General features: G+C 45.7%; 1 protein-coding gene across 2 annotated transcripts; it reads left to right on the top strand.

Annotated features, from left to right (window-relative positions):
• Positions 1-15,558: 15,558 nt before the first annotated feature.
• On the top strand, positions 15,559-68,865 carry SRSF12 (serine and arginine rich splicing factor 12). 2 transcript variants are annotated; one of them, XM_069235483.1, is made up of 5 exons: positions 15,559-15,806; positions 22,743-22,849; positions 28,925-29,026; positions 29,406-29,535; positions 67,653-68,865. In XM_069235483.1, exons 1-5 carry the CDS (start codon positions 15,742-15,744, stop codon positions 67,933-67,935), a joined length of 687 nt encoding a protein of 228 aa, XP_069091584.1. In that variant the 5' UTR covers positions 15,559-15,741; the 3' UTR covers positions 67,936-68,865. The 2 variants fall into 2 exon arrangements, with proteins under 2 accessions (XP_069091584.1, XP_069091585.1); XM_069235484.1 differs by lacking the exon at positions 15,559-15,806 and adding an exon at positions 15,969-16,088.
• The last annotated feature ends 3,224 nt before the right edge of the window (positions 68,866-72,089 follow it).

Genomic DNA, 72,089 nt, shown 5'->3' with positions numbered 1-72,089 from the left:
ACTTGGAATACATTCCAGTGTTCTAGGTTTCTATTTCGCTTGTAGGTTTAAACATAGCTTTAGTGCACACACTGTGTGTGTTTGTTCAATTCCCTCAGTTTTACTTAAGTGTTCTAAAGTTTACATTGTTGCATGGAAAACACACAATTCACAGTCGCGCTCTGTCCTTTTATGCAGTATCTCACTTTCATTTCAGTGCACCTATGTGAACATCGTAAATATAAGATTTTGTTAGCATCCAGAGAGACCATAGTCTTGGAGCCCATTCGTCAAATGCTGATACTATGTTGCTGTAGGCTTGGAGTACAATCCATAGCACAAGGTTTCTGGTCCACTTGTGGGCTTTAAACACTGCATTCGTGAGTGTCCTTGTGCTTTTGGGCAATCCCTGTACTTTCACTACAGTGCTACAAAGCTTGGACAGTCGGTTTAAAACATGGCATTCAAACTTGCACAGTGTGTTATACTCAATTTACTCTGTTTGACTTCAGTGCTCCAACCCTAAAATTGTACATTAAAATTGTAGTTTTACTACGGGAGATCGTGTGGTTTCTTCGCTTGAAAACATGGCATTTGCGCGTGCATGTTGTTTTATGTAATTTAGCAATTTCACTTCAGTACTATAAAGTTAACATTATTAATATATACATTTTGGTTTCAGTACGGGGACATTATAGAATTTAATCCAAAGCGCCAAAGTCCGATACTCTGTTGCTATATTCTTGGAGCACATTCTAGTGTGCTAGGTTTCAGTTTCGCTTGTGGATTTTTATATCTGAGACAGAGTACACAATTTCTCAAATTTACAAAATGCTGATGACATGTTGTGGCATGCTTTAAAAAGTTGTTTTTTGTACACAGATGTTAAGATTTATTTCTTATTGGCTTTAGGGGGGCTGTGTTTGTACTTGGTGGATGGGGGAACATCCTGTAGTTTATGGCAGGTGACTCAATTGCTTTGTGTTTTTCAACATCTCAAATGCAGTTTGTAGTGTAGTGTAGCCATTTTTAATATAGCTTTTGGGCGTTTGCTTAAAGCATTAGGCCTCTATGCACTTTGTTCTAGATGCATTTTATTCAGCCTCGCACTGTTATTTTTCAATAACCAGTTTCACTGTCTTGTTTTATTTTCTTCTATCACACTGTTTAGTTTACTTCAGCACCGGAGTTCTCAAACAATACATTCTTGCTCGCTCTGTGCTTCAGTCAAGGATACAGTCTGGTACATTGCTGATAGACGTGGTAGAAGTTTAGTCTTTAGGGTTCACAGAAAGTACACATTCTTATGTAGGGAGACGTTTCTTAGAACACCGGCGTGTTAGTTATAAAAACACTTCCTAGTCCTGGTACACGTAAGAGGGAGATTCTGACCAGGGAACCACAACTAGATGCTGACTGCCCTGTTGAGGATGCTGATCCAGATCACAGGCCTTTGCTCAGGTATGAGGGTTGATGTCCTCCCGGGGGAACCTGAAAGGCAGGCTTAGAGCTTAAAATGCTGTGCTCAAAATAGAACTTAGAAGAGAGAACGTACTATAGTAGCACTATGATAGCGTTATTCTTATGTTTCACTCTTCTCGTTACTATTTCAATCTTACTGTGTTGTATGGTTCTGGTTATTGCCGCTCACGCCTTGTTATCTAAAATGCAGTTGTTTTATTAAACTAATCTTTAAAACTCAAACTGCCTTTGTCATTTATGTATGAGACCACACTGTGTATGAGAGAACTGGTTGGGATCTGAGTGACCACAACTTCCCTGGGAAGCACTAAGATGTCATGCGCTCGGTTGCCCAATTGTCTCTTCCCTTTGGGAGAGATGAGGCACTGCTAGTTAGCCGGAGCTCAACCCGGATTTGGGGTGACAAGGGTCCTTCGCCGTGGGTTAGACTTAGTCCCCACACTGCGAACGATCCTGCCACCCAAAAATCCAGTAGTCTCATTAGGATAATGAGAGCCTACGCAACAGTAGAACTGATAACAATCTTACCAGATGCTAATGTATTCGCTCAGAAAAGCTAACAGACTTCTGTTAAAAGAGCCTGAAAGTTTTTTTCATTCCCAAGGCACATGTTACTCCAACCTGGTGCCGGTTTCATAACAAAAGGAGTGAGTCAGTTACAAGTTTGGACACAGATAAAGTTTAGCTAAAGGCTAAAATTAGCACTATTGTTGTTAAAGCCACAACAAACAATTGCTTTAATTATGTGCCACTTCAGACACACAGAGGAGTTGGGAGACAGCCCTTAATACAATGGATTTTTTTATTTAACCCCTTCTGTGCCGCGGACGTAGTGGTTACGTCCTGCGGCACAGTGCTGCTGTGCCGAGGACGTAACCACTACGTCCTCGGCACACAGCCCAGAGGGAGCGCTCTCGCTCCCTCTGTGGGGTTCCCCCCCACCCCCCCAAGTCAGGGATGGAAGGGGAAGCCCTTCCCCTCCCACCCCCGACCCCCCCCCAACCCCCCTGTGACGTCAGCGCGCGAGCGCGCGCTGATTAGTCACAGGGTCTCCCCCATCGCGCTGGAAGCAGAGCTTCCAGCGCGATTGAAAAAGAAATGCTTTTGCATTTCTTTTTCAATCCCATGGGGGAGGCCCGAGAGGCTTCAAAGGGAAGGAAATGTATTTCCTTCCCTTTGAAGTCTCTCACAGGTTTCAAAAGCCGGATTGCTTGCAATCCGGCTTTTGAAACCCCACTAGACACCAGGGATTTTTTTTTTTTTCTTGAAATTGGCAAAAGGGAGCGACCCCTTGGGCAAGGGTCGCTCCCAGGGGGGCATTTTTTTAGGAAGGCCTTTTCTGCCCCCCCTGGGGGCAGATTGGCCTATTATTAGGCCGATCTGCCCCCAGGGGGGGCAGAAACCTCTAGGCACCAGGGACCATTTTTTTTTTTTTTTTTTTTTTGTGATGAATTCTTTTTTTTTAGGTGGGGTGCGATCCCTTAGGCAAGGGTCGCTCCCCTACGGGGCAATATATATTTAGGCCATTTCTGCCCCCCTTGGGGGCAGATTGGCCTATTTTGATAAGGCCAATCTGCCCCCAAGGGGGGCAGAAACCATTAGACACCAGGGAGTTTGTTTTTGCGCGCGAATGTCACGCAACAAAGCGACCCCTTTGGCAAGGGTCGCTCCCAGGGGGGGCAATTTTTTGGGAAGGCCTTTTCTGCCCCCCCTGGGGGCAGATCGGCCTATTATTAGGCCGATCTGCCCCCAGGGGGGGAAGAAACCTCTAGGCGCCAGGGCAAATTTTTTTTTTGTGTTATTTTTTTTTGTTCTTTTTTTTTTTTTAGAGATGGGGAGCGACCCATCAGGCAAGGGTCGCTCCCCTGGGGGGCAAATTGTATTTAGACCATTTCTGCCCCCCTGGGGGCAGATTGGCCGATTTTAGGTCAATCTGCCCCCAAGGGGCAGAAACCACTAGGCACCGGGGATTTGTTTTTTGGCGCCAATGTCACGCAGGGGGAGCGACCCCGTAGGCAAGGGTCGCTCCCGGGGGGGGGGTGGGGGGCAAATTTATTTTAGGCCATTTCTGCCCCCCCGGGGGACAGATCGGCCTATTATTAGGCCGAACTGCCCCCGGGGGGGGGGCAGAACACTCTAGGCGCCAGGGCAATTTTTTTTTTGTGTTTTTTTTTTTTGTTGTTTCTTTTTTTAGAGATGGGGAGCGACCCATCAGGCAAGGGTCGCTCCCCTGGGGGGGCAAATTGTATTTAGACCATTTCTGCCCCCCTGAGGGCAGATTGGCCAATTTTAGGTCAATCTGCCCCCAAGGGGGCAGAAACCACAAGGCACCGGGGATTTGTTTTTTGGCGCCAATGTCACGCAGGGGGAGCGACCCCGTAGGCAAGGGTCGCTCCCGGGGGGGGGGGGGGTGCCGGTTGGGGGGGCAAATTTATTTTAGGCCATTTCTGCCCCCCCGGGGGACAGATCGGCCTATTTTTAGGCCGAACTGCCCCCGGGGGGGGGGCAGAACACTCTAGGCGCCAGGGCAATTTTTTTTTTGTGTTTTTTTTTTTTGTTGTTTCTTTTTTTAGAGATGGGGAGCGACCCATCAGGCAAGGGTCGCTCCCCTGGGGGGGCAAATTGTATTTAGACCATTTCTGCCCCCCTGGGGGCAGATTGGCCAATTTTAGGTCAATCTGCCCCCTAGGGGGCAGAAACCACTAGGCACCGGGGATTTGTTTTTTGGCGCCAATGTCACGCAGGGGGAGCGACCCCGTAGGCAAGGGTCGCTCCCGGGGGGGGGTGTGGGGGTTGGGGGGGCAAATTTATTTTAGGCCATTTCTGCCCCCCCGGGGGACAGATCGGCCTATTATTAGCCGAACTTCCCCCGGGGGGGGGCAGAACACTCTAGGCGCCAGGGCAATTTTTTTTTTTGTGTTTTTTTTTTTTGTTGTTTCTTTTTTTAGAGATGGGGAGCGACCCATCAGGCAAGGGTCGCTCCCCTGGGGGGGCAAATTGTATTTAGACCATTTCTGCCCCCCTGGGGGCAGATTGGCCAATTTTGGGTCAATCTGCCCCCAAGGGGGCAGAAACCACAAGGCACCGGGGATTTGTTTTTTGGCGCCAATGTCACGCAGGGGGAGCGACCCCGTAGGCAAGGGTCGCTCCCGGGGGGGGAGATGTGGGGGTTGGGGGGGCAAATTTATTTTAGGCCATTTCTGCCCCCCCGGGGGACAGATCGGCCTATTTTTAGGCCGAACTGCCCCCGGGGGGGGGCAGAACACTCTAGGCGCCAGGGCAATTTTTTTTTTGTGTTTTTTTTTTTTGTTGTTTCTTTTTTTAGAGATGGGGAGCGACCCATCAGGCAAGGGTCGCTCCCCTGGGGGGGCAAATTGTATTTAGACCATTTCTGCCCCCCTGGGGGCAGATTGGCCAATTTTAGGTCAATCTGCCCCCTAGGGGGCAGAAACCACTAGGCACCGGGGATTTGTTTTTTGGCGCCAATGTCACGCAGGGGGAGGGACCCCGTAGGCAAGGGTCGCTCCCGGGGGGGGTGGAGGTTGGGGGGGCAAATTTATTTTAGGCCATTTCTGCCCCCCCGGGGGACAGATCGGCCTATTATTAGGCCGAACTGCCCCCGGGGGGGGGGCAGAACACTCTAGGCGCCAGGGCAATTTTTTTTTTGTGTTTTTTTTTTTTGTTGTTTCTTTTTTTAGAGATGGGGAGCGACCCATGAGGCAAGGGTCGCTCCCCTGGGGGGGCAAATTGTATTTAGACCATTTCTGCCCCCCTGGGGCAGATTGGCCAATTTTAGGTCAATCTGCCCCCAAGGGGGCAGAAACCACTAGGCACCGGGGATTTGTTTTTTGGCGCCAATGTCACGCAAGGGGAGCGACCCCGTAGGCAAGGGTCGCTCCCGGGGGGGCAGTGGGGGTTGTGGGGGCAAATTTATTTTAGGCCATTTCTGCCCCCCCGGGGGACAGATCGGCCTATTATTAGGCCGAACTGCCCCCGGGGGGGGGGCAGAACACTCTAGGCGCCAGGGCAATTTTTTTTTGTGTTTTTTTTTTTGTTGTTTCTTTTTTTAGAGATGGGGAGCGACCCATCAGGCAAGGGTCGCTCCCCTGGGGGGGCAAATTGTATTTAGACCATTTCTGCCCCCCTGGGGGCAGATTGGCCAATTTTAGGTCAACCTGCCCCCAAGGGGGCAGAAACCACAAGGCACCGGGGATTTGTTTTTTGGCGCCAATGTCATGCAGGGGGAGCGACCCCGTAGGCAAGGGTCGCTCCCGGGGGGGGGTGTGGGGGTTGGGGGGGCAAATTTATTTTAGGCCATTTCTGCCCCCCCGGGGGACAGATCGGCCTATTTTTAGGCCGAACTGCCCCCGGGGGGGGGCAGAACACTCTAGGCGCCAGGGCAATTTTTTTTTTGTGTTTTTTTTTTGTTGTTTCTTTTTTTAGAGATGGGGAGCGACCCATCAGGCAAGGGTCGCTCCCCTGGGGGGGGCAAATTGTATTTAGACCATTTCTGCCCCCCTGGGGGCAGATTGGCCAATTTTAGTTCAATCTGCCCCCTAGGGGGCAGAAACCACTAGGCACCGGGGATTTGTTTTTTGGCGCCAATGTCACGCAGGGGGAGCGACCCCGTAGGCAAGGGTCGCTCCCGGGGGGGGTGGAGGTTGGGGGGGCAAATTTATTTTAGGCCATTTCTGCCCCCGGGGGGGGGGCAGAACACTCTAGGCGCCAGGGCAATTTTTTTTTTGTGGTTTTTTTTTTTTTGTTTCTTTTTTTAGAGATGGGGGGCGACCCATCAGGCAAGGGTCGCTCCCCTGGGGGGGGCAAATTGTATTTAGAGCATTTCTGCCCCCCTGGGGGCAGATTCGCCAATTTTAGGTCAATCTGACCCCAAGGGGGCAGAAACCTCTAGGCACCGGGGATTTGTTTTTTGGCGCCAATGTCACGCAGGGGGAGCGACCCCGTAGGCAAGGGTCGCTCCCGGGGAGGGGGTGGGGGTTGGGGGGGCAAATTTATTTTAGGCCATTTCTGCCCCCCCGGGGGACAGATCGGCCTATTATTAGGCCGAACTGCCCCCGGGGGGGGGCAGAACACTCTAGGCGCCAGGGCAATTTTTTTTTGTGTTTTTTTTTTTTGTTGTTTCTTTTTTTAGAGATGGGGAGCGACCCATCAGGCAAGGGTCGCTCCCCTGGGGGGGCAAATTGTATTTAGACCATTTCTGCCCCCCTGGGGGCAGATTGGCCAATTTTAGGTCAATCTGCCCCCAAGGGGGCAGAAACCACTAGGCACCGGGGATTTGTTTTTTAGCGCCAATGTCACGCAGGGGGAGCGACCCCGTAGGCAAGGGTCGCTCCCGGGGGGGGGGGTGGGGGTTGGGGGGGGCAAATTTATTTTAGGCCATTTCTGCCCCCCCGGGGGACAGATCGGCCTATTATTAGGCCGAACTGCCCCCCGGGGGGGGCAGAACACTCTAGGCACCAGGGCAATTTTTTTTTTGTGTGTTTTTTTTTTTGTTGTTTCTTTTTTTAGAGATGGGGAGCGACCCATCAGGCAAGGGTCGCTCCCCTGGGGGGGCAAATTGGATTTAGACCATTTCTGCCCCCCTGGGGGCAGATTGGCCAATTTTAGGTCAATCTGCCCCCAAGGGGGCAGAAACCACTAGGCACCGGGGATTTGTTTTTTGGCGCCAATGTCACGCAGGGGGAGCGACCCCGTAGGCAAGGGTCGCTCCCGGGGGGGGGATGGGGGGGCAAATTTATTTTAGGCCATTTCTGCCCCCCCGGGGGACAGATCGGCCTATTATTAGGCCGAACTGCCCCCGGGGGGGGGGGGGGGCAGAACACTCTAGGCACCAGGGCAATTTTTTTTTTGTATGTTTTTTTTTTGTTGTTTCTTTTTTTAGAGATGGGGAGCGACCCATCAGGCAAGGGTCGCTCCCCTGGGGGGCAAATTGTATTTAGACCATTTCTGCCCCCCTGGGGGCAGATTGGCCAAATTTAGGTCAATCTGCCCCCAAGGGGGCAGAAACCACTAGGCACCGGGGATTTGTTTTTTGGCGCCAATGTCACGCAGGGGGAGCGACCCCGTAGGCAAGGGTCGCTCCCGGGGGGGGGATGGGGGTTGGGGGGGCAAATTTATTTTAGGCCATTTCTGCCCCCCCGGGGGACAGATCGGCCTATTATTAGGCCGAACTGCCCCTGGGGGGGGGGGGCAGAACACTCTAGGCACCAGGGCAATTTTTTTTTTGTGTTTTTTTTTTTTTGTTGTTTCTTTTTTTAGAGATGGGGAGCGACCCATCAGGCAAAAGTCGCTCCCCTGGGGGACAAATTGTATTTAGGCCATTTCTGCCCCCCTTGGGGGCAGATTGGCTGAGTTTAGGTCAACCTGCCCCCAAGGGGGCAGAAACCACTAGGCACCGGGGATTTGTTTTTTGGTGCCAATGTCACGCAGGGGGAGCGACCCCGTAGGCAAGGGTCGCTCCCGGCGGGGGAGGGTGGGGGTTGGGGGGGCAAATTTATTTTAGGGCATTTCTGCCCCCCCCCCCCTGGGGCCGGCTGAGCTACAGGCCAAACACCACAGGTAGGCACCTTGCAAAAAACACCTCTGTTTTCTGTGAAAAAATATGTTGTGTCCACGTTGTGTTTTGGGCCATTTCCTTTTGTGGGCGCTAGGCCTACCCACAGAAGTGATGTACCATTTTTATCGAGAGACTTAGGGGAACGCTGGGTGGAAGGAAATTTGTGGCTCCTCTCAGATTCCAGAACTTTCTGTCACCGAAATGAGAGGAAAAAGTGTTTTTTGGGCCAAATTTTGATGTTTGCAAAGGATTCTGGGTAACATAACCTGGTCAGAGCCCCGCAAGTCACCCCATCTTGGATTCCCCTGGGTTTCTAGTTTTCAAAAATGCACTGGTTTGCTAGGTTTCCTCAGGTGTCGGCTGAGCTACAGGCCAAAATCCACAGGTAGGCACTGCTTTTTATAAAAAAATGTGATGTGTCCACGTTGTGTTTTGGGCCCTTCCTTTCGTGGGCGCTAGTCCTACCCACACAAGTGAGGTATCATTTTTATCGGGAGACTTGGGGGAACGCTGGGTAGAAGGAAATTTGTGGCTCCTCTCAGATTCCAGAACTTTCTGCCACAGAAATGTGAGTAACATGTGTATTTTTAGCCAAATTTTGAGGTTTGCAAAGGATTCTGGGTAACAGAACCTGGTCCGAGCCCCGCAAGTCACCCCTCCTTGGATTCCCCTAGGTCTCTAGTTTTCAGAAATGCACAGGTTTGGTAGGTTTCCCTAGGTGCCGGCTGAGCTAGAGGCCAAAATCTACAGGTAGGCACTTCGCAAAAAACACCTCTGTTTTTTTCCAAAATTTAGGATGTGTCCACGTTGCGCTTTGGGGTGTTTCCTGTCGCCGGCGCTAGGCCTACCCACGCAAGTGAGGTATCATTTTTATCGGGAGACTTGGGGGAACGCTGGGTGGAAGGAAATTTGTAGCTCCTCTCAGATTCCAGAACTTTCTGCCACAGAAATGTGAGGGACATGTGTTTTTTTAGCCAAATTTTGAGGTTTGCAAAGGATTCTGGGTAACAGAACCTGGTCCGAGCCCCGCAAGTCACCCCTCCTTGGATTCCCCTAGGTCTCTAGTTTTCAGAAATGCACAGGTTTGGTAGGTTTCCCTAGGTGCCGGCTGAGCTAGAGGCCAAAATCTACAGGTAGGCACTTCGCAAAAAACACCTCTGTTTTTTTCCAAAATTTAGGATGTGTCCACGTTGCGCTTTGGGGTGTTTCCTGTCGCCGACGCTAGGCCTACCCACGCAAGTGAGGTATCATTTTTATCGGGAGACTTGGGGGAATGCTGGGTAGAAGGAAATTTGTGGCTCCTCTCAGATTCCAGAACTTTCTGCCACAGAAATGTGAGTAACATGTGTATTTTTATCCAAATTTTGAGGTTTGCAAAGGATTCTGGGTAACAGAACCTGGTCCGAGCCCCGCAAGTCACCCCTTCTTGGATTCCCCTAGGTCTCTAGTTTTCAGAAATGCACAGGTTTGGTAGGTTTCCCTAGGTGCCGGCTGAGCTAGAGGCCAAAATCTACAGGTAGGCACTTTGCAAAAAACACCTCTGTTTTTTTCCAAAATTTAGGATGTGTCCACGTTGCGCTTTGGGGTGTTTCCTGTCGCCGGCGCTAGGCCTACCCACGCAAGTGAGGTATCATTTTTATTGGGAGACTTGGGGGAACGCTGGGTGGAAGGAAATTTGTAGCTCCTCTCAGATTCCAGAACTTTCTGCCACAGAAATGTGAGGGACATGTGTTTTTTTAGCCAAATTTTGAGGTTTGCAAAGGATTCTGGGTAACAGAACCTGGTCCGAGCCACACAAGTCACCCCTCCTTGGATTCCCCTAGGTCTCTAGTTTTCAGAAATGTACAGGTTTGGTAGGTTTCCCTAGGTGGCGGCTGAGCTAGAGGCCAAAATCTCCAGGTAGTCACTTTGCTAAAAACAGCTCTGTTTTCTGTGATGTGTCCACGTTGTGTTTTGGGGCATATCCTGTCGCGGGCGCTAGGCCTACCCACACAAGTGAGGTATCATTTTTATCGGGAGACGTGGGGGAACGCTGGGTGGAAGGAAATTTGTGGCTCCTCTCAGATTCCAGAACTTTCTGCCACAGAAATGTGAGGAACATGTGTTTTTTTAGCCAAATTTTGAGGTTTGCAAAGGATTCTGGGTAACAGAACCTGGTCCGAGCCACACAAGTCACCCCTCCTTGGATTCCCCTAGGTCTCTAGTTTTCAGAAATGTACAGGTTTGGTAGGTTTCCCTAGGTGCCGGCTGAGCTAGAGGCCAAAATCTACAGGTAGTCACTTTGCTAAAAACAGCTCTGTTTTCTGTGATATGTCCACGTTGTGTTTTGGGGCATATCCTGTCGCGGGCGCTAGGCCTACCCACACAAGTGAGGTATCATTTTTATCGGGAGACGTGGGGGAACGCTGGGTGGAAGGATATTTGTGGCTCCTCTCAGATTCCAGAACTTTCTGCCACAGAAATGTGAGGAACATGTGTTTTTTTAGCCAAATTTTGAGGTTTGCAAAGGATTCTGGGTAACAGAACCTGGTCCGAGCCACACAAGTCACCCCTCCTTGGATTCCCCTAGGTCTCTAGTTTTCAGAAATGTACAGGTTTGGTAGGTTTCCCTAGGTGCCGGCTGAGCTAGAGGCCAAAATCTACAGGTAGTCACTTTGCTAAAAACAGCTCTGTTTTCTGTGATATGTCCACGTTGTGTTTTGGGGCATATCCTGTCGCGGGCGCTAGGCCTACCCACACAAGTGAGGTATCATTTTTATCGGGAGACGTGGGGGAACGCTGGGTGGAAGGAAATTTGTGGCTCCTCTCAGATTCCAGAACTTTCTGCCACAGAAATGTGAGGAACATGTGTTTTTTTAGCCAAATTTTGAGGTTTGCAAAGGATTCTGGGTAACAGAACCTGGTCCGAGCCCCGCAAGTCACCCCTCCTTGGATTCCCCTAGGTCTCTAGTTTTCAGAAATGCACAGGTTTGGTAGGTTTCCCTAGGTGGCGGCTGAGCTAGAGGCCAAAATCTACAGGTAGTCACTTTGCTAAAAACAGCTCTGTTTTCTGTGATATGTCCACGTTGTGTTTTGGGGCATATCCTGTCGCGGGCGCTAGGCCTACCCACACAAGTGAGGTATCATTTTTATCGGGAGACGTGGGGGAACGCTGGGTGGAAGGAAATTTGTGGCTCCTCTCAGATTCCAGAACTTTCTGCCACAGAAATGTGAGGAACATGTGTTTTTTTAGCCAAATTTTGAGATTTGCAAAGGATTCTGGGTAACAGAACCTGGTCCGAGCCCCGCAAGTCACCCCTCCTTGGATTCCCCTAGGTCTCTAGTTTTCAGAAATGCACAGGTTTGGTAGGTTTCCCTAGGTGGCGGCTGAGCTAGAGGCCAAAATCTACAGGTAGTCACTTTGCTAAAAACAGCTCTGTTTTCTGTGATATGTCCACGTTGTGTTTTGGGGCATATCCTGTCGCGGGCGCTAGGCCTACCCACACAAGTGAGGTATCATTTTTATCGGGAGACATGGGGGAACGCTGGGTGGAAGGAAATTTGTGGCTCCTCTCAGATTCCAGAACTTTCTGCCACAGAAATGTGAGGAACATGTGTTTTTTTAGCCAAATTTTGAGGTTTGCAAAGGATTCTGGGTAACAGAACCTGGTCCGAGCCCCGCAAGTCACCCCTCCTTGGATTTCCCTAGGTCTCTAGTTTTCAGAAATGCACAGGTTTGGTAGGTTTCCCTAGGTGGCGGCTGAGCTAGAGGCCAAAATCTACAGGTAGTCACTTTGCTAAAAACAGCTCTGTTTTCTGTGATATGTCCACGTTGTGTTTTGGGGCATATCCTGTCGCGGGCGCTAGGCCTACCCACACAAGTGAGGTATCATTTTTATCGGGAGACGTGGGGGAACGCTGGGTGGAAGGAAATTTGTGGCTCCTCTCAGATTCCAGAACTTTCTGCCACAGAAATGTGAGGAACATGTGTTTTTTTAGCCAAATTTTGAGGTTTGCAAAGGATTCTGGGTAACAGAACCTGGTCCGAGCCCCGCAAGTCACCCCTCCTTGGATTCCCCTAGGTCTCTAGTTTTCAGAAATGCACAGGTTTGGTAGGTTTCCCTAGGTGGCGGCTGAGCTACAGGCCAAAATCTACAGGTAGTCACTTTGCTAAAAACAGCTCTGTTTTCTGTGATATGTCCACGTTGTGTTTTGGGGTATATCCTGTTGCGGGCGCTAGGCCTACCCACACAAGTGAGGTATCATTTTTATCGGGAGACGTGGGGGAACGCTGGGTGGAAGGAAATTTGTGGCTCCTCTCAGATTCCAGAACTTTCTGCCACAGAAATGTGAGGAACATGTGTTTTTTTAGCCAAATTTTGAGGTTTGCAAAGGATTCTGGGTAACAGAACCTGGTCCGAGCCACACAAGTCACCCCTCCTTGGATTCCCCTAGGTCTCTAGTTTTCAGAAATGCACAGGTTTGGTAGGTTTCCCTAGGTGGCGGCTGAGCTAGAGGCCAAAATCTACAGGTAGTCACTTTGCTAAAAACAGCTCTGTTTTCTGTGATGTGTCCACGTTGTGTTTTGGGGCATATCCTGTAGCGGGTGCTAAGCCTACCCACACAAGTGAGGCATCATTTTTATCGGGAGACGTGGGGGAACGCTGGGTGGAAGGAAATTTGTGGCTCCTCTCAGATTCCATAACTTTCTGCCACAGAAATGTGAGGAACATGTGTTTTTTTAGCCAAATTTTGAGGTTTGCAAAGGATTCTGGGTAACAGAACCTGGTCCGAGCCACACAAGTCACCCCTCCTTGGATTCCCCTAGGTCTCTAGTTTTCAGAAATGCACAGGTTTGGTAGGTTTCCCTAGGTGGCGGCTGAGCTAGAGGCCAAAATCTACAGGTAGTCACTTTGCTAAAAACAGCTCTGTTTTCTGTGATGTGTCCATGTTGTGTTTTGGGGCATATCCTGTCGCGGGTGCTAGGCCTACCCACACAAGTGAGGTACCATTTTTATCGGGAGACTTGGGGGAACATAGATTAGCAAAACAAGTACTATTGCCCCTTGTCTTTCTCTACATTTTTTCCTTCCAAATATAGGAGTGTGTGTAAAAAAGACATCTATTTGAGAAATTCCCTGTAATTCACGTGCTACTATGGTCACCCCGGAATTCAGAGATGTGCAAATAACCACTGCTCCTCAACACCTTATCTTGTGCCCTTTTTGGAAATGCAAAGGTTTTCTTGATAGCAATTTTTTACTCCTTATATTTCAGCAAATGAATTGCTGTATACCCGGTATAGAATGAAAACGCACTGCAGGGTGCAGCTCATTTATTGGCTCTGGGTTCCTCGGGTTCTTGATGAACCTACAAGCCCTATATATCCCCGCAACCAGAGGAGTCCAGCAGACGTAACGGTATATTGCTTTCGATAATCTGACATTGCAGGGAAAAGTTACAGAGTAAAACGTAGAGAAAAATTGATGGTTTTTTCACCTCAATTTCAATATTTTTCTTTTTCAGCTGTTATTTTCTGTAGGAAACCCTTGTAGGATCTACACAAATGACCCCTTGCTGAATTCAGAATTTTGTCTACTTTTCAGAAATGTTTAGGTTTCTGGGATCCAGCATTGGTTTCATGACCATTCCTGTCACTGACTGGAAGGAGGCTGAAAGCACAAAAAATTGCACAAATGGGGTATGCCCCAGTAAAATGCCAAAATTGTGTTGAAAAATTGGGTTTTCTGATTCAAGTCTGCCTGTTCCTGAAAGCTGGGAAGCTGCTGAGTTTAGCACCGCAAACCCTTTGTTGATGCCATTTTCAGGGGAAAAACCACAAGCCTTCTGCAGCCACTTTTTCCAATTTTTTTGAAAAAAAAGAAATTTTCACTGTATTTTGGCCAATTTCTTGGCCTCCATCAAGGGAACCCACAAAGTCTGGGTACCTCTAGAATCCCTAGGATGTTGGAAAAAAAGGACGCAAATTTGGCTTGGTTAGCTTATGTGGACAAAAAGTTATGAGGGCCTAAGCGCGAACTGCCCCAAATAGGCAAAAAAAGGCCCGGCACAGGAGGGGGAAAAGGCCTGGCAGCGAAGGGGTTAATAGGCTGCGTTGCTGACTTTTACAAATGTGGCAAAGTGAGTTTCTTTTTTTGGTATAAACTTATTGGGGGACTTTCCATTTGTAAGGCACTGAACTAATTGATACATTACTGACATAGTCCCAAGCGTAAAAGCCTTTTATAATTACAATGTGCCTACATTATGAATCAAGGGGAGCATTATATTACTGTGGGGTGTATCGCGTTTGACGCGTGCTGACAAACTATGTAAGAAAACTACTATGTACATTAGAGTAAATGCTTCCCTATTATGCGCACACTCTACCTCATTCCATTTTAGTGCCAGCAGTAAATTCACATCGAAGACAACTAAAATAGAAAAACAGAATAAAAAACTCTTGCAGATGCAACAGCTTTTGGCCTACTGGCATTGTCAAAGCCAATAAATCTTGGCAATGTGAGCACAACAGGTGTTGGCAATGTAAATGCATTAGTGTATATCAAAAACAGCCACAGAGTGGTACACAAATGCATTTAAATTGCCAATTACATTGCCTATAGCTATCGGATTGCTGAGACCTAGTGGCTTTACCAATGCTTGTTTAGATGATGTCAGTCGAGAAAGCATTAGGTGCATTCCCTTCAAATGTACCAGTGATCCTGGTCGTTGGTTTGGACAAACCTGGGTATTGGACCTATACCTTTTGCATTGGGGTGGCATCAACATGAGCTACGGTAGGCCTGCAAGAAGATACAGTTCTTTAAAATCAGGTGGTGTGAATCCAAGATGTACAAGTCCTACATCAGAGGAATTACAAAGTAGCGAGGCATGCTCAGCCCGTAATGTAAGGTTACACAGCACTCTAGCTTCCTTTACTCTCAATAGATTATTGGGCAAGGAAGAAAACATTAGGATGAATCAATGGGCACTAAATAGAATAGATCTACTGGGACAGAGAGACTGTCCCTATTGCAGACAAATGTTCAGTGACTTGAGAGACCAGAGGTTGGTGTTCAGCTTGTATTCTATTGTCATAGTATTTATATAGCGCTTACTACCCCTGACGAGGCATCCAATCGCTTTTTGGCGCGTAGCACGCTACTCCGGATCCCAAAAGGAATTATTGGTGGATGAGTATAGTGAAATAGGAGTACAGTTTTAGTATTATTATGAGTTAATTTGAGCCGCGGATATGTGAGTTTGTTAGTTGCATTGATTGCTCCTGACGTTTGTAAATTACCGTGCAATAAATCATTTTACAACGCTAGGGAAATTACTGGGTACAAGAGTCTAGGGGCGTCTGTTGAAGAAACTAAAATTTCGCACTTTTGTGCTTGTTTTCAGCTTGGTAAGGGTTATTGGTCACGTGACGCGAGGTGGCTTTCAATCACACTTTCTAGCATTCTCTGTTAGCACAAGTCTGTCTTCTATTTTTAGTCAGGTTAGCGCCATAATTGGGCGGAAGCTTTGTGACGTCGCCGCGCCACGCAGCGTCCAACCCGCCGTTTTCACGCTGCGCGCCCTTCTGCTGCTGGTAGAAGGCGAGGTTCTTGGTTGTTTGAATCCGACAGACGCTACTGAAGCTTTATCCTCGCGGCTGCACGCTTTAGACCTTTGAAAGTTCGCGAATTGGATCCCAGCGCCAATCGGGAGACGGCGCTATGTCTCGCTACACCCGCCCCCCCAACACTTCGCTCTTCGTGCGCAACGTAGAGGACGGGACCAGGTGAGGAAGAGTTCGGGGTGTTGGGGTTGTTGCAAGGAATGGAGGTCTGGCTGAGGTAGACTAGCGATCCTCACCCATGCAGGAAAATGGCGAGTCATCTTGACTCCTCCCCTTTGCCGAGAGGCGGGACTTGCGCTCCCATAGTGTATTTAGAGGCACAACGGTTTGTCGAAAGTGCTCAACTTGCCAGTTTAGAACATACAGTTGTCTGCTGGCGCCTAAGCACGTTTGTGTCGCGATAAGGAGGTAGCCAAACGGGTACATGAGACGCATTTTGAAAAAGTGAGTTGCAATAGTCCGTTCGGATTCATGTTAATTCACTGGAAACCCTTTGTATAGCGGCCTTCGAGCCACTACACGCACTTATTGTGATGGTTGTTGTCTCCCTGGTAATCTTAAATATCTATAGTCCTGTCAGTCCGTATCACAAGCTTTGCTTCTGAAGTAATCTCGCCTCATTCAGGTGATAAAAGGAGTGGGCTCCACTCCATCCACCAACACATTTTCCCTGGAAAGTGTGTTCTATCTCCATTCACTCGACCCGGTGGTGTTTAACCACTGTCTGAGCCGATGACTTAAGTTGTGGTCAGATTGATGTTGAACAAAGAGCACTGTACCCCATACTGTGGGGCTGCTACACCACTTGTTGAACTGCCCTGTATCCCCTTGGGTTAAAGGAACTCTAGCCAAATAGTCTGGTCAAAACGGTATGTGTCGCGATCTCAACAACTTAAATCATTGTTAGATGCCTTTTTTTACTTCGTTACCAGCTCTAAAATTTACCAATGAATGTTTAGAGTTTCTATGTGTACTGACGAGCGTAAACTCGGCAGGTGATAAGTGAGGCAGCTGAGTTGTGGATGGTTAATGCATTATGATGTAGAGTCGTCAACCTTTTGATATATTGGGAGAAGTCCAGAAGGGTACTGGATGTTCCACCTTCTGGGTGTATAGGTGGAAAAGGCCTGCTGATGTTGGGAGGGGGGCTGTTATGAAGCATGACTAGCATTCAGATGCAAGAGTTGAAGGCTTGAACAGCAGTTCTCAGGTGGCTTTCTGGAAGAAACTGTTTATGTAAGAGTGGATGGTATCAAGTTATCTTTGTATTTTTGACAGTTGTTCCTTGCAGTGAGGTTGGTGGTTAGGATGAATCCAAGTGACTTGGCATTTAGTGAAAATTGTGAAACCATCAGAATTAAGTTATGGAGCCATTTGTGCGAGCCTGGAAGTGCTATCAGGCAAAGTATCATGTGTGGTATTAAGTGAAGATAGTTTAATGTGCATGTATTAATTCATGACCAGGATTTTGGGAAGTGTGATTAGGGAAATGATTCCCTAAAAGGTTTTGCTGTTAAGGGTAACGTTAAGCATTTTCAAGGATGGGAATGCACATGCTACACTCCCAGAATTGATGAAAGTGTAGTAGAAGAGTTGCTGCTTCTCTTTTTTTTTTTTTTTTTTTTTTTTTTTTTTTTTTTTAAATAATTCTTTAGAGAGCAAAACAGTTTTGAGTGATACTCCTGTAAAGGTATTTTTACATGTGTGTGTGTGTGTGTGTATAAGGTACTGAAGAACATGCTGAAATCCCTAAACACAAGTAAAAATCTTTTATAGGAGCACTTTAGGACCCTTTTTCGAATTCCTTAAATTTGAAAATTGTTTCTGCATTGTAGCAAACCTGCAGATATAGATTTACTGATGCTTTGAGACCAGTCTTGACAACTATCCCTATGTGTTAGTAGTCCAAAAGTTACCAGTTCAACATAAATGAACCTGTTTGGTGTTTGTTTTTTTTTTTTTGTTTTTTTTTGTTTTTTGTTAGTTTTAAGCGTCCCTTCACCCTGCCCTTAGAGCCTGCTGGTCACAAGCCTAGTAGATCTGCCTGCATGGGTTGCAGGTTGTTTCCAGTTCTCCTGAGTCAGCCTGCCCGCCACCACCTTCCTCAATATTCAATGATCTCTGCATGCAGTGCATGGCCTTTGATTGCAATGTGGTGCCACTGGCCACATGCACTACCACCCTAGATGCCACAGGGCACTGACTGTATCCTGCAGCTATGTCTTGTTTAACAATCACTAACCCTAACCAGAGTAGTGCTCTTTGATATCTACTCCCCTCAGTGTCCTCTGAGATGTGTAGGAAAATTAGCTAGAGTTCTCTAGCCCACTATCCCATCCAGAGTTCCCAGTACCTGCTCCCAAAAGATAGAAAGGGTAGGGCATTGCCAGAATGTATGCATCAGGTCTCCCTCTGGATAGTCTCTTCGTAAACAGATACTAGAAGAGATCAGTCCTGTATTGAACAGCCTAACTGGGGTGAGGTACGTGTGATGCAGCAATTTGAGTTGGATCAAGAGAAACTGAGATGCAATGACTGCCACCCGGGGGTGGCAACCACATCAATTGAGGCTTTGCCTTCCAGGGGCTTAAATCACTTCCCATGCTTCCCTTACTCCCACCATAAAGTCTGGCATGTTGCGGAGGAGCAGACAATATGTCTGAAAGTTTGTGGTATTGACTTCCTATAGGGAAGGAGGACATGTCAGAGCTGGCAGTATCTGAAGAACTGAGAGCAGTGGTCATATTCTGATTGTAGGTCCTGGAAGGTCTTCAGCAACCGTTCATGCCATGCATGACATCTCAGAGTACAGAGCTGTGAGTGGTGCCCCAGGAGGAGAAACTGCAAATGGCAACATCATGTGGAAGACTCTTCCCCGCCATAGTGTGGTCTCTAGCTTGAGTTTATCAGACCAACCTGTAGGTTTGAGCGCATCCGTCCATACTGACACAGCTTCCGTAGCGGAGGGTAGAAGTCTTGGTAGGTAGGGCACCCCCATAGAGTAAATGATGTAGTGGTCCATGATCCACCCCTCAGTCATGTATGCCAGGTAGTCAAATCCCTCAACCCACCAGTTCTTCAGAACGAGGAGGTGGGCGACTTGGTAGCATAGGAGTATGTCTGAGGTACCAATCCCGCCGCACTCTTACCCGGCAGTACTTTCCCAGGGATATTTGTGCCCCCCACAGAGTTTGTAGCATTGTGGTAACTCTAGCAAAGAAAACTCAACCGATTGGGTAGGGATAGTTCTGGTGCTGGTACAAAAGCCTTGGCAGGGACACCATCTTGAAGTTGTCGAGCTCCCTAGCACCAGGAGAGATCAACAGAATTTAATTTCTTTAGAAAGACCAACAATTTGGGATTGTGAGTTCGATAGGTATTCCCGGTTCTTGTCCGAGGTAACAAATACCCCAGGTATTTAAAACCCAGAGGCTGCACCCTCCTCTTCTATGCCCAGAGCATAGACAGTGGGCAAGGGGCAATGGGATAAATGGACTATTTGGTCTCATTCACGTTGAGGCCAGAGATTTGGAAGAGCATGAGGCCCCAATTCCTCGGTTTATCCAAAAATATCAATAATCGCCTGTGTAGAGCAGTGGTTCCCAAACGTTTTCGACCTTTGGCTCCCTTGACCTATTGGCCGTTGGCTGTGGCTCCCCATTATGTTACTTTTTGGGATTGGGGGGGCATATTGGCCCGGCCTCGAGAGTGCTTCCATTTTTCTCCCTGATAATAATTGAAATGAAGCCGATGAAGGTACTTATAATCATAGATGTAATCCCATCCACTGCGGAGTCCCATGCAGTGTCAACAACTGATTGGAAGGACACATGGTTCTCTGAGAATTAGTGTTACTGCATTGTGATGTGGTGCTCTTTAACCCCTTCTGTGCTGAGGACGTAGTGGTTACGTCCTCGGCACAGCAGCACTGTGCCGAGGACAAAACCACTACGTCCTCGGCACACCTCCCAGGGGGCCTATTACACCGATCTGCCCTCGGGGGGGGGGGGGGCAGAATCCTCTAGGCACCAGGAATATTTTTTTATTTTTTTGGTTCTGTTTTAGGTGGGGAGCAACCCCTTAGGCAAGGGTCGCTCTCCTAGGGGGCAAATTATATTTAGGCCATTTCTGCCCCCCTTGGGGGCAGATTGGCCTGTTTTGATGAGGCCAATCTGCCCCCAAGGGGGGCAGAAACCACTAGGCACCAGGGATTTTTTTTTTTTTTGTTTTACAGATGGGGAGCGACCCCTTGGACAAGGGTCGCTCCCCTGGAGGGGCAAATTGTATTTAGGCCATTTCTGCCCGCTTTGGGGGCAGATCGGCCGATTTTAGGTCAATCAGCCCCCAAGGGGGGCAGAAACAACAAGGCACCAGGTATATATAATTTTTTTTTTTTTTTTTTTGCGTCGTCCCGCAAGGGGAGCGACCTTGTAGGAATCCTCTAGGCGCCAGGGCAATTATTATTATTTTTTTTGCGACCCATTAGGCAAGGGTCGCTCCCCTGGGGGGGGGGGCAATTTGTATTTAGACCATTTCTGCCCCCTTGGGGGCAGATTGGCCGATTGTAGGTCAATCTGCCCCCAAGGGGGCAGAAACCACTAGGCACTGGGGATTTTTTTTTTTTTTTTTTACGCCAATGTCTTGCAGGGGGAGCGACCCCGTAGGAAAGGGTCGCTCCCGGGTTGGGGAACAAATTTATTTTAGGCCATTTCAGATTGGCCCTTGCTAAATTCAGAATTTTGTCTACTATTCAAAAATGTTGCGGTTTCTGGGATCTAGCATTGGTTTCATGCCCATTTCTGTCACTGACTGGAAGGAGGCTGAAAGCACAAAAAATGTAAAAATGGGGTATGTCCCAGTAAAGTGCCAAAATTGGGTTTTCTGATTCAAGTCTGCCTGATGCTGGGAAGCTGGTGATTTTAGCACCGCAAACCCTTTGTTGATGCCATTTTCGGGGAAAAAAACCACAAGCCTTCTTCTGCAGCCCCTTTTTCCCATTTTTTGGAAAAAACGAAATTTTCACTGTATTTTGACTAATTTCTTGGCCTCCTTCTGGGGAACTCACAAAGTCTGGGTACCTCTAGAATCCCTAGGATGTTGGGGGGGAAAAAAGGACGCAAATTTGGCTTGGCTAGCTTATGTGGACAAAAAGTTATGAGGGCCTAAGCGCGAACTGCCCCAAATAGCCAAAAAAAGGCTCGGCACAGGAGGGGGAAAAGGCCTGGCAGCGAAGGGGTTAAAGAGGTGTGTCTTTAGGAATCTTGTTCCTGGTCCCGGGTACCTTTCTAGAGAAGGTCTGTGTCTGCCATCTAGTTTTTTTATATTTAATGTTTTGCACGTTATTGCCTCTGTCTAGTCTGACAGTACCATATAATCTCTTTTGTAGCTTGCTCCCTTAAACTCTGTCCTCTTTACGAGTATTTTCTGTATGTCTCCCTATGTGCTCCTTACTAACTCCAGACTGTGTTCTCATGAACGCTGCCTGTTTAATTTCTGTGGCCTCAGGCCTCCTGACTGTGCCCACAGGCCTGTCAGTCTTCATGATCATGTGTGGATAGTCATGTCTTATGTCACTTTGGGCATGGCTTGTCTATGAATCTTCTGTCTGCTTTCTCCTGCCCCTGGTGTTTGAGTCCCAAAGCTGCCTGGCTATCCGCATGTCTTAGTACCTGGTGCCCTGGTATATAGGGACACTTGGCACTAAGTTTGTCTCAAATAAACTTGCCCCCTGAGCTGAGGGTGTGTTGGGAGAGCCTGGTACCTACCAGGAGAGCTCAGGTCTCCCATTAATGCACAGCAATCTGCTCCTTGTTCCCAGTAATGCACTCTTAGCATCTTTCGGAGGTAATGGCAGCATGCTGCCTGTGCCTCTCTGTTCTGACATTACAATGGCATCAGTGCTGAAATACCATAGTTCTGTTTACTAACATCAGCGTGTGTATTTGGGGGGGGGGGGTGCACGGCAGTGCAATGGGGAAGACTTGGAGTAATGATGATAACCGACGGGTAATTGAGTCATTACCAACTTGAATCACGCTCAATAATTTGTGAGGATGTTCCAAGCAGTGCCCTCGGTAGTCCTTGCAATCAAGAGAGGAAAGAGTAATCAGACTTTTAAACACGCTCAGTGTTACTTCGATTATCACCAAAAGCTTGATCTTCGTGAATCATGACCATTTTATTTGTTTGACTTGGACCTTAAAACCTTGTGCACAAAATATGGTTATAACCTGGTCATCTTTGTATTTTTTTATTACTTATTTTTTAATAAGTAATCTATCCAACCCAACTGCTTGTTAGAGGCCAGTTATGACACTGTGTATCCTTTTTCCTCCATACTGCGTAGCAGTTCGATACTAGATCCCACAGATGTGATGGGGTGTACATTTTTTGCTCCTACCAGGAGAAAAATGTAGCAGAATACTAAGATATGAGGAAACAACCATAAAGTAGTCCAAAATGTAAGCTTGCTGATGGCTAGATTTTACTCGCGTCCCTGAATGTAAGGGGAAAAGTGAGATGTGGAGATGCTGTGTTATCTCTAATTTGTGGTTTTATGGAAGAGTGCTATGCTAGCATGCTTTTCCTAGATTGCATGATTTTTGGAATTGTAGCAAGGTAATTATTACATATTTTAGGGAAAACTTTATTTGCAGGTAAGTAGTGTGCTTTTTCTTTTTGTAACTTGCCATGTTCTTTCATGAATGAAATTGTTCTTTTACTGTTCAAATTTGCTAAATTCCAAATGATTTTTTATCATAGTGCACATAGCTAAAACTTTCCATTGTGTAGTGAATGCAGCAATAGTAAAAAAATGTGTGTATATCTATCTATCTATCTATCTATATCTCTTAATTTGTTTGCTGCTTAAGTAGTCCCGTCCCCCTCCCCCCTGTTTGAAGACCCCTGCATTAGGCTAAGCTTAAAAAGAAAAGATTAGTACACACAACCAAAGCAGTTTGCAAAATGTATCCAGAACAAGGTATATGAAATCTAAGCGTGGCTTACTTTTGTTTTCTAATATCTAGAGATATCAGAGTAGCTTGATATTAAATAGTGCTGTTTATACTTATTTACCTTATTTCTGGAATGATTCAGGCCTGAGGATTTGCGCCGTGAGTTTGGTCGATATGGCCCAATAGTAGACGTATACGTTCCACTTGACTTCTACACTCGCCGCCCAAGAGGATTTGCTTATATCCAATATCCTTTATTTCTGTGTTGATTATGTTTGCAAACATGTTGAAATTGCGTTTGTTCTAATTTAATGTATTTATTTCTTTGTCTCAGAAAATGTAAAGCAGTCCACAGTAGCTGGCAAGAGCCCCAAAGTTTGAATGAACCTGTTAGATAGAATCCAAGCATAAAGCAAGCAAGCAGGCAAGCCAAAAGACACCTTTAAAGTTCCAAGCTTCAAGGAACAAAGAGGGAGGGTGGCAAGAGATAAAACACAAAGCTGGAAGAGGGGCAGCCAAAGACAAAGCCATCACCAGGTTGAGGCTTCGGCTTTCCGAAACTTACTCAGTTACAAAGTCAAAGCCAAGTCTGATTTGGTTGGTCTACTGCTCTTGTCCAGTCCATCTTGCAAGCCCTAAAGAGTAAAGGTCAAGCTTCCAAGATCAAGCCAAATTGAGGTAACTTGCAAGTCTGCTTTTTGTATCCTATTCAGTCTTATTTTATTGAGTTAAAATGTTATGTAATAAATCTTCTGGCGGTGGGGGGTGTTCTATGTTTGTTCAGAAATGCAATAATTATTAATAAAGGTGAATTATGTCGGTTATATCGAGATATCAGTCAGCAGTGGCAGTTGTGAAAATTTCTCCTTTTACCATGGACCTACATGCTGTGTTCTTCCCTGAAAATCTGTTTGTATGTAGCCTGCATGTTTCTGCAAGATTATTTTAATTCTAAAATTAATCCTCCTTTACCTTTCACAATACTTCACTTTCTCTAACGACTTTGCTCTAAATTCTCTGGCCACAGTCCTTTTCAAGGCTCTCGAAAAATATGACCTGTTGGAAAAAACGTATGTCTAACAGAGTTTTAGTAGCATCTGTGGTGCTCATAGAAACCTCGTACGCACACAAACTTTATCTCTGATGATATTGCCTTAAATTTTCCTCAACTTTCAAGATCTGAATAAGGCTTTTAAGGTGTCATATTCAGTTGGCTTATATTAATTAAGATTTGAAATTTTTCTGCTACGTCCTACTTTCTGTTGCATGCCCTCCCGCCAAGAGACCAAATGTGCTGCCCACTTTATCTCGAATACCCACCCAGCCCATATTTGTCCCATTATCATCCCCCAAACAGTCAATCTGCTTCCCCCGTTCCTTTAAAAAAAAAAAAAAAATTTTTTTTACTTTTTTTATTTATTACCACTGAAGGGATATGACAGCATCTTGATTCCTGTAGAGAACCCAGAACAAGCTGACTCATTGCTTTGATTTTTGCTTGTTGCATGCCACATACGGCAATGTATTTAAAGTGTATCTTTCTGTCACATCTGCCAGCGTCCATGGTATGGTACTTCAGAGTCACTTTATAGGATAGCACAGTTATAATTAGGAGTGTGCTGCCTGTGGTTTTACTTTTTGTCAGTAAATTAAAGTTGTTACATAGGTCTCTAAGCTTGTTTTCTATACCATTACCCCGTTTTATACCAGAGATGCTGCTGGAATAATTTCACTTAAGGAGCAAAACATTCCGGCTAAACTCTATTCTGAAGCTGTATGCAAAGATCCTTGAGTTAAAGAGGGGAATCATCACAGAAAGGAAGTGTATGTGTTTTTTTTTTGGGGGGGGGGGGGGTGTTAATTTTTATTCTTAACCAATGACTGTCTCCTAATATTCTTCTGGGAGAATGTCCAGAAACGTAACATGTCTGCAACATATTTGCCTTCCTTCCTGTCTGTTCTCGAGCACATAAAGTACATGCAGGAGTTGGGTTTGTTGGAGTTGAATGTGGTTGGTCACACTGGTTGAAGGCACACTTCTGTCTGTTTGGAAGGGAACATTGATTCTGCAGCATGAAGGCATGGATCGCTTCTAGTTTCACGTGCTGTGCATATTCCACATTCTAGTGGTTAGTGTCGGACAGTGCTATTTGTTTTAGAATAAGAACACCATTGCTTTAACTACTGAAACTACCACTGGTCATTTACAACTGTTACATTTGTGGCTGAGGTAAGTTCAGAGGGCCTACACAGATCTCTATGCTTTACTGTAGCCCTTTCCAGATACTAAATAGTTAAATGTGGAGAGAGAAATGTAGTTTTGTAATCGGTATGCGGCAACTTTGAAAAAGGGTCGAAAACATAGTTTCCCCTAGGGGATACTGTGGGTGTGAAACACATCAAACCCCCCTCTAGCATTTAAAGTGGCGTTTGTGTATGTATATATATATTTATTTATATATATATATATATATATATATATATATATATATATATATATATACACACACACACACACCCATTTTGGGACATGCCATAAATCACATCTTTCTCACACTGCAAATCTTAAAACGTAAAATTATTGAATTTTGGACCGTTAACAGGTTATGTTTATTAAATCAATCATTGGACGCTTATATGTGCTACACTCCGAGAAAAGATAACTCAGGGAAATCTGTTCTGTTTATACATCGAGTATCTTTCCAGCCATATCTCAATGTGTTGGAAAGTGTAGTGATACATATGCCGTGGGTTACTGTTGCTTTCTACTCAACTCCATGAAGAAAACATGCTTCCCTATTGACTCACTGATGTGGAAACTTGATAAACCCAAACTAAGGCACTTTTTTTTTTTTTTTTTTTTCTTTTTTTATATGAATGGGTAATTTAGGAAATCCTACATTTTCGCATGTCACAATTTTAAGATCCCTAATTAAGGGTTATGGCTTTTACAAACCTCCTCAGAACATTTCACTAGAGGTGGGATTGCCAGACAGTGCCTTTACAATTCCTATCCACTCATCTTTTTTACATTGCTTTTTTCGAATACAACTTTGATACAATTTTTGCATTCAGTTTTGAAAAACGTGTTAATGTTGGGACACCCTTTCTCCTACCATAAGAGCATAGAGTAGGGACAAAACACCCAAGCATGAAAATACACTATTTTATTCTAATTTCTACTGGAACCCAGTTGGGCTGAGAATTTATTCCAGACAGTACATACATCAAAGCAGAAAGGTCTTGGAGGTTGCATACTTGCATGGCACACTTAAATGCTAATAGTTATGACAAAGACCATCACTGGTTCAAATATACCCCAGATGACATCATCAAAACAAAGTTGTGGTCTTGGAAAAAATAGTTAACAACTTAACTAGTAAAATGTACTCCAGGTCAGGCAAACAACAAATTAGTTTTTGGGTCAAATAACCACACTATATGCTCCTTAATGGCCAATGTTGAAACTTCTGGAAAATGTACCAACCAAGTTTTACAACAATGGGCTATATTGGCTGAGGTCTGCCTCATAATAATATCATGCACCAAGGTAACAAAGTTATGGGCCAGAGAGAGAAATGGGTATCTGTGAAACAATTTTATTTCTACGCAAGACCGACATGGGTTAAACATGGCCATAGAGATCAGCTACTGGGTAGAGATGTCTCGCCCTCTACACCTCCCACCCTGACACCGCATCCAACCTAGAACAGGCTGTCAAGAACTTCTCCGCCTGGATCACAGTTAGTCCTGACAGTCACCTCCACCAAGTCCACCAAACAGGCCAGTTGGTACACCACAGAACTGGGAACCATGAAAGACAACATTAAGCAAGGAAGAAAGGAAATGGTGCACCAACAAGGAGATCACAGACCGAGCCAGCTTTCAGTCATTCCTCAGCTAATCCCACCAGCTACTGAAAGGGACTAATAGGAGTGCCCTGGCCGCCCACATAGAAGCCAGCATTAACCATAACCAAGAACTCTTAAACATTGTCAGAGTTCTCCAACTCCACAGCCACCAAAAACATCATCACCTCTTCTCAGGAACCCTGTGATACCCTGGCGGACTTCTTACACGACAATATTTCCAACATCTACAAAACCTTCGAACCCACCGCCATCAAACGTCAGCCTCCTCGTTCCCACATATGCAAACTTGTTGCTATCTCTGTCCACTTGCTCACGGCCTGGGAGCAGCTCACCACATGAGCCACTACAAACATCATAAACTCTGTCCGCTCAGGAGCACCCACGGACTCCTGTCCCTACCACATTCTCAACCTCGGGAGTAAGATAAATATCAATGAGCTCATTGCCTCATCCACAACCACCTTCCCCCAAAGTATGGAAATGTGCAGAAGTCAAGCCCATTCTCAAGAAACCTTCTGCCCCCTGAATTTCGATGGTTGCAAAGTACGTCAAGCTGGGGAGGGGCGGTCCAAAACACTTTTTGACCATTCTTTCTATAAATCCCCCCCCCCCCCCCATATGACTGCAGTCCGAATCCCTGAGCGTCATTACACAATCTAGATCTTGGTCCTGAAATCTCACTTTCTGCGAGCTGTTGTAATCCTTTCAGTAGGAGAAATTAGAGTTTAAACAATCTAGATATTTCCGATTCCAAACCCCCGCCTCTTTACCACAGGGCTAATGTTTAATTGGAAGCAGGGTTGCAAACCTATTATTGAATATTCTATTCCCGTTTGTGACAGTGGTCACCTTTGAAACTATGCTCCCAAAACCTGTAGCAAGACCTATGATTGCTTGGATTCCATGTCTTAAGGTCCACAGTGCGTACCTTATTTACACATGCATCAATAAAATGCGGTCTGTCTTCAAGTGAAGCAAGCATTTGCAATGCAAAACGTCTCACACTTGCTTGAGTTAGTGCTGCTGGCGTTGAAAATGCATAACTGGCCTTTCCATTCCACATAAATTGGTCAACCTTGCTGCATAATTTGGTACTCTCTGCCACATAATTCCAGTGGGCCTGTTTATAACTAAAACACTTCCATTTACCTTCTTCCTCTATCTGAAGCAAAATGAGAATATTGCCATATTTTTGATCCTCCTCCTTCCCCCCCCCCCCCCCCCAATTTCCCCACCACCAGTGTGGGGACCCAGAGATGACCTAAAGCATGTCCTGCTGATCGTTTTGATGGTGGTCCCATTGCCCTAGGATCACCACATAGTGAGTTATGGGCAAATATGAAGCACATTTCAAGTGCAGCATATATTGTATTATCTTGACTGTAATGAACAGAACAGCCCCTTGAGAGCACCACAATAAAAATTTTATTTTAAGAAGCACGGTCCTATAACCATATAGTCTGCCCCTAAAGAGAATAACAATGTGAAAAAGAAAATGGCAAAGTAATGCAGTGTAATGTTTAGCCCCTAGAGGGCGTAGTGCCTTGCATATTTTCAGACCTATTTCAATAATATTGCAAACAAGGCCCTCAAACACAAACTACTCCCAGCCGGAAAACAAAAGTTCCACCCTTGGGAGGTTTAAAACCCACTAAATGGTGGGAGAGGTTACTATTGAGGACTTGTTGGTTTTATGTTTTAAATGGGCAGTTTGTATATTTTTCAACTGGTAAATTTGTACATGAGCAATACTTATGTAAAGCACTCCTCTGATCGAGTTTGCGCTATATGAAATAAAATAAAAAATCACGTGGTGATTAATTATTATTTTTTTTATTTTTTTTAACCATGTTTTTGAAGATCAGGAGGATTTCAAAGTTACCCAATGTTTAAACTGAAGAAAAACAAAAATACATTGAGCACAATTCTTTTGTTTAGTGCCCACGTTTAACACACAATTGTGTAAGAACCTCCAACTTCATTCACCAATGTACAGTATGCCAAGCCAAGTTGGGTATAAAATGATTGCTTTTTCTTTTTCACAGGCGATAATACAATGTTAACCCCCCAGGATTTAAGCTTGCTTGTAAAAAGAAACTGGGAAATATAAGTATGGAATAATACAGCAATAAATTATTTTTTTGATGATATGATGGGGCCCAAGGTCGAAGCTTAAACACGCACATTAAAAGTTCCTCATGGTTTTGTCACATGCATAATTTCAAGCTTCATTGGTAATGTCACGTTCTTGTTACATTCATTCTTTGCAATGTTGAATCGTCTTTTGTTCATCTTTTATTAAAAACAGTACTATGGAGTTTGATTCCAATGTGTTTTTTTTTTTTTTTCTACCTTTGGCAATAATAATGTTCTTAATAGGGTTTTATTTCATACAAAATATTGTATGCTTTTGTACTGCAAGTTTCGAAGTCTCCTTAACAGCTAGCCATATTTGAGGATGTTCGCGATGCCGAAGATGCCCTGTATAACCTCAATAGAAAATGGGTGTGTGGCCGTCAGATTGAAATACAGTTTGCACAAGGTGACCGAAAAAGTAAGTGGACATTAGCAAGAAGTGTTACTGGAAATGGTAATATCCTAGTTGGATTTCCACTGGCAGCATGGTGCTTCTGCAAGCATACAATGTTATTACTGTTAAGGTCTGTAATATTGGTGTAATCCTGCTAATAATTTAACAGTAATCAAACGTTTACTCACATTGTAGGTCATTATTTTTATACAGTTTAACGTTTCCCTTAACCATAATAAGCTACTTCCTCTGTTTACTCACAATAGTACTTTGAAGTACGGAATTCCAGTTAAGTTGCCTTGTAAAAGACGACTTTCATTGCCTTTGTTTATTGAATTCTGATACCCATGAATGCCCACCTTTACTGCAGTTTCATGTTGCAACCGTTCCCCCCCCCCCCAAGCACCAGGTCAGATGAAATCAAAGGAGAGTGATTCCCCAGATCACAGGAGGTCCAGAAGTCACAGTCGGAGAACACGCAGCCGAAGTTACTCATGGGAGAGAAGCCGTAGAAGATCACATAGCCCAAGAGAGTGAGTCCTTTAATTGAATGTTCTGCACTGATTATTTGAAAAGATTAGTATAATCCATCATGTCATCAAGCTATGCCTGTGGTATGTTGTAAATGTTTGGTCATATGGCCTAGTTGGTGGTTCCTGAATGACACTTTACTTTTTTTTTTGCCTTTCTGAAGCTGGGCAACGTCTGCTGTTTGTTTACACTCTGTTTAGGTTTTGCCTGCACCTTGCGTGCACGCTGCCTGCAAAATCTATTGTAATAAAACTTAAAAGGGGCTTAGGTCCAGCCCCTTACTTAACATTGTCCTAGTCCAACGTCTCTGATCTACGTGCTTCTGATTGGCCTGCACGTCGTCCTGCTCAAACTTCCTGTTGTTGTCTTTGCCGTTATGGCTGTCGGGTTGCCTCTGGACCAAGTACTCCTTCCAGTCACTTCCCATTGGACACTGGCCAGTGTCCTATCTTTCTGGAAACAACACTGAGGGTACTTCTTTCTGTGTGTGTTTCTCCCAACACCCTTTTTTTTTTTCTTTTTTTTTTTTTTTCTTTTTTTTTTTTTTTTCTCCTCGCTTTGCCCATTTGCCCTCTTTGGTGGTATTTTGTTTGAGCAGGTCGCTGTTTCTTGACACTGTTTCTTTGGTGTCTACACCCGTCGACTTGAAGGTATTGGAGCGCTTTACATGAACACCAGTTAAATTAGGAGGCAGCATTCATTTTTGGTAGGATATTAAGTGATTTTCCCAGAATCACACGATGTTCCACCTGATACCGAGACTCAGACCTGGTTTCCCAGCTCCAAAGTTGTCTGCTCAGGCCATTGGGCCATATCCTTCCCTAAGGTTTGCATGCAACAGGGCTACAATACTGGGATTACACAAGGTATCGGAGCAGGCTGCTTTGACTCGTCTTTCTGCAGCCTGTGTTATTACACATGGTATTGCCTCATTTTTCTTCTCTTGGATATCTCTACCTACCTCGAACTACACCTATACCTAGGCCTGTCTACCTCCTTCTTACCTCTGTCTAACTCTGCCTCCACCCACCTCAACTTAAGGCTACCTACACCTACCTCTGCCTAGCTACGCCTACTCCTACCGGTACCTCTACCTACCTTTACCTATGCGGACCTTTGCCTACCTCTACATACTTCGACCTTTACCTACACCTACCTCAACTTGTGCCTACCTCAACCCCGCTTGCCTGCACATACCTCAGCCTTCCTCCCTTGACCTCTGCTTTCCTACACCTACCTCTGGCGACCTTTACCTCCACCTACCAACACATACTTCGACCTCTAACTGTACCTACCTATACCTTCCTCTACCTACACATACTTAAACCTGTAAGTGTACCTGTCTCTACCTTCGTCTACCTTGACATTCGCCTACCTATGCCTGCTGACCTGCCAACCTTGATCTATGCCTAACTTCACATACCCCTACCTACACATACTTCGACCTCTACTTGTACCTACCTTGACCTCCCTCCCTACACCACTGCCTACCTACATCTCCCACTGTCTACATTTACCTTGTGTCCAGGCATGTATTGAGGGCACTTAAAGCGTATCAGTAGTACAAGGTTCTACATTGTAGTGAGTCGCGTATTAAGGGAACTTAAAGCATATCAGTACGACAATACATTGGTCTGGTTCTCTCCTTCGCGTCATGCCAATAGGTTTCACCTTTGTTTCTTCTTTCTATCTAAGTGAAACACAAATATAACCAATTTTATAATGTTTCAAAATTTGATAAACCATTAATGATTTATCAAATTTGAAACAAATTATAACATTTTGTGAGTGCTCTCTGAGCAGGGTGAGTGGTGCTTGAATGAAGGTTGATAAGTTCCTGAGTGCAGGGTGATTGATGTGCGTTTAGTGCAGAATGAGGATGTCCGTCTAAGCGTCAGTGTTGGCTGGTTGTGTTTGTGTAGGCTTCATTGTGTACCCTGGAGTGTCAGTTTATACATTAGTGCCTGGGAGTGTCTTGTGTATGCATGAGTGTATCAGTGTAGGTCTGGGTGTGTCAATGTAGGCATTAATGTGTGCCTAGGTGTTACTTTGTGCATGAGTGTGTGTGCATGAGCGTGTGCCTGGGTGTGTCAGTGTCTGTATGTGTTCCTGGCTGTGGCAGCATATGCAGCAGTGAGTGCCTGGGTGTGTTGGTGTATGCATCAGTGTATCTGGGTGTATTAGCGTATGTAGCAGTGTGTGTGTGCCTTGGTGTGTCACCGTATGCAGCAGTGCAAGCCAGGGAGTGTCAGTGTATGCATGTGTTGTATAACTGTATCTGTGTCCTTTGAGTGTCCATGTATGATGACCGCCTTAAATGAACCTTATCTATTAGTCAAGTCAAAATAAGTTTATTTGTTTTTGAAAACAAAACTTTGAAAACATTTTCACTACTAATGTGCTCACCATTTAAATTAACAGAATACTTCTTTGAGTGCCTCCTACCAGCAGTTCACTGCTATTAATGTCTAATTTTTTCACAGGGGGTTTTACTGTAAATTTGGGATTCATTTTTATTAACATCTTACAGTTGTAAGAGAAGGTGACCAATTCAATACACTGAATTATTGTCATCATTGATAAAATGTGAGTGCACATTATCAATGAGCGCACAAACATCCCCAAAGAAAGATGTATTCTGATTTTGACTTTACCAAAGCCAGTTTAACCTATTGCCACCTAGACCTTGTTGCTTGAATGGGCATTGTCTGTTTTGCAGCCACAACCAGTACATGCTCAACTTCATAGCCAACCAGGTGCAATGACAGTCACAAAAGGCGCCAGACTGCTGATCTGCAGCACCTTCTATAAATATCTCTCAACAATGGTACACATGTCTTTCCATTATCGGGTGAAAATTAAAAAAAATAAACTGTTTGCGTTTCCTTAACTGAGTAATTTAGGAGCCTTTTCTATTTTTAAATATTTTCGTTGGCATATCCGTGTTCCACCCTGTGACAGACCATCTAGAAATGCACATTTTCAACAATTAAACAGTTTTACTTACCACTGACAGTTATGTTCCAGTTTCAAAATACTGCACGTGGTTATTCCAGACCACAGGGTTCTCTATCTTTTTCAAAAACGTTGCTGAAGTAAAATCTTCCCCATGTTTGACCCATCTCATCTCAAATGAGTTGTATATAGAAATTTTATAGTTCGATGGCATCTGTCGCTGTAGATACGCATGTTCTGCAATAGCTCGCCATCTGGTGTTGGGCCGGAGTGTTACAAGTTGTTTTTCTTCGAAGAAGTCTTTCGAGTCACGGGACCGAGTGACTCCTCCTTTTGTCTCCATTGCGCATGGGCGTCGACTCCATCTTCGATTGTTTTTTTTCCGCCATCGGGTTCGGACGTGTTCCTGTCGCTCCGAGTTTCGGAACGGAAAATTAGCTAATTTCGGAAGATTTTCGACGATATTGTTGCGTTCGGGATCGGCGTACTTACATTCCACACCGCATCGAAGATCGAAGAGCTCCGGTGCCCTTCGGGGTAGTTTTTCGATCCTCCGTCGGGGCCTGGTCGGCCCGACCGCGTGCTGAAGAACGCCGATGGAACGAACCCCGTTCCGTTTCTGCCCCAAATGCCACAATAAGTACCCTTACACAGACCAACACTTGGTCTGCAACCTGTGCCTGTCACCTGAGCACAGCGAAGACACCTGCGAGGCCTGTCGTGCGTTCCGGTCCCGAAAAACACTCCGAGACCGTCGAGCCAGAAGACTTCAGATGGCGTCCGCACCGACAGCCCAACGGGAGTTCGAGGAACAGGAAGAAGGTACCTTCTCGATCCAAGACTCAGACTCCAAAGGATTCGACGATACACAAACCGTGAGTAAGACGTCGAAATCCACTCAGAAGAACATTTACAAGGCCCAGGGGACGCCACTGCCACCAGGCCATGGCTCGACCCATAAATTCGGTGACCGCCCGTCGGCACCGAAAAAGGCCCAAACAGTGCCGAGATCGTCCGACTCCGGTCGAGACACCGGCACGCAGCCTTCTCGGGACCGAGAAAGTGCTGGAGACAAGCCTCGACACCGAGATGCCGGTGCCGACACGGCTCGACACCGAGACAGCGGCACCGAAACAGATCGACGCCGAGAGGTTTCGGCCCCGAAAAAGAAAAGTCACCTCGGAGCCGAAAAAACACGCAGACAGGGTTTCGATGCCGAAACAAACTGCAAGCGACCCAGCTTCAGGCTCTTATACAGAAGAGCACTCGCTAACCTCCCAAATGCAGAAGCATAGGTTTGAGGAAGAGCTGCAAGCAACTGATGTGGACCATACGCGAAAGCGTATCTTCATACAGCAGGGGACTGGAAAAATAAGCACCCTTCCCCCCATTAGGAGAAAGAGAAGGTTGGAGTTCCAGACGGAACAGACACCACAACCAAAAGTGGTGAAAAGTTACCCCACCACCCTCTCCTCCGCCTGTGATTAACGTCTCACCAGCACAAACTCCATCACACTCCCCAGCTCACACCACCATGAGCCAGGGTGACCAAGATCAGGACGCATGGGACCTATACGACGCCCCAGTGTCAGATAACAGTCCGGAGGCATACCCTACAAAGCCATCTCCACCAGAAGACAGCACCGCGTACTCTCAAGTGGTGGCTAGAGCAGCACAATTTCACAACGTGAGCCTCCACTCAGAACAGGTCGAGGATGATTTCTTATTCAACACCCTCTCCTCCACCCACAGCTCCTACCAAAGCCTGCCTATGCTCCCTGGTATGCTCCGGCACGCAAAAGACATCTTTAAGGAGCCGGTCAAAAGTAGGGCAATCACACCAAGGGTGGAAAAAAAGTATAAGGCGCCTCCTACAGACCCGGCTTTCATCACTACACAGCTGCCACCAGACTCTGTCGTTGTAGGAGCAGCTAGGAAAAGGGCTAACTCTCACACATCTGGAGATGCACCACCCCCAGATAAAGAAAGCCGCAAGTTCGATGCAGCTGGTAAGAGTCGCAGCACAAGCTGCAAACCAGTGGCGCATCGCGAACTCACAGGCACTACTTGCGCGCTATGACAGAGCCCACTGGGACGAGATGCAACATCTCATTGAACATCTGCCCAAGGACTTACAAAATAGGGCAAAACAAGTGGTTAAGGAGGGACAGACCATTTCCAACAACCAGATCCGCTCCTCCATGGACGCTGCAGATACAGCTGCACGGACAATTAATACATCTGTAACTATCAGAAGGCATGCATGGCTCCGAACGTCTGGATTTAAACCAGAGATTCAACAAGCAGTTCTCAATATGCCTTTTAATGAAAAAGAACTGTTCGGTCCAGAAGTGGACACAGCGATTGAGAAACTCAAAAAAGATACGGACACTGCCAAAGCCATGGGCGCACTCTACTCCCCGCAGAGCAGAGGGAATTACAGCACATTCCGTAAAACGCCCTTTCGAGGGGGGTTTCGAGGTCAAAGCACACAAGCCAGCACCTCACAAGCCATACCGTCCAGTTACCAGGGACAGTATAGAGGAGGTTTTCGGGGACAATATAGAGGAGGGCAATTCCCTAGAAATAGAGGAAGATTTCAAAGCCCCTACTACTAAACAGTGACTCACAGGTCACTCACCCCCTCCACACAACACCAGTGGGGGGAAGAATAGGTCATTATTACAAAGCATGGGAGGAAATCACTACAGACACTTGGGTTCTAGCAATTATCCAACATGGTTATTGCATAGAATTTCTACAATTCCCTCCAAACATACCACCAAAAGCACAAAATTTAACAACACACCATTCCAATCTCCTGGAGATAGAAGTGCAGGCACTATTGCAAAAGAATGCAATCGAATTAGTGCCAAACACACAAATAAACACAGGAGTTTACTCACTGTACTTTCTGATACCAAAGAAGGACAAAACACTGAGACCAATCCTAGACCTCAGAGTAGTGAACACTTTCATCAAATCAGACCACTTCCACATGGTCACACTACAAGAAGTATTGCCATTGCTAAAACTGCACGACTACATGGCAACTTTAGACCTCAAGGATGCTTATTTCCATATACCAATACACCCATCGCACAGGAAATACCTAAGGTTTGTATTCAAAGGAATACATTACCAATTCAAGGTACTGCCTTTCGGATTAACAACCGCACCAAGAGTCTTTACCAAATGTCTAGCGGTAGTCGCAGCACACATAAGAAGGCAGCAAATACATGTGTTCCCATATCTAGACGACTGGCTAATCAAGGCCCATTCGTTAATAGAGTGCTCAAATCACACAAATCATATCATACAAACCCTCTTCAACCTAGGGTTCACCGTCAATTTCACAAAATCCAAAATTCTGCCACGCAAGGTACAACAATACCTGGGAGCCATAATAGACACATCAAAAGGAGTAGCCACTCCAAGTCCACAAAGAATTCAAAATTTCAACACCATCATACAACGCATGTATCCAACACAAAAGATACAGGCAAAGATGGTATTACAACTCCTAGGCATGATGTCATCATGCATAGCCATTGTCCCAAACGCAAGACTGCACATGAGGCCCTTACAACAATGCCTAGCATCACAGTGGTCTCAAGCACAGGGTCACCTTCTAGATCTGGTGTTAATAGACCGCCAAACTTACCTCTCGCTTCTGTGGTGGAACAACATAAATTTAAACAAGGGGCGGCCTTTCCAAGACCCAGTGCCACAATACGTAATAACAGATGCTTCCATGACAGGGTGGGGAGCACACCTCGATCAACACAGCATACAAGGACAATGGAACGTACATCAAACAAAACTGCATATCAATCACCTAGAACTTCTAGCAGTTTTTCAAGCACTAAAAGCTTTCCAACCAATAATAGTTCACAAATACATTCTCGTCAAAACAGACAACATGACAACAATGTATTATCTAAACAAGCAGGGGGGGACGCACTCCACGCAGTTAAGCCTGCTAGCACAAAAAATTTGGCATTGGGCAATTCACAACCAAATTCGCCTAATTGCACAGTTTATACCAGGGATACAAAATCAACTCGCAGACAATCTCTCTCGATCACCAACAGGTCCACGAATGGGAAATTCACCCCCAAATTCTGAACACTTATTTCAAACTCTGGGGAACACCTCAGATAGACTTGTTTGCGACAAGGGAGAACGCAAAATGCCAAAACTTCGCATCCAGATACCCACACAAACAATCCCAAGGCAATGCCCTATGGATGAACTGGTCAGGGATATTTGCTTACGCTTTTCCTCCTCTCCCTCTCCTTCCTTACCTGGTAAACAAACTCAGTCAAAGCAAACTCAAACTCATATTGATAGCACCAACTTGGGCAAGGCAACCCTGGTACACAACGCTGCTAGACCTATCAGTGGTACCCTGCATCAAATTGCCCAACAGGCCAGATCTGTTGACACAGCACAACCAAAAAATCAGACACCCAGATCCAGCATCGCTGAATCTAGCAATCTGGCTCCTGAAATCCTAGAATTCGGGCACTTACAACTTACCCAAGAATGTATGGAAGTCATAAAACAAGCAAGAAGGCCATCCACCAGGCACTGCTATGCAAGTAAATGGAAGAGGTTTGTTTGCTACTGCCATATTAATCAAATACAACCATTACACACAACTCCAGAACATGTAGTAGGTTACTTGCTTCACTTACAAAAATCTAACCTAGCTTTCTCTTCCATTAAGATTCACCTTGCAGCAATATCTGCATACCTGCAGACTACCTATTCAACTTCCCTATATAAAATACCAGTCATTAAAGCATTCATGGAGGGCCTTAGAAGAATTATACCACCAAGAACACTACCTGTTCCTTCATGGAACCTAAATGTTGTCCTAACTAGACTTATGGGTCCACCTTTTGAACCCATGCACTCCTGCGACATACAGTTCCTAACCTGGAAGGTGGCATTTCTCATCGCCATTACTTCCCTAAGAAGAGTAAGCGAGATTCAGGCGTTTACTATACAGGAACCTTTTATACAACTACACAAAAATAAAGTCGTCCTAAGGACCAATCCTTAATTTTTGCCAAAGGTTATTTCACCGTTCCATCTAAATCAAACAGTGGAACTTCCAGTGTTCTTTCCACAGCCAGATACCGTAGCTGAAAGGGCACTACATACATTAGATGTCAAAAGAGCATTGATGTATTACATTGACAGAACAAAAAACGTCAGAAAGACTAAACAACTCTTTATTGCATTTCAAAAACCTCATGCAGGAAACCCAATTTCAAAACAAGGTATAGCCAGATGGATAGTTAAATGCATCCAAATCTGCTACCTTAAAGCTAAACGACAGCTGCCCATTACACCAAGGGCACACTCAACCAGAAAGAAAGGTGCTACCATGGCCTTTCTAGGAAACATCCCAATGCAAGAAATATGTAAGGCAGCCACATGGTCTACGCCTCACACATTCACCAAGCACTACTGTGTAGACGTGTTATCCGCACAACAAGCCACAGTAGGTCAAGCCGTATTAAGGACATTATTTCAGACTACTTCCACTCCTACAGGCTGATCCACCGCTTTTGGGGAAATAACTGCTTACTAGTCTATGCAGAACATGCGTATCTACAGCGACAGATGCCATCGAACTGAAAATGTCACTTACCCAGTGTACATCTGTTCGTGGCATCAGTCGCAGTAGATTCGCATGTGCCCACCCGCCTCCCCGGGAGCCTGTAGCAGTTTGGAAGTTACCTTCAATTATTTATATATGTATCATCTCAACCTTAAATAGGTGCATACTTAGTCACTCCATTGCATGGGCACTATTACTACAATTCAACTCCTACCTCACCCTCTGCGGGGAAAAACAATCGAAGATGGAGTCGACGCCCATGCGCAATGGAGACAAAAGGAGGAGTCACTCGGTCCCGTGACTCGAAAGACTTCTTCGAAGAAAAACAACTTGTAACACTCCGGCCCAACACCAGATGGCGAGCTATTGCAGAACATGCGAATCTACTGCGACTGATGCCACGAACAGATGTACACTGGGTAAGTGACATTTTCATTCCTATTTATAATTGATTAAAGTTATGTATTTGTGCTTCTTCTGCATCCGGTAGGGATGCTATAAATCACTTGTGTGCCTGTCAAAATATAGGGATTTTGTTTTAGGTAATACACAAATAATAGTTTTGGCTACTTCAGGACTGACTGTCCTAAAGATGGTACCTGACACATCTCAACTGAAATATGCATCAGCCTAAGAGAAAGCATCATTACAAGCTGCATTCAGTGGGGTGTGAGCACTTTTTTTGAACCCAAGCATGTTGCACTAGAATAAAACTAACTGGATATTCTCTGTTCCTATTGTAGGAAGTTCTTTGTCATGGTTACCCCCATTTTTTGCCTGCTATCTGTGCTTAGACCTTTTTCACTGGGATCCCGCTATCTAGAACCCCAGTGATTGTGCACTCTCCCTCCATATTTTGTTACTTTGGAGCTTTTTGCACTACACAATTGGCATACTGGTGTCCCCTCATAAGTCCCTGGGCATTGGGACACCAGAGGTCCCCCATAGGCTGCAGCATGTATTATGCCACCCATGGCAGCCCATCCCCTACATGAGTAGAGGTGCCCATACGAGCTCCAGTTTCAATGTACTGGCCTTCGTAAGTGCAGGGAAGCCATTTTACCCACGTACTGGCCACACGTCACTCACTACCTGTGATCCAGCTACATAATGGAAACTCCAAACCAGGATATGCCTGGTTACAAACATGTTAGAATCGTACGCCAATACTGTTACCAGCATTGGTTTCATGATTCCATGCACTCTGGGGGATTCTTGGAGGACTCCCCAGTATTCCTCCTACCAGTCTTCCAGAGTTTTCGCACAGCCCCTCAGACTGGTTTCTGCCCTCCTGCTGCTTAAACAGCTTAGGCAGGGGGAAGGGCGAAGAAAAGATTATGTGTGGGAGAGGGGAGGCAACATCCTCGCTCTTGGAAATAAGTGTTACAAGGCTGGGGATGGGCATTTGGTGCCCTCTTTGCAAAAACCAGGTTGCACCAGTCCAGGGACCCCTGGTCCCTGCTCTGGTGCAGAACTGGACAAAGAAAGGGGAGTGACCACTCCCCTGTCCATCACTTCCTCAGGGGTGGTTCTCAAAGCTTCTTCCGGTGGGCACTTGATTCTGCCATCTTGGAAACGAGATGTGCAGAGGCCTCTGGGAGCCTATAATTGCCCAGATCAGGCAGGTGACGTAAGTGCCCCCCCCTCCCACTCCCCTCTGATAAGTGGTCACCTTGTCAAAGTGACCAAGCGTCCACCCCCCCCCCCCCCCCCCCCCCCCCCCCAGTAGGGCTGGTTAGGGAATCCCGTGCAGGTGAGACTCCACCAGGACTCTTCTGCCCCTGGCCACCGGAACTGCAACTGGACACTTGAGGAACCGTCAAGACTGCAACTACCGAGGTGACCTCGCCTTGCAACATTGTTTCACCCAGCTCCTTCCAACAACTGCAACACTTCCACGGCTGTGCATCCTCTGGGGACGGCAAGACTTCAGCTGCACCAAGAAGGAATCTCCCTTAAAGTGAAGGAGTCACTCCCCTGTATCTTCAGGCACCTGTAGCAACGACTACCTACTTAGTGGATCTGCTCTCCTCTAGAACTGCATGAATCCTGCAGCACAGGTGGTGGTCTGAAGTAGTCCTCTTGGTCCTCCCTGCCCTCTGTCCATTTTGGGAGATGGTGAGCCCTTGCCTCTCCTTGTAGGACAGTACCCCTGTGCACCGCAATTCTTGCAGCAACCAAGGCTTCTTGTCTCCTGCTCCAAGGGATCTTCAGGCTCTGAGTAGCACTCACCCTCTCTCCCCCCCCCCAAGCATTTCATCCTTGCAAGGACAGTCTCTCCTCTGCTATTCTAGCGATGTGGGACTTCTCTCCAAGTGTACTGATTGGGGCCTCACTGCAACTTGCTGTGCCTGTTGCCAGTGGGTTGTCTGTGGAGTCTGTGACTGCTTCTGCTGGCTCTTACGACTGCTGAGGGTAAACCCTGCTTCTCCAGTATTGGGGTATCTTTCATAGATTCACATGCTTGAATCATTCCCTGTCGTCGAAGTGGGAGTCCCACGGTACATAGAAAGCAATAAATCTTTTCTCTTATTTTTTTTTTTATTTTTTTTTTTACTTTCATTGTAGTTAATGGCAAAAATGCATTCACCTTCCTAGCTATCAGCCTCATTAGGAAAAGCCCAAAGTTCAGCCAATCAGGCGAGACCACCCCCTTAGAATCCTCAGCACAGAGGCTCAGTCTGTCAGATTTTCTACTGCACGTCGTGTGTAAGGGAGTCTCCCTGAGCTCTGCTCAGTTTACTTTCTCTTCAGGAGATATTATTCAGATTTCACTCTTAGCTTGGCTGTAGTTCTTTCTCCATCATGTCTACAGCTAGCAAAGGTTTGTTTAGACCTTGTGGTACCTGTGGGAAATTAAGGCTTCATTGTGAAGACCCTCACAAGGAATGAATCTACTGTCTCCATCCTGAACATAAGGTCAAGGATTGCAAGATCTGCAGGACATTTCCTAATAAGAATCTCGGAGACAGAAGCCAGGCTCCTGCTTTGGCTTCAAAAGTGAAAATCCAGAGACACTTTCTCAGAGGAGGACAGCGTTGCTTCAGTGGCCTCAAGAAAGAGAAAAAGGTCTGTGGAGAGCTTCTCCCCCCAAGAGCAGTAAGTCAGCTAAGAAGCTGCATGTGTTTAAGGACAGGCCTGAGGAACACCCTTCAACTTTCAGGGAACATAGTGGTAAGGTTCGTTTTGAGCCATCTACTCCAGCTACCACATCAAAGAAGTTCAAAAAATCTTCAAGTTCCCTACCATCGTCGACATCCAAGATTTCCACACCGTCGACGGCAGTTCTTCCTTCATCGATGACAACAGCGACTGCCACATTTACAGCTCCGTCGTCGCCAATGATTACTTCTCCGTTGTCAGCTTCAACCATAACGTCGGTGAGCTTTAAAATACGGTCCCTCACCTGCTCACACCTTAAAGATTTCAAAGAGACCGCCGGCAGGGAAAAAGGTGAGGTCTCTATCGTCGATGCACACCTCGACGGTAAGCTCCATAGCTCTTCGTCGACGATCCCACTGACTGACGGACGCATCGACGGTGCGAGAATTTACTTTGCTGTCGAAGACATCGGCGATGACACCAGCTCCGTTGACTACTACTCCGTCGACGACGGCTCCTGTCTACGCTCGCACCACTAACGACTGCTCCGTTGACGCCAACACAGTCTAACACCATCGACTAACGTACCGTCGACGACGGCTCCGTCAACGGCTAAATTTTCTGAGTCTTTATCCAAACAATATGGAGCATCTCCTTTCTTACCTCAAAGGATTCTGTCGATAAAGAGTAAACCTACTTACCTGTTACCTTCTCATACATCGCCTAGTAAAGTCTCGCCAGTACCCCCGCAGCATCTGTTTGAGGAGGAGGAGGAGGATGACATATATTCAGATGACTGTTTGTTTTTTCCCGGTGGCACGTAGCCCTTCAGAACTACGCATTAAATGTCAGGAGGAGGATGAAGAGGAGAGTGACCAGCTCTATTAAGGTCAACAGCTGCAGAGTTACATACGACCTCCGGAGCAGACGATCCAGATGCCTGTCTCCTTGATTGCCAATCTTCAGCAGATGATGTAGGACTCTTACACTAGATTCCCTCCACTACTCCGATACAACCTCCACACACTCCGATATCTACTCCTGTTCAGCCATCCGATTCTACGGAACCTATCCCAGTCACTTCATCTGGGCAGGATATTGATCCACCTTCGTCAGAGGACGAGCAGGAGGAAGGTGAAATTCAAGACACTGACTCGCTCATTCAGGAATGGGATTAATATCAGATCCAGACGCCATCCCCTTCTACGCTACCACCGGTGGACTCTCCACCACAGGACATTGGTGGTTTTCACAGTGTAATGGAGAGAGCAGCAAAAAGATTTCAACTGCCAATAACATCAAAGCAGTCAGACTGTTTCCTATATGACTTCAAAGAGGACACTAGAAAGTCAGTAAGAGCAATACCTATTGTTGACTTCATTTGGGAAGAGGGGCTTAAGGTCATGCATACCCCGTCTTCTATACCAGCGGTACTACCAAGACTCCAAGAAATACAAAGCACCAGATAACTCTCCAGCATATTTTGTTAGTCACCCTAAGCCGGATTATGTGATATCACAGGCAGCTCAGCGAAGGTCCAGGAATCAGTCTTCAACTTTGACTGCATCCCCGGATAAGGAGGGACGACTGTTAGATTCGATTGGCAAAATATTTTCAACTATGGCGGCCTCCACAGTCAGAGCAGCGAATTCCCTGGCAATCCTGGGAAGATACGACTGCCAGATGTGGTCTGACATATCGCAGCTTATAGAGCTACTGCCTGAAGATAGTAGAGCGGAAGCGCGCAAGATATTACAGAAAGGTGAGAATCTCGGCTGAGATTATAGACTGTGCCATAGATGTTTCGTCTACAGGTTTCTGCCAGTTAGCCAGAGCGGCTGTACTCGGACGTCAGGGGTGGTTGAAAGCTACATCGTTTTGACCAGAGGTGCAGTTAAAGATCTTGGACATGCCTTATGATGGTGAGCTCTTGTTCGGTAAGCCTGTAGATGATTCTTTGCAATTTATTAAAACAGACACCGAAACAGCCAGATCCCTGGGTACATTGCAATACAGAAGACAGCCCTTTTGAGGAGCGAGAGGAAGAGGGCTCTATTCTTGGAGGCGGCTCACACCAGTACCGCCAATACTCATCCTACCAGGGCCAATTTCGTTCCACCATTGGCCAGCCGCATACTTATCGACAACCGTCATCCACACACTTCTGGCAAGCTGCAAGAGGAAAATCGGCTTATAAAGCCAAAGAAACAACGACCTTCATCACTTGCCTGCACCCAACCCCTATACCAACACTCTGATAGGGGGCAGAATTTCCAATTTCCTCCACCAGTGGTCCCAGATTACATCAGACAAATGGGTACTCGATATTGTCGACAAAGGACACCCACTAGAATTCAACTAGCCTCCCCCTCACGTACCACCAAGGGGTCCTCCACCTGCCCATCTCAAGGAACTCCTAATGCAGATTGCCATCTTGATAGAGAAGGGAGCAATAGAGATCGTACCAAGAAATCAGAGGGGAACTTGCTTCTACTCTCGCTTCTTCCTTATACGGAAAAAGACTGGAGATCTATTTTAGACCTTTGTTCTCTCAACAAATTCCTCAAGAAGCAATCATTTTGCATGATCTCCCTTCAAGATGTCCTACGCCTACTCAACCAGAGAGATTTCTTGACGTCCTTGGATCTCAGGACGCGTATTTCCACATTCCCATTCACCCCAGTCATCGGAAATTCTTACGGTTCAGGGTTGCAGGCACTCATTACCAGTTCCGAGTGTTGCCTTTTGGCCTCAGATCGGCCCCAAGAGTTTTCACCAAGGTCTTGGCACCAGTTGCAGCCTACCTACGGCATGAGGGATTCAGGGTTCCCGTAATTAGACGACTGGCTAATAAAAGCGCAAACAACGTCAAAAGCTGCCAGGGGCACCAGAACATGTTTATCTCCTCTAGATCCTTCGCAGAACATCACCTTTCTAGGAGCCGTCTTGGACACAGTCCAAGCGAGAGCCTTTGCTTCGCACGACAGACAGAAGATACTTCAAGATCTAGCAACCCGTCTCAGCAGAAGAAGGTCCGCTTCTGTTCGGACCTACAAGTCTTTTCTGGGGATGCTTTCTTCATGCATTCCGTTGATAGCAAACTGTCACCTACACATGAACACTTCAGCAGCAATTGGACACTCCATGGAAGCAAATAGAAGGATCTTTCGACGATATAGTTCAAATAACTCCATCAGCGAGGCAAGCCCTCAAATGGTGGAAGGACACCCCCCCCCCCCCTCATCTCGGAGGGTCTCTCCTTCCTGAAAGACAAACCAGTGCACATTATAACAACGGATGCATCCTTCGAGGGATGGGGCGCACACTTACAAAACCTATCAGTGAGAGGGAGATGGTCCACACAGGAATCGACTCTCCACATAAACGTATTAGAATTAAGAGCAGTTCCTTGGCACTCAAAGCCTTCTTCACCAACATCAAGGGTTCCTCTGTGTTGATAAAAACCGACCACACCACAGTCATGCATTACCTCAACAAGCAGGGGGGTACAAGATCGCGGTCTCTGCAGGCACAGGAACTGTGGCATTGGGTGCTTCGGCATCGGATATCGATCAGAGCGGAACATCTTCAGGGAGTTTCCAATACTTGGGTGGATGCCTTAAGCAGGACTCGAACCAGCTGTCACGAATGGGAACTCAATCAGACAATTCTCAACCGCCTCTTTTGTCGTTTGGGCAGACCCAGTCTGGATCTGTTTGCGACCAGAGAACAGAAAATGCCAATACTTCGCAAGCTGGCAACCGCAGAGAGGATCAAAGGGGGAATGCGTTTTTGATCAAATGGTCAGGGATTTATGCCTACGCTTTTCCCCCGCTCATCCCGAGACTTCTACAGAAGATGAAGAGGGAACCATGCCGGCTTCTATTGATTGCTCCCAAATGGCTGTGCCAGTTTTGGTTCACGGAACTTCTATTACTCTCGGAACAGCCTCACACACGGCTGATACCAGCACCAGACTTGCTAACGATGAATCAGGGGCAGGTCCGTCATCCCAACCCGACTTCTCTTCGATTATCAGCGTGGCTCCTGAATTCTGAGTTTGACAGCCTAGATATCCCTTCAGACTACAGGGAAGTGCTTGCCTGTGCCAGGGCCCAGTCTACAAATAAGACGTATAAGCTCAAGTGGAAGAGGTTCTGCATATGGTGTTCAACTTCTAATGTTCATCCTCTGAAGTCCTCTCCAGAACAGATCCTTCCATACCTGTCGCATTTAGCGAAGTCAGGTCTTTCCCATTCGTCTATCAAGGTCCATCTCGCTGCCATATCCCGTTTCTGACGGACATCAGTGTTACCATCTTTATGGTCATCCAGGATAATAAAGCAATTTCTTAATTGTGCTCTCCCAATTGATGAAGCATCCATTTGAGCCTATTCACAAAGCAGACCTGAAATATCTCTTTGAAAACAGCTCTCCTTCTGTCCCTCACTTCCGCGAAGAGGGTTAGCGGCATTCAGTCTCACCACCTTTTCTGCAATTCAAATCAGATATGGTCATTCTAAGAACTAATCCCAATTTTATCCCCAAAGTTCCTTCGACTTTTCATTTGAATGAGCCAGTGGTTTTGAGAACATTTTTTCCAAATCCTCGAACTCCAGCAGAGCGAGCATTACATTCCCTAGACATTAAACAATGTCTGAAATTCTACATACAAAGGACTAGCAGCTTTTGTAAGTCTGAACAACTGTTTATTAGTTATGGACAAATCGCTAGCGGCAAGGCTGTTTCCAAACAAACCATAGCACGCTGGATCTCTTCTACCATACAACTCTGCCACCAGATAGCAGGAAACCTGCTATCATCCAATGTCAAAGGGCATTCCACTAGAGCGGTATCCACATCGGCAGTTCTCTTCACAGCAGTTCCTCTGAACCAGATCTGCAGAGCGGCAACGTGGACGCGTGCCCACACCTTTACCCAACACTACTGCCTGGATGCTAATGAAGGGATGGATGCCGCGGTAGGACAAGCAGTGTTGCGTAACTTATTTGCATAAGGTGAGCCAATAATCTTCTTTACCCTCCATCCTCGAATGTATTTCCAGACTGATATTTATCGTATATATGGTTACAGTTGATGTATGTATATGGTTTTTAAATATTGATAAACCTATTTAACTACCTATGTAAGTCCATATAGGAAGAAATGTGAACAAGCATGTTTTCTGTTATTTGCAGAACTTAAGCATCTCCTACTGCTGACTATTCAGATTCAAGCATGTGAATCTATGAAAGATACCCCAATACTGGAGAAGAAAATAAACTACTTACCTGTAACTGTGGTTCTCCAGTATTGGTATCTTTCATAGATTCACATGAGACCCATCCTCCTGCCCATGGGGGTTCACCTCTTTTGTCTCTTAAAATCACTAGTGCGGAGAAATCTGAGAGACTGAGCCTCTGTGCTGAGGAATCTAAGGGGGTGGTCTCACCTGATTGGCTGAACAATGGGCTTTTCCTAATGAGGCTGATAGCTAGGAAGGTGAATGCATTTTTGCCATTAACTACAATGAGAGATAAAAAAAAAAAAAGGATCTATCTATTTATTGTTTTCTATGTACCGTGGGACTCACTTCAACGACGGGGAATGATTCAAGCATGTGAATCTATGAAAGATACCAATACTGACGAACCACAGTTACAGGTAAGTAGCTTATTTTCTACTCTTCTCCCCCCCCCCCCCCCCCCCCCCCCCCCCCCCAGGGTTGAGTCCCCTGGACCATGCTGGTCCTCTTCAGCCTTGCGACTCTTTTGCCTCCTTTTTCACTTGCCAAAGCTTGTTGATGGTTCTCCTAACCACTGACCGATTTGCAGCCTGATGACCAACATGGGCCTTCACCTGCACCACTCCAAGGACTTCTCTTCAGCTCCGGGGCCCTACAGCTGTTCTCCTTCTCCGTCAACTCTGATCTTATCCACAGAAGGGTGGGTAGTGGCTGCTGCCCAGTCTGGATTCTCCATTGTGGGCTGGACTCTTGCCTTCTTTTGCAGGTCCTCTTCTTCCAGAATCCACTTTTTGGTTTCCTCAGTTCTGGTCCTGTTCTTGCACAATCCATTTTTCAAGCCCTCTTGTTAGTCCTTGGGGCGACCAGGCACTTCACTCTTCTTTCCTGGTCGCGGGGGGATGGTGGCATCACAAAGGTACTCACCTCTTGGGGTCCTGAGATCTCCCAGCTCCCCTCTAACTACTCCATACCCCATGTGGTTTGGCCCTCCTCTAGGACCCTAGCTATTTTCAATCGTTTCTTGCCAATGCTTGTTTCCTATGCTAATTCCTAAGTAAGTGTGTGTGTGTGTGTGTGTGTGTGTGTGTACACTTACCGCCAGTTGGTGGGGCTGCCCACAATTAATCTAGTTCAATATTACTATAATAAAGTACCTTTTTATTTTTTTGCATCACTGTGTGGTTCCTTTTAGGTGTGACAAGCTACTGTGTGACTGCTGTGGTATTGCAAGTGCTTTGCGCTCCTCCTAGGTAAATCATGTCTGCTCAACCACAGCTACCTCTAGAGAGGCCTGGTTTCCTAGAAACTGTCTTCATTCTGTAATGGAGGTTTCCTGGACCTGGTATAAGGTACCACACACCAGGCCAGTTTCCTGCACATATATCAAAGATTCAACAAATATTTAAGTGACCAGAGAATGAATAAACTTTCACTTTGTCTATATAAGCACTCAGCTTACAGGTTTATGTTGCTGATGAAAGATCTCTTCTGGGGCTTTGCTTTCCGTAAATGTTGCTAAACTTCTTGCTGTCAGCATTTTTATAGCCCAGCACTGTCGCTCCTACGGGTATCTGGGCACTGAACAAATCTGCTGACCGTACATGCAGGTGAAGTGGTACAACACCTTAGTGCCCTGAGTTGCTCGTTCTGTGTCACAAAGTGTGGCAAGTATCGCCAAATAAAGGAAGAGTTGGGGGGGAGGGGGGGGTTAAAAGTAGGGAAGAGTACAAAGTTGAACTTGTGTGTGTGTGTGTACGTACATAATGTAGTCCTGTTGTCATTACCCTCTACTGAGCATGTTTGATGTGTCCCGGTCTGAGAGAGGGCTTTTGTCAGAAGCTTGCAGCCATATGCGATGCTAATAAAGAAGCCACGGTACTGATGAATACCCCCAGCAACTACTGAACTAAACAGGCACCCTTGAAATCTATGCAGCAAGGGGTGAATGATTAAGTGTGAAGAGCTGTGCAAGGGAGGTTGTTGAAACAAGCGCAAGGGAGATTAGTTAACAAGTGCTGTGCAGGCAAAACATTACAAAAAAGTTTCCCAGAAGCGTATGGTAACAGCAATTGAACATCGGGGCACTGATAAGAGAAGCACACAGGGAGCACTAGGAGGAAGAACAGGAAACTGTATGCTACTGCCAGAAACTGAGGAAAAGTGCCAAGCACAGGAACCAATAAGGTGGCAGGATGTAAGTCGCAAAAGTCCCTTTTAAGATTTATATTACATACAATAGATTTGACCAGCGCTGTGCAGGCGAAACCTAATGAAACCCACAAATACATGCTCATCTTGGTAGTGTAATAACCAAGATAAAGGCAGCTAAGATAACGGCAAGACTTTTTTCTTTGGCTTGCAAAATGCCAATACTATTTCTTGGAGTTAAAGGTAAGGCGTGACCGATCCCATCTTCAGATTGTTTTTGGTGGGGGGGAGGGGTGGGGGGGATGGTTTGGTCATGCTTCCCCCACCCCCACTCCCCAACGGTTGGGTCTGTAAGCACTGGGAACTTATACAAACTACAGGAGGATTAAGGGGAAACAATAGAAGTGAAGAAAAACTCAGGAAAATTGAAGTGATATCTGCGTACTTCAACCAAAAACCTTTTGGATTTATTTTTTCATCTGGGTCCTGCGACACTTAAGCGGAGTTTAAGGCGAAGACTGGAGGCAAAGGTGTGCACACTACGCTGTGCAAGACCAAAAGTACACTAGCTGTCTAGGAGACTTGGTGTTGTCAAGCAAGAAGGCAGATGATGCAGCAAAAGGAGAAGATTCCGATGGTAAAAAGAACATGATCAATGTTGTAAAAAACACGGAACACTGAAAGAAAAACTCAGACTGGTAATGCTGAAAAAGATAATGGTGTTCGAGAATGGGCTCCTGAAAGCAAAAGTCAACCACTGCACTAAAGATCTTGCCAACCGAAGGCGGCATAAAGCACTGCTCCGGTCCTATCCAAAGCATACTGCAGGTGGTAAAGGTGCCAACATAATCTCAACATCAAAAGATGGTTTAAAATCCCACCTACCCTCTACGCAGAGAAATGCGCACTTGAGATATCACAGGAAAAGAAGGCTTGAAGCCAAAATGGCCATGTTGCAGAAGGAATTTGACGCCTTGTTGCAGGCTTTCATTATTCCATCAAAACCTTCAACTGTAGGCTTGAGAGGACAAACTATGGGGTCAGCTAGAACCACCTCTTGCACCTAAGCTTCAGGAGGAAGATTGACAAGAGCTTTTCTAAGAAAAAGCAGCTGAGAGGTACGGGGGCTGCAGCCGTTCAAAGAAAAGGCACAGACCTGTTTCTTACTGTAGACACTGATACTATTTGAAAACACGGTCTAGTATTTTCCAGTGCTTTCAAGCATTGTGGATCAAGGGAGAGGCGAAGGACCCAGCAACCTTCAGGGCTGTGACTCCTGAAAAAGTACAAGCACTTCTCTAAAGACAGTGTACATCCGGGGCAGTGTTGGGGCAGACTTTCTTGTAGCCACAGCCAGGAAGAGAGCAAATATCCCTACCACCTCACCAGATAGGGGAAAGCAAAAGGATTTAAATGGGTGGACCCAGCTTGTCCAAGGAACCCGAGGTGTTAAAAAGGACGGCGATACGGCGAAATCACAGGGGGCCCTACAGTTAAAGCGCCATGAAAGTGTGAACACTGGGATTTTATGGCACCCATAGGCACCCTTTAGCTCTATCTATGCATTCCATTGAATCCAAAACACATTGTGCCTTCTGCTGTACGAGTGTTTTGCTGTTTTCATAAGGTTTGAATTATTTGACTTGTTAAAGGGTTTTTTTTTTTTTTTCACACAACGGCTAACTTCCTGTTGTGAGTGTAAACAAAACAGTTTCAGATAGTTAACATTTTGTGCCTGCTGTTTGCCTCATCTGGAAACAAGTGCAAGCTTACTGGAAAACGTGTATAAAGAAGGCAGCCTGATGTACAACTTGAAGGTTTCTAGCTTCTACTCTTCCCTATTCATGTGCATGGATGAGCTACCTCTGAAGATTGCCAAAATTTGAAATGTTTCCCTGCAAGTGTGACTGTTCTGCGGTCCACTTTCTCATGTCTTTAGCCAGTCCATGGTTTTTTTTTCTTTTTTTTTTTTTCTTGAGTCTTTTGGCGCAAACATATAGACTGTTTTTAAATTTACTGCATAAGGTCTGCATAGCCCTGCAGTTGAAATCAAAAGCTATGCATTCACCTGAAACCTCATGTTATGAGGGTTGTCTGATATACAACTTGTCTACTCCAGTGAAAATGAAGACAATTGGTGGGATGCAGTGCTGAAATGTTACTCAAGAATTGGCCAGACAATTCACTGCTATTCCTTCATGGAGATTGCTAGTTGCTGCACTGCAATATGCAGCATTCAGAAGAACTATATAACAAAATATAGCTAGGTATTTTCAAGATAATGAAGAGCTCGGTCCAGGATAAACGGTTGAATGGGATGCTATTAATGTTTCCTTGGGGATATGTACTACCACCTCATACAGAATCAAAAATCCTTTGAGACGCACTTTAGCTTGAATAGTCCATGTAATGCACTGCATTTTGTTCTCTAGGTGGCACCCAGGCAGCCCAACGCCAGCACCACACCAGATCTGAGTACATGGCTCAGAGAGAGGTTATATTCCTAGAGGGCATATGATGAAACAGCTGACCGAGGGTGAGTGGGCTGGTAAACTTCTAGCCGGCTTAATTTCTTCAGTAGAACCAAGACCTCCAGTTTGTGTATTGCTGCATTCCTGTAAACTGGGTAGGACACACTGGAGAAATTAGCTCTGCCTTCACACTTCAGGTTGCTCTTTGATTCAGTAATAGATCTCAATGAAGGGGTTTGGACACATCTAGGGCATGGTTCTGATAAGGGAATTCATAGAGTAGGGCTGAGAACCTTTGGTTGCACGTATCTCTGTGCATGACATCCAAGTGTGAACTTTGGTCACTCCCATGATCTGTGGTGGGGGCAATCCACTTCAGAGTTTTGCCTGATGTTACAAACGGCCTTACATGAGGAAAGAAGAAAAGGGAAAGGATACACTCCAAAAGAAGCAGAACCTCCACATAAAATTTCAAGGCTCCGATCCTAAATCCTATTTTGTTATGAAAAGGACTATTAAAAAGACACCAAACTTTGCAGCCAGATGATGGGCTGTGTGAGGAGGGGAAAGACACCTGTGGCCAGGACTGGCTGCTAAGGCCTGCTGGTCCCCCTGCTGGGTGAGGGGTGACATCACCCAGGGAAACAAGACCCCCTGCCCTCGAGCACCAGCGCCCTCCAGCTAGCCCAAGTCTAGTGTGCCCTATGATGGAGAGGAGAGAGTTGTAAGGAGCGAAGTCTGGTGAGAAGCCCTATCAAGAGGACTCCTTGTGTGGGGAGTCAGTTGTGCACCTATTGAGGTCATAGTACATAAGCAGGATAGTTTTCAGAAGGGGCCACCTTTAAAATAATTGTGTGACCACTGTTCCAGGAATCGTGAACACCTTAGCGGGGGATCCTCCATGCTAAGAGAGGCTGCCGTGTTGTGAGCAATTGTATCGGAAGAGTCTACATTCCATCCGGAAGTACTGCAAGAAACTTGTGTGCCAAAAAAGGATGTTGGGACAAAATCGCCAAAGGCATCAGGCTGTCACCAGAGATTGGCTTGAGGCTGTGACCAGTGGGTCTGGCCACACCTTAAGGACTTCCTTGACTGGCCCCTCACCCCGCCCTCTGAGGATCAGGGGCATGTCAGGATGGGAGGACTCCAATTCCCTCACACCGTTGGGGAGAAAGTGACTTACTACGTCTTCAAAGCTGCTCCGATCGCTGAGGAGAGCTGTATGTGGCGTCCAGGAGAGTGTGGATGCATCTGCTGGGTGCTGCTGCATGTATGCTCCAGGCACCCGCTGCAATGCTAAACTTTCAGACTGTATGAGTGGATAGGACTTAAAATGGGCCTGTGGGGGGGGGGGGGGTGTCCCTGGTGGATTTGCTGCTGAAGGTGCTCTAAGGAGTCAAAGGGGAACTCTTGAGTACAGCATCCTAGTTAGAAAGCATTCCCTGGATGCGGCCACCAAAGAATAGGAAATAGCCCAGACCACATTATAAGGAGGAGGGTGGTGGGTCGGGGATTTGCCTGATAACTGCTAGAACCCCCCACCTAAGGGGTTATTGCTCAGTGACTGTTGCTTAACCTTTAAATGTGTAGAGTTAGAAATAAAACTTTTTTTTTCTTATAAAAGCATTTATTGGCCACTGATTTGTCACAGGCAGGAAGTATATTTGACCCAGTTGCTCAAGATAAATAGGGGGTCGAGGCCAGGACATTGGGAGTAAAAGGCCTCATCCACCATGGTTGGTCCAGTAGCCCGTGCTGGCAATCCGAAATATGGTTATTAGTAACTTTATTACCTTTCTCTTGGACAGAGCTATCAAGTTGTAACCATATTGTCTTGGTCTAGGTAGTGCAACTAGAACCACCACTGTTCATATTTGATTTTGACATTTAAGATTGCCAGTATGAGTGGTATTCGAGAGTAATGTGCTGAGATCTGTACCAACCTACCAGTGTATATGCAAAGGTTCATGGCATGTGTAGCTGTAGATACACATGATTTGCTTACTTCTGCCACCTAGTGTTAAGCTTGGATGTGTACAACTTTTTTTTTCTTTTTTTTTTTTTTTGTCGTTTTTTTTTTTTTTTTTTTTTTTTTTTTTTTTTTTTTCCATTAACAGAACCTAATGACTCTAGCCATTTGTGATGTGCATGGGCATCTGCTCCCTTATTTATTTTTTAATACTTTTTTTTTTTTCCCCCTCTGCCATGTGGGTCGGGCGTGTTTGTGCAAACTCCGGTTGATGCTGTGTTGTTGCTGGCCTTCAGATTGTTCCTTGTTAGTTGTGTTAACTAGAATGCTTTGTTGTCATGGCCGTCCCATTATCTTTGTTTCCATCCTGGTAGACTACCTCCTTGAATATAATCTCGGAAATTGAAAGAGTGGGGAGTCTGTTTAAAAGTTGGACACTCCACTGGTTTAAATTGAAGAACTTTGACTACCGTATGACCTCACAGGGTCCAGGCGACTGACTCGGAACTCCTAGCGGACACAGGCCCAGACCTTTATCCTACAAAGCCCTCACCTCCAGACTGTTACCTTGTACTGCGAGGTCCTGCATAGGAAAGTTTCCTTTCTCAAACTATAGATGCATGTGAAAAATGAGGATAGCGATTTCCTCATGGAAACTCTTGTCCACCCAACACTTTCTATAGTACCTCCCCATGTTCAAAGGTGTCCTTAGACGGGTCACTGAAATCTTTAGAGCCAGTTAAGGCAAGGGTTGTTAAATCAAGGAGCAACAAGAAGTTCAAAGTTTCTCCCACTAACTCATTATAAATTTGGGGTCCATTACCCCCGGACTCCCTAGTCATTCATCAAGCCTGAAAGTAAGCTAACACACTGGGGGGGACACCTACAGAACGGAAGAGTAAGAAAATCGATGCCTGGGGCAAAAAGGTAGCAGTGCAGTCTGTCACTCATTGGTGCATTGCTAAGTCTAGGCCACTCTCCGTGTATGACCTCTCTCATTGTGATTAGTTGGCAGACCTTGTCCAGCAACTTTCAGAAAAGTATTGCAGCAAGGGACAAGAGTTGGTAGCGGAGGTCAAGATCATCGCAAATACCAACATCCACTCCGACTGGATGCCACAGACACAGCTGCTCTAGGTGTGAACACTGGCATCCTTCTGCGCTGTCACGTGTGGCTGTGCATCTCTGGCTTTAAGCCAGAAGTACAGCAACCCCTTCGAAATGTACCCTTTGCTGGCCAGCTTCTTTAACTCTCTGGTCGATGAGATGCTATAAAAGATCAAACGATACAGACCCGGCAGGCGCTAGGGGTGCTCTATAAACCCCTGTTCCTGGCAGCTCTTGAACTCTCCCAGTACTGTGATGCAGCCAGTCTCCTTCATGTGACTACTATAGGGGTGGATACAGGTGTAATTATGGCAAAGGCTGAGGAAAGGGTGCAGCCCCCAAAGGGACTACCCCTCCAAATCAGCCCCCTCCCTTTCCCCTTCTCATCATACCCTCTCCCCATCACACTCCTGTCGGGGAGGCTGCAGGATTTTTATGCCCCTTGGTACAGAAATAATCTCTGATCAGTGACATCCTAAAGGAAGCCTACTGCATGCAGATTAGTTATGCTAAAACTAAAAACATTGAGCTCTCCCACCCCCATTGCCAAAACATCCTTCCCCAAGCCTTATTCCACTCAAAAGAAAGGGGTATCTATGTCTATCTGTAACGCAGCTACTCAGTCCATCCCTCATACCTTTACCAAACGCTACTCTCTCGATGTCCTGGCCTGTAAAGGTTGGCCAGCTGTTCTACGTACTTATTCAGTCCTCTACAACAGCCTCAGGCTAAGCTAACACTTTTGGGAGGACTACTTTACAGCCTATTCACAGCATGTGTATCTACAGCCACAGAATGTTACCCAGTAAGCATCTGTTCCTGGCATGTGCACCCACCCTTCTCCCTAGTCACCTGTGGCTGTTGCAGATGTATAATTTCTTTGTCATCTTTGATACTTTGCCTTGCATGGTCCTCTTTACAATGTCTTTACGCTCTATCTCCAATCACGCCATCCCTGCGGGGGTAAAAACACTCCTGGAGCTAGTGTCCATGCGCGCCTTACTGCTTTTAGATAATTGCCTGGTCCTGTGACTTGAAAAGACTTATTTCGAAGAACAGGTTGCACAAGTTAGTCCAGTATTAAATGGCAGAAATATGCCCAGCATGTGAATCTACAGCACTACATGCATGAACAGATGCTTAAAGTGAGCAGCATTTTCCCTTTTAAATATTTGGGCAATAGATATACGCTGGTTTTCCTCAAACCTTAAGTGTGAGCGACTCTGGATTGTTTTAGTTCCCAGTCATGAGAGGCCTAGTTTTCAGCTTGGGTAACTTGTTTTTATGTTTTGAACTCCTGAAACAGGATGAGCTTTGAGTGCAGTATAGACGTTTTACCACCTCCATTGAAAACCAGTGATCTCACAGTCTAGGGTTTGAGATGTTCTCTCCAGCCTGTCTCATCTGTAGTTATTGTTGGGAGTGGAGTTTTAGAAGTTCACCCTTTTTAATATATTGCATGTACTCCCCCTTGGCGCTTTTTTTGAGGCAAGTGCAAAGCGCTCCGTCCCTTTTCTAATCTCTTTAGGGGGATTTTAATCACGCACATGTTAAGTCAGTCACGTTAATTGGCTTGGGGGCTTGTCTTTTTTTTTTTTTTTTTTTAAATCTGCTTGTTTTCATTCGTGAAAGGCATGCATATGTCATGCCTTTTCTAGTGTTTAGTCCTCCTTGAGAGCACTGGAAACATACGAGGCTCCATGTTTTCTGTATGGTTTCTGTACTAATTTTTCTCTATTTTGCAGCCCAATCGCGCTGTTTTACACAGTGCAATCACGCTCTTTTTAAAAAAAAAAAGTTATTATTATTTAATGTGGCAAGAAAAGTGTGGTTAGGAGTTTACAACGCTAAGCTCTAACTCGACGTAACACGAGACCCTTTAAGGCAAATTAAACAAGCATTTGCAATGCAAACAGTCACTGGATCGTCAGCCTCCATGCACCTGAGTGTTGAATGCCTAACCTTTCTTCTACTTGATGATCTTCTTGCCAGTGAGCTGTGATAAGTAAGTTGTTGTGTAAATGTTCGTTTTATGAACGGTTATTTTAATTGTCTACTTCTGTTGACTGACCTGTCCTTTCACTAAAGTCCCTGTTTGACAGTAGGGCTCTCGTAGTGTTGGGTGTATCTCGTTTCTTTTCATAATGTCCACATTTTCCTCCACTTAGTCCAAATAAGTGTCCTCTTCTTAAAAGTAATGACCATTTATAATGGATTGTATTCCTAGTTTCACACATCATAATCAAAGAGTGCCTATTTTGAACATACCATCTAATAACTATTGTATTGCTGTTTCAGCTGAATCCAGAGTTCATTTTTGATCTCTTGGTGGAGGCTTGTATTTTGCCTCCGTGCGAGCCATCACTGCTTAAGCTTAGTGCTGGCTTTTTCCTTTGTTAAATAATACTTTTTTCCGTAGGTAAAATCTCAGCCTTACTTCAAATTGCACTCCATCTTCTCGAATTCTCATGTTGTTCCTGTAATTGAACTCTCTACAGCCTTTTTATCAAAACCATGGTAGATTGCTACATCATCTGGATGAGATGCTCTAGACTAATAGAATTTCACTTCCAGCTTAAGTGAATCCGTTTTTTTTATCTTCTCATGTTGTATCTTCCTCCTGATGTTGGGTATCTTCCTCTCCATATGTTCTCCAGAGATCTGTTGAAACTTCATCTTCTATTCCAAAACAAATTTCTCCTCCCCTTTTTTTTTTGTGGTTTTTTTTTTGTGTTTTTTTTTTTTTTTTTTTCTCTTCTGTTCCTCATCACTATCTATATCCACTCTAGGGCTTTTTAATTCATTATGACCTAGGTACCTTGTGCTCCTATACTGCATCAAATGCCTGATTCTTTTTAATTAACCCCTTAACTGCTTAGTTTGAAGAGCAGGCTCAACACCCCCCTTCCCAATGCATAGCCTTTTTTTGTTTAATATAACTTTTTTTTTTTTTTTTTTTTAAATAACTACTGGGGCAGTTTGCACTAGGGGCTCCATAACTTTTCCCCACATGAGGTATCTTCCACACAATGTGGGTCCACCCCCACTCAATCCAGTCCACCGCACTTCTTCAATCCACGTCCACCCCTCCAACCCACTCTACTCCCAATCCACCCCAATACCTTAATCCCTCTCTACCTCAGTCCCACTCAACGCTGGCACTGAACTCTACTCCCTTCCTCAACACTACTCCTCCACCACCCCCAGTCTACGCCACTAACATTTAGCCATGCTGACCAGAAGCCACACTGGTGTACCACATGGCAAAACACATTTCAAAAGCCAATAGCTCTTGAATAGGCTACACCTAATGGCTTTGCTAATGTTTGTTCCTGTTGTTCGTGCTCTTAACCTACTTCCAGTTTGTGGTGAAAACCAGTGTGATCCAGTAAAGCTATAGACTCCTGAGAAGTAGACAAAAAACCCAAATCAGCAAGGTCTCGTGTAGATCCCCCAAGGTTCTCTAAAAAAAAATAATAATAACTGTTGAAATATTGAAAATGAGTAGGAACAAACTGCCATTTGTAGCAACGTTTTCATTTGTAACTTTTTGTGAAAAAGGACAATTTTACAGAAGCCATATTCCATTACATCTGCTAAAACCTTCCGGTTGTGATTATATAGGTGGATGTATTCTCCAAGAACTCAAGGTACTCCGTCAACTGAGCTGCCTGTACTGTTTTTTTTTTTTTTTTTTTTTTTTATGTATAGATCAATGAAATATGCAAGGGGAAAAAGGGTTAGTAGGGAAAGCTATCTTTTCTGAAATGGGCATAAGAAGTGGAGTCTAGGCACAGTGGTTATTTGTGCATCTCTGAATTTGGCTTACATTTTGGAAGGCATACATTTAGTGAAATCCAATTGATAACATGTTCTACTAGTCTATGCTCCCACATGTCTTCTGATAGGTGGTATCTCACTTGTGTGGGTTGGCCTTGTGTCCGCGATAGGAAAGGCCCCAAAACACATGAAGACTGACCTTTTGCAGGTAGCTGTTGATTTTGGGTCCTAGCTCAGGCCATACCTTGGGGAAACCTAGTAAACTGACTCTTTTGAAAACTAGTCACCTGGAGTAATCCATAGTGGGTTGACTTGCTTGGGTCTTTGACACACAGTCCCTTGCAGACCTCAAACGTTGACTGAAAAAACACATTTGTCTCATTATTGTGATGAACACTTCTGGTATCTGAAGGGAGCCATAAACTCCTTCCACCCAACATTCTCCCAAGTTTCCTGATGAAAAATGGCATCTCACTTGCGAGGGTAGGCCTAGTGCCACCCACAGGACATGCCGCAAAATTAATACATCACATTTTCCACTTAAAATTGAGGTTTTTTGTTGTTGTTTTTTTTCCCCTCCTTTAAGTGGGTATTTATGTATTTTGGGCCCTAGATCAGTAGGCACCTAGCATACAGTACATTTTTTAAAACTAGATAACCAGGGGAGTATACGTGTGCATGACTTGTTTCTCTCACAAGGTAATTTTATCCAAACCTGTGCAAAACTTCAAACTTATTTATTTTTTTGTAAATACATTTTCCTCTGTTCTGTAATGGAAGGTTCTAGAATCTGTGGGGAACATTATTCCACTTGTTCGGGTGGACCACAAAACCAAAACACAAAATGGCCCTAAAGCACTATATTGCGTTGAGATGAGCAATCTGGGTAGCTGCAGTATTTGGGGTTGTGATGTTGTGCCACCCATTCAAACCTGCGAACAAACACTTTTGCAAACTACACAACCAGGCTGTGGCAGTTGGGTGGCTTGGACTACTGCCTCAAACAGGAACGGATCAAACCAAAGTCCTCGGGAGTCATTGTGAGGGGATTCCCATTGACCTCGGTTTGATCCGTTCCTGTTGTGAGTACTCCATAATTCTCAAAAACGTGATTGGTCAAAACGTCCCTCATGCTGTCCAGTCTCTTTGTCATGGTTATCTTGAGCAGAGATCTCAAAGTCTGAGGTCTTCCTCTTACTTTGAGATCCACCAGTGTTGGAAAAGAGAATCCAAATGTTTATCACTGTTTGCGCTGTGGTTTTACGTCCATGTCATAACCCATAATATCAATTCCCAAAGAAAGGTACAGTTCTAGACAAAATCCACCAGATGCATAATAATGCGCAGCATATAACCTGAAGTCTCAAGCTGCAGAACTTTAATTGGAAGTGAACTTTTCTTGCCTTATATGTATATGGAGCCCTTTTTATTTCTAGTTTATATTTTTGGTACAATGAATGAACTAAATTGGTGAATAATGCTAGTCGACACCACATAAAATCATTGTATACAGATGATGCCTTGCTGTATCCGTTCACTAATTGGTCCTACCAGTAATTTTAGCTGCTTTGGTGCGATTTGTTAATGACGAGGACTTCCAGTGTCCCCACTTCGATAGATACTTGAAATGGTCAGACACCTTACTGTGCAGATCTACCAAAGCGAAGAAAAGATGTTGGGCAATATTTACAACTCTGTGGTGGCGCTCCATAAGCCAGTTTCATTCTTGTACATGCTTATGATGCCCTATTACATATATTTCAAAAAAAGGTGGCAAAAATCAGGGGAACCATGGGACACAACTCTAAGGGATTGAAAACTGAACGGGTAAAAACATTAGCATATTCCAAAAGGGTGGTTTAAACTTGCTCTGCATCAAAAGTACTTCTCCCCCCCCAAACACACAGGTAGGATGTATAGCAGGGTTAAATACCACTTCCTCCTCCCTCCCCCATGCCAGAATGTCCTTTTCCTGTTGTAATTTAGTGAGCAGAGTGGAATGTAATAGTATATAAATATTCTAACGCCAATGAAGAGTAATTTTGACGAAGCTTAATGCCCATCCCCAGGATACTTGTTTCTGATGGATACAACTACCTGTGGATCCCTCACCTTATGAATTCGATCCTTGCGCCAGGAAAGTCTTCTTCCTAGCTGTCTACATCGAGGACGTCATAATGGCACGGCTCCACGTGACTCCGACTGACGTCAACGTGCCAATAAGAGGTCCTCGCCGGCGTACTGACGTCAGTTTTCCTTTTTTTTCCGTGCTTCGACGCCAACGGTTTTTCTTCCTGGCCCGTTGGTAATTGTAACGATTCTTGAAGGTTACAATGTCTCCTCCGAAGAAGTCCGGTTTCAAGCCGTGTAGGGAATGCGGGGGTCGGATGTCAGTGACCGACCCCCATTCGGACTGTATTTGGTGTTTAAGCTCCGAACATGATGTGGAAGGTTGTTCTTCGTGCCAGAGCATGAATCTGAAAGCTTTGAAGGAACGAGAGGCGAAGCTCTTCTTAGCCAATGCAAAGAAGAAGGAACACAAGGTTTCCTCCCATGCTTCTCCCAAAAAACATAAGAAGCGGCGTCATCATGACTCCCGGTGCCGTTCGGAGCGGAGCCGATCAAGGAGTTGGTCGAGGTCTTGTTCATCACGACGCCAGAAGACATGGGAGATGAGTCCCACTGTCCCGCCTCAGCCGGATAGTCCGGGGTTGTCACCGGCGCCTTCAGTTTGAGGTCACTCAACGTAGCCCTCATTTTTTGCCGGTGCTGAGGGATCCTGATGTTCCTCAGACGTCAACTCAGCAGTACCCGGCTTTCCCGACTCCTGGGACGGATCCGGCCGCATTTTGGAATGCAATGTACGCTGTTTTTCAGTCCATGGCCCCTGCTGGTGCACCGGTGGGTCCCACGGGGCCATTGGCATTCAATTTGGGCTTGCCGGCTTCATACAGGGCTGCTCCATTCATGCCCTTCTGCCCTACAGAGACTGGTGGTTCGGCGCGGAGGGTCTCCCCTGGCAGGAGTCCTTCACCTGTGACTGTGGACCCGTCGGCACGTCAACTGACTTCTTCACCGCGCCATCCGGCGTCGTCTCCATCTAGACCATCTCCGTCTGTCCATTCAACGCCGGCTCTGGAAACACATCTCAGATCTCGAAGGAAGGCGTTGAGACTTCTGGAGGAAGAGGAATACAGAAGGCTTGAGGAAGGTGAGATCGAGCCTTCTGATGACTTCCGAGGTCTTGCCACTGCTAGTGGTTTGGATACTTCCCCGGAGTGGGACATATTGGGTCTCTGGGGGAGTTTACTGAGGAGGCTGCTTCCTTCCATTCAGTGGTGAGGAAGGCAGCTGAGTATTTGGATTTGCCTTTGGCCACAGCAGAAGTAAAAACTAACCTGCTCACAGAGGTATTTCATCCATCTTCCTCCAGTGCGGACCCTTTACTCCCTTTTAATGAGGCTTTGACTGAGCCCATTTTGGACCTGTGGAAAAAGCCTGTTACATCTCCTGATGTGAACAGGGCAGTGGCGAGGAGGCATAGAAGTGCCCCAGGAGATCCAATTTTTCTGTCTCGTCACCCGACTCCGGAGAGCTTGGTAGTTCAGGCGTCATGTTCTGCAAAGACTGCTCCTGGAACATTCCCTGGAGTTCCGACGGATAGGGAATCCAAGAGGATGGAGCAGTCTAAAAAGAAGATTTTTCATCTTGCAGCATGGCCCTTAAAGCTACCAATTCCACCTGTGTGCTAGGCAGATACATCCATGCCCTAAAAGACTCTGCTAAGGAGATGGCAAGGGATCCGCTGCAGGAAATGCAGAAATCTTTTGGGTCCCTTTTCACAGATGCTCAAGCTGCTGCACAGCAGATTATACAGTCTGGCCTGGATACCTCTGATTCTATTGCCAGGGCCACGGGAACATCGGTGGCTACAAGGAGGCATGCCTGGTTAAGGTCCTCGGGTTTCTCGTCAGATGTACAATCCGCCTCAATGGACCTTCCTTTTCACGGGGAAAAGCTGTTTGGGGACAAGGCAGACTCTGCGATTGAACGGTTTAAGGACTGTCGGGCTACAGCTAAGTCCCTGGGATTACAGGCATCATCTACATTGTCTTGTAGACCTTTTCATAGGTTTCGAGGATTTATTTAAGGTTCTGCCTTTAGAAGGTCACAATCTTATGCCCAGCAACCTGCCAATCCGCCCTATTGTGCCTTTAGAGGGCGAGGTAGGGCTAGAGGTCCAGCCCAGCAGCTCTCTTCTTCCACCTCCTCTGGTGGACAGAAGCAGCCCTAGTTTTCCCCACTTTATCAGCCATACTTCTCCTGTAGGGGGAAGATTGAGTCTCTTTCTAGAGAAATGGAGGTCAATTACAACGGACTCGTGGGTGCTAGGAATTGTGGGAAAGGGCTATGTTCTCCCCTTTCAGGAGTACCCCCCCCACCACTCCTTTTTGTTCAGAAGACCATCTTCTGTTACAACAGGAGGTTGTCGCCATGTTGGCAAAGGGCGCTATAGAGTTGGTGCCGTTGCAGGAAAGGGGTCAGGGGTGTTATTCAAGATTTCCTGATTCCCAAAGTGGACGGTCGGTTGCGACCGATCCTAGACTTGAGGATTTTGAATTTGTTCCTCAAGCAGGAAAAATTCTAAATGCTGACCCTAGCGCAGGTACTATTGGCGTTGAACGAAGGAGACTGGATGGTGTCTGTCGACTTGCAGGATGCGTACTTTCATGTTCACATAATCAAGTCGCACAGGAAGTATCTCAGTTTTGTGGTCGGATCGCAACATTACCAGTTTGCGGTCCTTCCATTTGGACTTACTTCAGCACCTTGAGTTTTCACAAAGGTGATGGCAGCTGTTGCAGCACATCTCAGAAAGAGGGAGGTGGCGGTTTTTCCCTACCCGGACGATTGGTTGATCAAAGCCAAGTCTCCGGAGCTTGTGTTGTCTTACCTGCGAATGACAACCCAGTTGTTGTTCGATCTGGGTTTCTCTGTAAATGTGCCCAAATCTCACCTGGAGCCCTCAACGCCTCCTGTTCTCAGGGGCAGTGCGGGACAAGACATTGGTTCGGGCCTACCACCCCCCCTTCCTCCCCCCCAGTTGTTCGATCTGGGTTTCTCTATAAATGTGCCCAAATCTCACCTGGAGCCCTCTCCGCCTCCTGTTCTCAGGGGCAGTACTGGACACGACATTGGTTTGGGGTCGTACCTTCTCTGCAGAGAAGTTCAGGACCATCGGATTTGCTTAATAGCAAATCATTTGGCCGGGGTGCTGAATGTACGTGTGGACGGTCTCAGTCCTCACTTCTCATTAGATCACGAGTGGCGTCTCAATCTGGATCTAGTCCTCCACATCTTTGAGATGTGCGGAACTCCTCAGGTGGATTTATTTGCCACTCTGGAGAACGCGCATTGCCCATTATTCGGCAGCCTCCAGTATCCGATGCAAGGGGCGTTGGGGGCTGCGTTTCAGATGTCCTGGAGCGGCCAGTTCCTTTACGCGTTTCCTCCCATACCTTTGATTCCTCGGGTCCTGAGGAAGATTCGTCAGGACTGGGCCCAAGTCATCTTGGTGGCTCCGGACTGGCCGAGAAGGGTATGGTATACAGACCTGCTTCAACGCTCTCAGTGCCCTCCGCTCTGTCTCCCGCTCAGGGCAGACCTCCTCTCTCAATCGCAGGGGCAGGTTTTACACCCCAACCTCCAGAGCCTGCACCTTCATGCCTGGAGATTGAACGGGGCAACCCGAGTTTGTTTTCTCTCCCGCCGGATGTAGTGGATGTTATACTATCGTCCAGACGACACTCCACTAAATCTGTTTATGCCAGTAGGTGGGCAAAATTTGTGCAGTGGTGTGGAGAGAACCAAAAAGATCCTTTAAAGGCCCACCTTTCAGATGTTCTTTTGTTTGTTCTTAGTTTGGCGAAGAAAGGCTGTGCGATAGCTACAGTTAAGAGTTACTTGGCAGCTCTGTCGGCATTTCTTTGCCTTCCGGAACAGCCATCTTTATTTAAGTCTCCAATTGTAATTAGGTTCCTTAAGGGTTTGGCGAATAGGTTTCCTCCTACTCCCTTTCACATAACTCAGTGGGACTTAAATCTTGTTTTGACATTCTTGATGGGTTCACCTTTAAGAAAACAGTCTTCAAAACTAAATATCTCAATCGCAATCACTTCAGCCAGGAGGGTTGGAGAGCTTCAGGCACTTTCCTTTAGGCCTCCTTTTACCATGTTTTTCCCTGATAAAGTGGTTCTAAAAACCAGGGCTGCTTTTCTGCCGAAAGTTGTCACCCCTTTTTGTATAGGGCAGACTATCACTCTACCTGCGTTTTACCCTCCTCCTCACCTGTCTAAAGAAGAGACTCCACAGGTTGGACCCTAAGAGGGCCCTGAGTTTTTACCTAGTGAGGACTAAGAACTTTCGCTTAGATGATCATCTGTTTGTTGGGTATGCTGGTCTGCGAAAGGGCAGAGTGGTTCAGAAAAGAACACTCTACAGGTGGGTCATCTTGTGTATTAAGATATGTTACTCATTGGCAAAAAAAAGTCCCTCCTGAAGGTATCAGGGCCCACTCTACTAGAGCTAAATCTACATCCTCGGCTCTAGCGAGAGGAGTTCCATTAATAGATCTATGTAAAGCAGCAACTTGGGCGTCCCTCCATACTTTGATGAAACATTATTGTTTAGACTCTGAGATGAGGAGGGACGGTCATTTTGCTTGTTCAGTATTGCAGGATTTCTTAGTGTAATCGGGCGGGCACCCACCACCGAGTGCGGTACTGCTTGGGACTCTATTCATAAGGTGAGGAATCCACAGGTAGTTGTATACATCAGAAGAACAAGTTACTTACCTTCGGTAACGCTTTTTCTGGTGGATACACTAACTACCTGTGGATTCCTCACGGTCCCTCCCGCCTCCCCGTTGCCTGCCTGGTTACACTCTTATCTTGCAGTTTTTTTTATTTAATATTTCTTCTTATACTTATATATTTGTATATATGTCTATATATTTTGGTATATTCATGCTTTTGAGGTGATGATGTAAATATATGGTTTCAATGGACAAGATTTTTGTGTTCGTATATATTTTATATATTTCAGTTTTTATGGTCGGTTTACACCTGCTAGCTGTAAAGGCACGAAAAAAATAAGGTAAAACTGACGTCAGTACGCCGGCGAGGACCTCTTATTGGCACGTTGACGTCAGACGTAGTCACGTAGAGCCGTGCCATTATGACGTCCTTGTCAACGTAGACAGCTAGGAAGAAGACTTTCCGTCGGATGCTGGCGCAAAGATCGAATTCATAAGGTGAGGAATCCACAGGTAGTTAGTGTATCCACCAGAAAAAGCGTTACCGAAGGTAAGTAACTTGTTCTTTGAGCTTTGAAACCATGCCTTAAATGCTTGTCGAGTTTTCCTGCCTGACCTTACTACTGGGACAATCTGGCATCTGCTGCCCACCCGCGACTGGGACCTTTTGCTCTATTCAAGTTGGTGGGTGTCAATTTGTCCCATGGTGGAGGCATTCCTGCCGCATTGTGCCCTTCAAAGCCATACATAGTGTCTTGATCACCTACAGAATACCCCAGTGTAGTGAAGCATGCCACTGCCTACCTTGTCTTAACCAGACAGTTGTAACCCTTTTGCATGTGTGCACTGAGGAATGTAGACTTCTACTGGTAGCCCCTCGAACTGCAGCAGTCTGAGAACCTCTGCACTACCCTATCCTTTTAAATCGTTGTACAGAAATAGCGGAGGTTCTTCAGGTGTAGGCCATGTCTATTTCCTTTCTCTGTTAGAGGGGTCCTGAAACAGTTGTAAATCACTCAATCTGGTGGTGGTATCCTCATCACTTCAGGGGGTGCAGCAGTGGCTGGTCACCCATGTTGACCGCGCAAGGAGGTAGACGGAAGTCTTTCTTTACAACCCCAGCTTTTTTTTTTTTTTTTTTTTTTTGTCTGGTATAACCGAGCTTTTCCCACATGCAGCCCCAGACTGACCTTCTGTAATTTCACCTCTTCTGAGGTCCTCAGCATACCCTGAGTTTGCAGCGCAGCACCACTGGAACGCCAACCCAGGTCGTGGAAGCCACAGCACAACCTCGGGCGGCAGACTGGTCGAACCTCTGGAGAGAATTGATTAGCTGGTAAATCACTACGGAAATAGATTGATCACCTAGTAAATCAGGCCATTAGTAAATCTTGCACTCTTATGCTGCCTTATTCTTCCCTTTTCTTTTAAAATGAGTCCTTTTACATAATGTTAAGCCCTCTGGCGCATCGATGGAGTTGAAAGACACTAACGTTTCCGGCACACTTTTAGCGTGAGGAGCGAAAGTCTCAGGGCAAACTGTATGTAAGGAATGTCCAGTTTGCTTTTGTGTAACCAAATTGGACAAAATCAAATTTGTTTTTACGAGTAGTTTTAGGGCTTGCACTACTAGCAGTAGAGCGGTCATGGCAGTTTTCCCTGGAGTCCTGAGATATACAAGACAGTCACAGTAATATCTGCAGAATGCCTGAATATATTTCAGTTTAAATTGTGACTGTTGTGCTGACTCCAGGTTTGGAAACTATCTCCGTTTTTAATATATTAGTGAACGTCTCAAAGTTCTCCCTTTTTTACTTAATTTTGGTACTGTATTTGTAACTTGAGTCAACGAATTGATCCTGCACTAAAAAGGGAAATGATGCATGCATATCCTCAGATTTACAAAATCCATCCAGAATCCCTGCTGTGGTTTTAACTCATTTGTCCAAAGGTACAGACCCAAATGTTAATGCAATGTATAATGGGATGGTCTTCAGGGTAATGGAGATGGATATTCTGAAAGGGCCCATGGTGCTCTGTGATGCTTTTTTTACTGGTGGGAATCGGTAGAAAATATTAATAGGATGTGTGTGTCCCCAACACGCGATAGGAGTGACTTCCGTGTCCCTATGATGTGCTCCGGGAGAGGGGAGATGCTATTGGAGGCCCAAGGAATGACAGAGTGGGGAAATTAGGACTATAGACATGGGATGGGATGGAAACGGACGGCTGAGACTGCAGAGGGAGGATACTGGAACAACGATTAGGGGTGGACCGTGCAGATGGGTGGTCATAGCATTTAGTCAGCTGTATTAAACCTACCTCGACAACTGACATACTGTCCAGATCAGTCACTGAGGGAGGAGGGAAGGCAACTGCCACCCGCAAATCACTTTCCACTCTTTTTTTTGCATCTTTTATACCACTTCCTTCTCACTCTCTAAACTCTGATGTGCACTGTACTGTTTCACTTAGCCGGAATTGCCAGGTAGGGGTTGGCAGTGGAAAGATACTCCTTGTGATCTCAGTCAGTGGAACAGTCTGTTGAAATTCTCTAAACTTCTGTTTGTTTGCTGGACTGCATCCGACCTTTCACTGCTGAACTGTATCGGTGGAACAGTGCTTATTGTGTCAAGGACATTGTAGACCCCATAAATTAAATAATGTTTGAAAATATTACTGTTGGCGAACTATAGTTATGAGTTAAGTTCATTTTTCAAAATGTGACGTTTTGTGGTGGTGGAAAGCAACAAAAAAAAACGAGCCTCCAACGTATGTTAAGCCTTATTCAGTTAGTTATGTTTTAAATCAGCTTTTTGTTTTTTATGTATTGATGTATTTTAAATATGTTTCACATAGTTCAAATTCTGTACCTATCTGTAATCCATCACAGGTCACGACGCAGGAGACACTCTTACAGCCAGTCCAGATCCCGCTCGAGGGGGCGATCTAGAACACCTAAAAGAAGCTCGTGGTCTAGAGGTCATTCCCGATCAAGATCTCGGTCACATCCGCGGAAATCCTCCTCGGGAACTAAGTCACGATCGCATCGAAGGCATTCAGATTCTGCGAGATCTCACTCCAAATCTCCACATGGGCATTTCAATTCAGATCATAAGTCTCATAGCAAGAAAACCGCGAGGCACTCCACTTCCCGGTCAAGATCACGGAGCTAAGGCTTATCGTCAGGCAGTGTCTCAAGATCGATAGACTGATGCCATTAAAGTTTTAATGGTGTGTGCTTTGAATATATTCTTGGGACAAATGCGCCATAAACAAATCTTTGTTCGAGGTTTTCTGTATGTTTTTGCCTGAAGTATTTTAGTATAACTGAAATATAACCCACTTGTCCCTATATCAGGTGCACTGTAAAATTCAATAACACTTAAATCAAATAGAAAGCAATAGAAATTGTGCAGGTTTCCAAGATGCTTGGAAGTATCCAGCGAGGTGTGCTTCTCCGGTCATTGTCTCGTGATATCTTTGCCGTTTGAAGCAAAGCACGCTGTACGTAACCAACTTAGGAGTCAAATAGGTAGTTGATTAAATAGTTCTTATTTTGCGTTTAGCTAAATCACCAACGTCGAAGTGCTTCACCACTGTACTTAGTATTTCAATCATCTATTCTCCATTGTGGTTGTATTCTTAAGCATCATAGTAACCCTTTGCTACTGTTTTTTTTGTTTTGTTTGTTTTTAAACGGTCATGTCTTTGGAATTTGCCATCGAAACACTGAAGCTATTAATTTCGAGCTATTGTCTGACAAATTTAAAAGTGGAAAAATAAAAAAAAAGGCATTATATATTTTTCTCTTTGGTAGGTGTAGGTTTGAGACTGCTTTTCCACAGAAGGGTTTTATTTTTTAGTGATGAGTAATGTCAAAGGAAAATATTTGTGAGTGCATGCAAATCGTAATTTTTATTCCTGCATGTTTTAAAAAAAAAATTTTTTTTTACTTCCCTTTCCCCCACAAGTTGAGCATACTTTATGTAGGCTGTAAACAGGGGCTACTTTTCATAGATAATTGAGATGAGGGGGGAGGGTTGACACAACAGTAGTACTTTTTTTTGTGTGCAGAGTAAAAATAAAATGCATTTTAAAACCGGTTTTTCTGGTTCTTTACAGTTTTTCTACTCTGTTTGAATGATGTCTTTTCCAGCGGTAGGATGATGGATTCATTGTGGGTGAATTAGTTCATTTTCTCACTTGAGCTGAGTTTTGTTTCCTCCATCTGAGAAATGGCTAGGCCAATTAGTCTACTGTGTAGCATGCTTGTGGGAACAGGATGTCTAAACTCCTACTTGGAATTTTTATATGGATGCCAATTGGAGTTAGTTATACATTGACCTTTGCTTTCATAGCAACCTCTATACTCTTAAACTCCTGGTTTAGATTATCTATCTCCTGTTATTGTCCTCCACCTGTTATGGACCACCACCATCCACGGTAGCCAAGTCCAGAATTTGTTGCGCAGTAGCAGGTGGCATGGACTTATATATATATATATATATATATATATATATATATATATATCCTGTAGTTTTGTTAGATTTACACACTGTGCTGTTTGTTTATGCTATTTTAGAGTCATAGGCTCAATAATGCCAAAACGTGAATGTCAATGCACCCATGATTTTGCAGAATTGATTCCTTTGAGATTTGCATACTGTAGACCTTTCACTGTCGGACTTTCTATGCTTTTTGTTACATATGTATGCAGAAGTACAAATTCGAAAGGCAAACTTACTGAAATAATTTACCCTTGGTCACAACCATTTTTTACTGGGACAATACCTTGTCATTTACGAAAACCTAGTTACCACAAAGTATGTGGTTCACCGATGATGCAGAGCTCAGTGCACGGGAGACTGTCTGTGGGCTCCTGGACCTCGTTGGGTTCAGAAAATGTGCAGTGTGGGTGCTGTCGGGAGGGGGATGGATTTTCTTTTATGGACTAGGTGGTCTCACACACTATATAGTGTCATGCTTCATCATTTGACCACCTAGCCCCACCCAGGTAGGATAGTACCACCTGGGCGGACTCAACCACGCCATTAAAAGAACGGGAGGGAGTGCGTAAATATATTTTATCTGGAGATAATGGGATGCAGCTAAGCTGCGGGGGATATAAAAGCTCCTCCCTCCCCCACCCGACACAGCACCCACCGTGCATTTTCTGAACCCAACGAGGTCCAGGAGCCCAAGGACAGTCTCCCGTGTACTGAGCTCTACATAATCTGTGAACCCCATACTTTCTTGTGGTAACCAGTCTTTCGAAGAGGGAGCTAGTATGGGACGTTTCCCACCAAATATGTTTCTAATCTCCCTCAACTCTCCGGTAGTGTGATTACATTTACGAAAACTCTCTGTAGTTCTAATTTCTCTCCAACATGGACTTCATAGTCTCAACCCCCTTCATAGTGCTGCTTGTATGGTATCCCGGTATATGTTTGGCCAATAACACTTCAGAGTGAAAACTGAGCACAATGTTTTAACCCTGCACATGCCTATCAAAAGGACAAAAACTGAATTTGTATTCTTTCTTATGAAGTCATTTATAACAAGACTCCTTTGTATTGAATCGTTTACGGGTGTGCTCCAGCTACTTTAATTGCAAAGAGAAACTGATCGTGCTGCTCAAATATTCTTGTTTGAGATTATTTTAAGTCAGGAATTTGACAAATATGCAGTTTATAATACTGCATTTTATTGTAATCACTATTCCTATGCAGGGGGTAGGGTGGGGGGGGCTGTGGAGGGGAGGGGGGGTTGCGCGGAAGAGTCAGGGCTGTCCCTCAGCATGCAGGAAGGCCAACAGAAGTCTTTAGAGCCCCACGAATGATGCACAGGTGATGAACACGGCTAGTCCCGGGTAGGCCTCAGCAGCACAACAAAACAGAAGTTCCACATCACAGGAGTTGCAGGGCAGAGTCTGATCTTCAGATTGCAGAGTGCTGGGGCTTTTCGCTTCTTGAAGATCCCTTGGAGGAAGAGCCAGCAAGCCTTGGTAAGAGCAATTGTTGCGGTGCACAGGAGTGTGGTTCCACGAGGACCACAGAACCACCACTTGCGTGAAGAGCCTTCATGTTGTCTGTGGGACAGCAGGGTCCACCAGTTGTCATAGTCCTGATCTCTGCAGAGGAGTGACTCATTCACTCCAAGTTAGATTCTTTCAAGCTTCAGGTGCAAACAGTCCTTGTGGCTCTGGAGGATGTCCAGCCTTGGAGGTTGCAGAATTCTTGCAGGTTCTAGAGAAACCATGTTGCTGTGGGAGCCTTCCCACCAGAAGCAGACTTGTTATGGTTTCAAAGCAGACCAGCAGCAGTTCCAGAGGCCTGGAGCAGAAGATGTCTTGCAGAGTTCCTGACAGATTCTTGCTCGACAAATTTGAGGACCCACCCAGGGGAAGCCCTTAATTACCCAAAAAGGAGGTTGGTTACTCTCTCTGAAGAGACTCTCGTATGAGAGGGGGGTCAGGGGCCTCTGCCTACATTGTTTCCAAGATGACAGAATCAACCGGCCACCTGGCAGAGCTCTGTGCACCTCCCTAAGGGAGGAGCTGGACAGGGGGGTGGTCACTCCCTTGTCCTTTGTGTGGTTTCGTGCCAGAGTGGGAACTTGGGTTCCTGAACTGGTGCAAACTGGATTATGGAAGGAGGGCACCAAATGTGCCCTTCAAAGCAGTCTGGTGGGCCTCTGAGGCCACCCCACCTCAGCCCTTAAGACACTTATTACTCGGGGGTAGGTGGTCACACCTCTCCCTTGCAGGAAATCCTTTGTTCTGCCTTACTCTGCTTGAGCAGAACAGTGCCTGGGGTCTGTAGTAGCGTGGGCTTGCAGCTGGACCCCTTAAAGCTGCACAGGCAGAACTGGGTGATCCTCTAAGCAACCTCCAGAGTACAGGGGATCATGCAAGTAGAACTGGAATCTGTGTATTTCCATGATTCCACAGTGTTGATACCAAACATGCCTAGGTTTGGAGTAGCCATTATGTAGATGTACCACCCGTGTTGACTGGTGTGTCCTACATACCTTAAGATGGCTTCCCTACACTTATAAATCCCAGCAATAGTCTGGGGGTTTGTAGGGTTACCCTGCTCATACAGGGGTACCCCCCCTCACTTGGACATTCACCCTATGAGTGGTGAAAGGGTGCATGCACCATTTTATGAAGGCTGCAGTGGCAGGCCGGCAGACATAGTTTGCATGGGCTCCCATGGGTGGCACAATACATGCTGCAGCCCGTGGGAGAACCCTGGTGGACCAATGCCCTGGATACTCAAGTCCCATATACTAGGGGCTTACATGGGTGCACCAATAGGCCAATAGT

The sequence above is a fragment of the Pleurodeles waltl genome, chromosome 5 (genome assembly GCF_031143425.1).
Source record: "Pleurodeles waltl isolate 20211129_DDA chromosome 5, aPleWal1.hap1.20221129, whole genome shotgun sequence".
NCBI lineage: Eukaryota > Metazoa > Chordata > Amphibia > Caudata > Salamandridae > Pleurodeles > Pleurodeles waltl.
The sequence above is the reverse complement of the archived record's forward strand: the minus strand, read 5'-3'. Positions and strand labels throughout refer to the sequence as shown.

Coding starts and splice junctions, on each gene's coding strand:
- SRSF12 (XM_069235483.1), top strand. CDS start 15,742: ATGTCTCGCTACACCCGCCCCCCCAACACTTCGCTCTTCGTGCGCAAC. Junction 22,850..28,924: donor AGGATTTGCTTATATCCAAT/ATCCTTTATTTC, acceptor AGCTAGCCATAT/TTGAGGATGTTCGCGATGCC. Junction 29,027..29,405: donor TGCACAAGGTGACCGAAAAA/GTAAGTGGACAT, acceptor CCCCCCCCCAAG/CACCAGGTCAGATGAAATCA.